Consider the following 68,082-nt stretch of genomic DNA (forward strand, 5'->3'; position numbering starts at 1 on the left):
CAGCTACTGTTCAAATACTATGCCTACATGTCTGCTGCCATGTTGCCTGCCATGATGATCATGGACTCTAACCCTCTGGAACTCTTGAGCCCCAAGTTAAATGTTTTATTTTCTAAGCTGTCCTGGTCATGGTGTCTTAGCCCAGCCTAGAAAAGTTACTAGAACAGGCCCTGAGGTGATGTCAAATCTGTAGTCCTCTATCATGCCATGATTTGAGGAGATCTGGATTCTCAGGATATCTGCAAAGTGAAGGTGACCCATCACATGATGATATTGTCTAATAGATGCTTGCCAGGTGAGTAAGACATGGCTTGGCAAGGTCATGGAATGGGGTTTAGCGCTCAACTTTTTCTGTTGTGGTGTATGTAGTAGGGGCTTAGGAGCAGTGTTTCCTGTAGGTCAACTGGGCCAAGAGCTGGTAGATGCCCAGGATGACCCTGATCTTCCTGTTGCCATCTCTGGAGGGTCTGGGATTCCAGAAGAGTGTGCTACCACTTTGGACAAAGAGTGGCTGAGGAATTGAATGCAGGGTCTTTGGTGTGCTTGGTGGACCCTCTACCCTCTGAGCTCCAGACTTTTCACCCCTTCCTTGTGGTGAAGATGGAACACAGAGTCTCTGTGCTCCTTGGTTGCTGAGCTGTACCCTAGGATCAAGCCTCACAGTGCTGCCCCACATGGTTCTACATTTTGCCCTTGGGAGGGCTAAGCCCACCCAACCCTTCTTGCAGAGGTGATCTCATTTTCACAAGTGTCTTGGTTCCCTGCTATTGTCCTCAGGAATCACCAACTTGGTGGCTTAAAATGCCAGATATCGATTTCCCCACAGGTCTGTAAGTCCATGTTTAAAGAGGTCTGTGTTCCTAGTGAAGGCTTCAGGGCAGACATTTCCTTTTCCTCTGCTGGCTTCTAGCAGCTTTGAGGATTCTGTGGTGCATGTGGCTTTGTTGCTTTTCTTAGTGGCCACACCTGAATCTACTGATATTTTAACTGCTGTCTGCACCTGAAAATTAAGGCCCTGCTGCTCAGATTGCACCTGGCAGGATTTCTGAACCTGCCAGGATTTCTGGACCTGCCAGCACCAGCTTGACCGTGGCTACCAAATGTAGGTTTTAACTAAGTCTGTATTGTTCTACTTACCAATAAAGACTCAGGATGTTAGATGTTGGGGTGAAAACCTGCTAGATCAGAGAAGCCAAGAAGCAACCAGCTGACCTTCCTTTATGGCTAGTGTAGTGGGTAGCCATCCCAGCATTGACCTGGAAGTTCCAACCCCCACTGAGGCTTTAGTAATGGTCACGCCCACAAGGAGGGGCTGAGGGAGGAAGCGGAAGACCCAGGATCGAGAGGAGAGGTCTCTCTTGGTCTGGGATCCTGGACACTGGAGGTAGACCGAGCAGAGTTCTCCAGAGAACACCGTCGGACTGCACCATACCTTTGCCAGACCCTACAACCTATCCCTTCATTTGTAAGTTACCCCACAAAATAAACCTCCCTTTTAACTATGTGGAGTGGCCTTAATAATTTCACCAATATCTGGTGCCCGATGTTGGGCGCCATTTGTAGCTAGAGTTTTCCTGCCTGGCCCACAGTCAGGACAAATCTCTTTCACCCGCCAGGCCCATAGACACTCAGAACCAACCAAGTAAACACACAGAAACTTATATTGCTTACAAACTGTATGGCCATGGCAGGCTTCTTGTTATCTACTTCTTCTATCTTAAATTAACCCATTTCTGTTAGTCTATACTTTGCCACATGCCTTGTGGTTTACTGGTGTCTTTACATGTTGCTTCTCATGGCAGCAGCTGGCAGTGTCTCCTCCCAGCCTTCCTGTTCCCAGCCTTCTCCTCTTCCTTGTCCTGCCTACCCTATCCTTCCTGCCTGGCTACTGGCCAATCAGCACTTTATTTATTTTAACCAATCAGAGCAACACATTTGACATACAGAACATCCCATAGCAGGCTAGTGACCCAGCAAGAGAGTATTCATTGGTCCCAAACCAAAAAGAGATCTCAAATCTCTAAATCTCTCTACTCCTTCCTGTGCACCTCTATCTGTATTCCTGGCTCCTCCATCCTTGTCCTCTCTATGGTTAATTCCTATCACCTAGTTACTGGTTCTGCCCCCTGATCCAAGGTTAATTTTATTAACACAGTCTCGGAGTTTCGCAGTGTGACCAAATATCTCACAACAGGGCCTTGCTCTGAGCTCTCCAGTCCTCATCTCTGCTCCTCTTTGTGCCTGTATATTTTCTTTGTCAGTTTCTCACAAAGACCCCTGTCATTGGATTTAGGATTCACTTGGGAACCCAGGGTGATCTCACATCGATTCTACCTGCATACACCGGATGAAGTAATCCTCCCGGGTTCGGGACTCTTGGTAGATTTTTCTGGGGTCTAGGTTTTGGATCTAAGCTACGTGTCTCATGGATGGAAGGAGAGTTTGGTGTGGGCCCCTAACGACCCCATGTGGAGGCCTGCTTTGGCCCATTCCTGTGCAAGCTCCTCCATTTCTCCTGTGTTCTGCACACCAGTGTCAGTGTGGTGCCGGGCTGAACGGCTGCTTCTCTCTGAGTGGCTCACCGGGCTGCAGGCAGCTCCTCCAGAAGGCTGCTTACAGGAGACTGAGCAACTGGGCAATACGGAGCCAATCAGGAAAGGAAAGGGCTGGCTTACTCCCACTTCCTCTGGCTAGAGGGTCTCTCAGGCTAGATCATCATTCTGGACAGACTCACTGACAGGGAGAACTCTCCTCTTCGCCCATGCTCCTGTAAGCCCCAGTCCATATCATAACCTCGCTCACCCACTTTAGGGTGATATTCTTTCTCTTCTTTTCTAGCTCCAATCCAACAGTCACTGAGTCGAAGATGAGACTCCCAAGCACAGCACTACTTCCTCTGTCTCCCAGCTCCACCCTTGCCAGCTGCCCAGAGTGCCCGTGCCTGCTTTACCAACTCTGGTTAGGCCACAGGATCCTAAGGAGGTCTGGTCCCTTGTTGTCAGCTGGGGGCGCTCCTGCCTCATGGAACCTGTGGGCTCCCAGTGGGGGCAGGGCTGCTTGCAGCTTTCCAGCGGGGCCTGTCCAGCCTGCCAGGCAGGTCTGGGTGTGGCGTGAGGAAGCCACAGGCCTGGGAGAGCGGGGTTATACATACTTGGTTTGAAAGGTGTGTGTGTGTGTGTACATGAAGAGGGTAATCAGTGATGGTGTGGGTTGTATAGAAGTGTCCTGGTTCCTTTGGCTCTCTCAGGCCTGGGATCTCCACTGTTGTGTTTTAAGAACTCAGGTGAAAGACTGGGCTTGGCCCCACTGGCCCCCAGACCCTTCCCCAGGAAGCCACCTTGTCCCTCAAGCAGGGTTCTGGGGTCTTATGTTACTCCGACGTTTAGACCATCATTTCTTGTAAGAAAGATTCAAGCAATGATACTCCTGCCACAGGAGCATCATGGGGATGAGCTGGATGTGTGGGGATCTAGCTCTGAGCACTCACGATGTCAGGAAGGCAGGAGGTGTCAGATGGAGAGTCTGGTGAAGTCATAGACCATCCCTAGGATCTGGTCAGTGAGCTGGACTCTGAGAACTTGCTGTTCAGAAGAGGAAAACTGTGGTTGGGAGTCTGTCTGGGAGGAAGAGGGCCTTTGGAGCTGGAGTTGGGGTCCTGGCTTAGGGCTACAGGGAGGCCAAAGCTTCTTTCATGGGGAAGAAGGCACTCTTGGTCTGGGGACCATGGTGTTGGGCATGCAGTCCTGCAGTGTTGAGCCAGGGTGTGGGTGGCTGGCCGTGGATTCTTGTTTGCTGGGCTGGGTTGAGGGTTTTCACTGAGTGATCAGTCTGCAGTGAAGGCTGCAGGCTGAAGACTGAAGTGTTTGGAGGGCTGGTGCTGCCAGCCTCCACTTATGGAAGACCCACAGGCCACTGGGGCAGGGAGAGCCATCCCTCTGATCGGCATGGGGTGGCTGAGGCAAGAGGAGTTCTGAAAATGGAAGCAGGAGGCTCGGGGCCATGATAGCTGTTGGAGGGCAGGGCAGGTTTCATAGGGGGAAACAAGCTCTTTTTCACTGAACTGAACCGTGAGGAATCCATGTTAGACGGCAGCAGAAACTTCCTGCGTCTCTGCTTGGGACACCCTGGCCTGGAACCTGGCCTTACCTGCCCCTGAATCTGTTTCCCCTACTGCCCACAAGTGGCTGTGACTCCTGGCTAGGCTTCTGAGGTGAGCCCTGGTTATGTGGAGACCTGGGATTGGGCCAAGAGCTTAAGCCTTCACTTCACTGAATGACATGAGTCCTGTGGGTCTCATGTGTGTGCGCGCCCCTGGCTCACCCACTCTGTAAGTCAGGGCTCTTGACATGATGGTGTCAGGCCAAGAAGAGTCACCTTCGAGGGTCCTGCCTCTTAAGGGCTGAAGGGGAGGGGAGGCTGTGTAGGACTTGAGAGCCTGGCCTTGAGAGAATCTGCCTGAGAGAGTAGTGATGTCAAGGACTGTGGACTGTGGCTTCAGGCTAGGGATCAGCATCCTCTCAGCCGGCTGTGGCAGCTGCCTTGGAAGGGGTGGAGGGGTGCAGAGGCTAGACCAGCAAGCTAGCCCTGTGCCTCTCTCTGGATAGCAGATGGCAGGGACCTCCAGGCCAGCCTGTGAGGCCTTTAGGATGGAGAATGGGCTTTCTGTAGCAGGGAAGAGCTGGGGTTCTGGGAAGAAATCTTGACCTTTACTCCAGGAGTCTGGACTTGACCCACCACTGAGGTGTGGGGTGTGGGAAGGCATTGTTGCAGAAGGCTCATAGCAGTTTAGGCATGGTGCACTAACTGTTAGAAGGATGTAGTGGGACAGTAGGTCCAGGGTCTACATGACTCCCAGGAGTCCCAAGCCCTTGCTCCCCTGTGGACTCACAGCCATGGCATGTGGGCATCTATCCGCTCCACTACTCATTCCAGGTACAGCTTTCTGAAGAAGGTTCCAGAGAGTGGTCATGGGTGGGCTCAGGTGGGCACAGTCAGGGTAGAAGTAAGGTCTATGGGAAGCCTGGGGCTTGGGGCAGGGCTGGTGGTAATGGTGGAGGCTTCTGGGGTGAGGACTAGGGACCAGGGTGGAGGGGCCGCGGAGTCGGGTCAAGGTTGGGCTAACGTTGGAATTTGGGGTATGAGTGTGGTGGCAGTCTGAGGGTCAGGGTTTGGGATGGGATGGGTTTCTATCTGAAATGTGAAGAGGGGTTGGCTTGAGGTATAGTTGGGGACATGGTTCAGATGAGGTTGAGGCTGGCACTGTGCTAGGTGGATGAGGGTCCACAGGCAGGGTTGGGCTGACATTCTGTTGGATGCTTCTTCTCCCTTTGGGCCTTTTTCAGCTGTGGCCTTGGCTGGGGACTCTGAGGGACTCTGAGGGAAGCAGGGCACCTCCCTGGGGCACCTCTCAATGGGCCCGAGACACTAGGTCTGGTGTCCTGTGGAACAAGGTCTGTGATGGGCCTGGGACTCCTTTCCAGGGAGAGGTGTGGCTCTGTCCTCCCTGCTGTCTGCCCGTCTGTCCTGGCCTCTTCTTTCACTTCAGAGTTCCTTGTCTGGGAACGTTGGCTCCTTTGGGCTATGGCTAGTGGTAGGCTCAGCAGAGTGAGGCCTACCTTTCCTGGCAGGCCTCACTCCCAGGTGTAGATGGTGAAGCTGGGCCTGCACCTCACCTGACCTTAACCAGATGGGCTACCTGCAGACCAGGCTGTCCCCTCTTATGGCTCCCACATTCTGAGGGGCTAGAGTCAGGGCCATATCTTCCCAGTCTGGCCTGGGGCTGGGTCATTCCTTCAAGGGGGAGTTTCTCTCTTGTCTCTATGACCCTCCAGGGTTAGCCACCGCAGAAGCCAGGCACTGGATTCTGATGCCCAGGCTGGGTTGCAGCTACGTGTCCAAGCTCCCCGGGCCTAGCTCCTAGTCCCTCAGCCAGACTCGGTTAGGGAGGGGTTGTCTTCCTGTTTCCTCTGCTGCACCCACTGAAGGAGGATGGGTGTGGGGTAGGGGTATGGAGGCTTGTGATCCCTTGGAGTGAGACCATTAGAGAGGGGTGGGGGCAGGTGTGTCTCTGAGTGATTCAGGCTGGATGCCGAGGCCCTGAGCTGGTGGCTTTTTTCTCCCACTAGCCTGGCAGGTTCGTGCCCCAGCCCTGAGTCACCGGGGTGTGGTCAAACCACCTGGCGGCACAGTAGAGACGCATGGCTACACACCTGGATTAGGGCATTGTGTCCTGGGTGCAGAGGGGCCTAGCTGGTGGGGTGGTACTGTTGTTGGTAGTACTGAGTGTTCCTAAGGTGTCCCTTAGTGACTAAGGCCCCTATTCCTGGGGCAGCATCAGCTGGGCTCAGCCTTCTCCCTACTCCCTACCTGAGGAGCAGGTGGGCTCATGGCAGGGAAGGGAGAAACTGGAGGGGGTTTGGTACCTCCAGGTGCAGCAGAGACCCAAACAGCACACAGGTCTTCCTAGGCACCCTGCAAAGGGCACCCATGGGTTACTAAGTGCTGATTGCTTTGGTGCCAACTCTGGGTGCTTCTTAACTCTGTGATGGCCCTGTGTTTCCATGTCACAGAGGGTTTGAGCTGTTGCTGTCCACTCAAATGGCCAGTGAGTGTCCAGCCGGAGCCTCTTCACTGTGGAGGGCCTGAGCCAGGTGTGAGGACACCTGTGCTGCTGCCCCGCACCTGACCCCTCATCAGTCCACCTCACTGCTAGGACCCCTTGACATCCTCATTTAGAGTCCAGCTGGACCTGGGATCTGAGGCTTTTTTCCCCTGAGGAATGTTGGGGTCAACAGAACTGTCCCAGACTCCACAGACCGGGAAAGTCTGTGCTGTCTCTGAGGGAACAACCACTGACCATGGCTTGTGTGGCCCTGGGCTTTGAGTGTCAGGAAGTGAATGGACCCTGGTCTATTGTCACTTTCTCAATGCATCTTGGGTAGGAGAGGTCACTTGGTTAAGGTGACATTGTCTCCAAGCTGCCTGTCTGGCTCTGGCTCCCTCTTTTGCCTCTCAGGTCTGCCCTGGGATCTGGATAGGCACAGCCTGCCATTATTCTATTGGAGGTGCCTTCTGGGGAGTTTCCCCCCTTGGACAGGGGCAAGTGTGTGCCTGGGTAGGTGTCAGGTGTCAGGAGGGACAGCATGGCTGTGAATGAGGTATGAAGAAAGGCAGTGCAGGTTAAGGGGCTGTTGGGATGAGTCCCGTCTCACTCACAGGGCTCTTGGTGGCCAGGGCAGGCTTGGGGCCTCAGAGGTTGCCTAGACTGGCTGATTTTCTCTGATAGGGTCCCCAGCGGGAGGGAGTGGGATGGGGCTCCTGCTCTAGCACTGGACCCACCCCTCTCCCTCCACCCACCCCCTCCAGGGTCTGTCAGAAGCTGTTCCAGTGCAGGAGAAAGTACCTTATTAGGTAATATGTGCCTTCTGCCAGGTGGGGTGAGAACAGGCTGCCTGCCAGGCCCAGGCAGATCCTCACTTCTGTGGTGTCTCAGAGCTGGCACTGGCTCTGAGCCCAGCTAACCCAACACCTATCTGCCTGTACAGCCCTTGCTGTCTTGCCCGAGACTCCAGGGGTACATGGGAAGCAGGCAAGGTAACTATGTTACCCTGGCCGCTGAGATATGAATGGGCAACCAGGGTACCTTCATTTCTCCCTCACAGGCCCAGGTCACAGCAGCCAGGCTGGTGCTCCCTCCCTTGGGGTGCTCCCTCCCTGTGGGTGCTCCCTCTTGGTGCCCCCTCCCTGCTGGTGCCCCCTAGCCCCTCAGTTTGGTCTCTGGGGCTGTAAGGCTTTTAATTAGGCTTTATTACAGCAGGGGGGCTCAGCAGGGACCAGGTCTGACCGTACCAGGCCCAGCTTCCTGCCTCACCCCCTTTCTGGCTCTCTCTTAGCTTCTTGGGAGGCTGGCCTCCCTCAATGCCCAGGCCACTACCTGCTCTCCCAGTCCCTGGTGCACTGAGTTCTGCCTCATCCCGTGCCCTGTCCTGTGTGTGCCAGGTACACCATCTCAAGTTGGGCCTGAGACATAAAAAGTGCCACTCCATAGTATCAGGGGCTTTTGGAGCAGGGCAGTCTCACCACAGGACTCTCTGGAAGGGCTTTAACAGCTGTCTCAAGGCTCTGCTGACAGACAGGGAGGCCCTGGACTGTCTGTGGGAAAGCAAGGGTGGGTGTAATTTCCCAGGAGCTGGAGACAGCTGGGATCTCAGGGTCTAGGTCATGCCTCTCTCGAGCCTTTGCCCTGGAATCCAGAGTGCTACCTCTTACTCTACCCCCCATGAGGCATCTGCCCAGGCCCCTTCTCCCTTGCCTCAGCCCCCCTGGCCTCTTGACTTGTCCACTCCCAGTGCCTCGGTTACTGAGGTTTTTCCAGGATGGCTTTTGTGGAGACAAGCCAAGGCTATGAGCGTCGCCTTTAATGCAGAGCCTCCTTTTCCCTTCCCAGTTTCCCTGCACAGGCAGAAGGGACCAAGCTCCTGTGCTCATAACTTCTCCCTTAAGCTTTGGGGCTCAGAGACCCCACCCCAGATAATTCAAACGGGCAGTCTTGCCCACTGCCTAGCTCTGACCTCTCCATTTCAAGACCCAGCCTCTAGAGCAGTGGCTGTCAACCTTCCTAATGCTGTGACCCTTTAGTACAGTTCCTCATGTTGTGGTGACCCCAACCATAGAATTATTTTGTTGCTACTTCATAACTGCAATTTTACTGTGGTTATGAATTGTAATGTAAATATCTATCTGTGCTATCTCTGGTCTTAGGTGTCCCCTGTGAAAGGCTCCTTCTATGGCAAAAGGGTTGTGACCCACAGGTTGAGAATAACTACTCTAGTGGATGGGCTGCCTGGTGTTCAGGCCACAGATGCTGGAGGACGGCTTACAGGTGGTGCCTTCTCCCTTCTTCCCCATCTGTGTAGCTTGGGAATCCCCAGGTCCTATTCTAAGCTCACTGGGTCACCCTTCCTCAGCCTGCTGGACAATGAGCTTTCTGCCCTCATGGCTGCCTGCTGCCCACACTCTGGTCTGAACTCAGCATCTCTATTGACACTGAGCATCCCATCTGTATCTCCTGCTAGCCTGATGCCCAGTGCCTAACACTAACTGATACTCAATACACATCTGTTAAAAGCTCGAGTGGTCCCCACTACTGGGAGCTCACTTCCTCATCATGGCCACTTTGGCGGGAGGCCTGATGTATGAGCAAAGCCGTGGTGGCCTGGTGTGGGCTCCATTCATTTCCCAATCTCCAGCCTTCTGACCCTGTAGCCTTTCATACATACACTAACACTCATGACCAGTTGACTCTTTCTGAACTTCTACATTCCAAAGCAGACCCTGTAGCTGCAAACCACTGGGACTTCTGGGTCACACTCTTGTAAATGGGGCACCCGGCCACATATGAGCTTGGCCTGCCTTTCTTTCCTGGCCTATAGGCTCCTATAGGCCTTGGAGAATTAGAAGGAGAACTCACGGTGTGTCCACAGGTTGCCAACTCCTCCAGGTCATTAATGAGGCTTTTTGGGGCCTGCACAAGGTACACTTAGAAGGTTCTAGAAGCCAAGAGTACCAAGACATGAAAGGTAGATGGTATGGCTTCTCTTAGGGTCTGGGTTCAGAAGAGGATTGAGAGCAGGTCATAGCTGTCGACAGCCTGTGAACAATGATCAGTTCCTACAGTTAGTGAGTACTCACTGTACACAAACACAGTGGAAGGTGGGTGCATGTGTGAACTGAAAAAGTCTAGGTTCATCCCAAGTCCTAGACAAGTATGTCTGACATGGTGCTTGGCAACGGCATCCTGTCAGCCACATCTGGTTAGGGGCAGAGACAGATGCACGCTGACACACGCTGCCCTGGGTCACACAGCAGTGCCCTGTGCCTGGCACTAGGATCCGTGTTACTCTGCGTCTGTTGTCCAAGGGGCATCTGTTCTCCATCTCTTGCCCCGAGCACGGTGCACAGGATTGACAGAGGAGAAGCTTTTGCCAAGGACTAGCAGAGTGACTTAAAAATGATTTAGTTTATGTGTATGTACGATTTACCTGCAGTATGTACATGCATCGTGTGTAACTGGTGCCCATGGAAGTCAAAAGAAGGCATGGGTCCCCTGGAACTGGAGTTACAGATAATTGTGAGCCACTGTGTGAGTGCTGGGAGCCAAACATGGGTCTGCTGTAAGAGTAACATGTTTTTAACCACTGAGGCATCTCTTTAGCCCCTCCTTTAAAAAAATTAAAAGATGTTTATTTTAACTATTATTATTATTATTTGTGTGTGTGTGTGTGTGTGTGTGCACACATTCACATGTGGAGATCATAGGATAATTTTGGGGAGTTGGTTCTTTCCTTCCACCAAGGGCTCTGGGATATCTGCTGTGACATTTTGCTGACCTAGACTGCTCAGTGTTCGGAAGCACAGTTGTCAGGGGCCAGAAAAGAAATCCACGAGGAACAAGGCCATTGGACCGGGAAGTGCCAAGGGTGTATGTGTGTGTGGGTGCGTGTACCCATGCACACACACGGGAGAATATGTAGACCTGTGTGAGTGGGAGGCAGGGGAGAGCCAGGGCTGAGGTGCTGGCCCATACATGTGTGAAAGTTTACAAAGTCCTATGTTCGTTCCCAGCAGCAAGTTTGCCCGCCCCCCCCCCCCCCTTTAGTGAGAAGTGTTGGAGGCTTTAGGGCAAGGGCCCAAGGGACCTGTGGGGAAGACCTGTTGGGGCTGTGTGTGGGAGGAGGAGCAGCATTCGGGTAGCCTGATCAGTGGGCTTGAAGGGAGTGAGGATCAGGGGTCAGTACTGGCCGCCTCCTGGGCAACCGCAGTGAGGCAGTGCAGACGTCGGGCTGGTATGATCTGGGGGCAGAGGTCAACGAACGAACGCCTCTGTCAGTCCCTGGCTTCCTCCTTCTCCAGAACCCCTCCCCGGCTCCCACCCAGCAGGAAGAGTCTGATGAGGGTGGTGGGACCCTGGGAGGCTCCCTGGGGCTGGGATACAGAGGGTCTCCCAGGCCTGCAGCAGCGCGCAGTTGCCGGCAGGGGCCGGTTCTATCTCCGCTTTGGGAGGCTCCTTCCTGGGCCCCCGGGCGCAGCGCCCTGGAATGCTCAGATGTGGCGGCGCCGCCCGCGTCGCGTCCTGTCCTGTCCCGTCCCGTCCTGTCCTGTCTGGGCCGCCCTGAACAGCCTCCCTGCCCAGGCACGCCAGCTGCGGGCGGGCGGACACCAGGTGTCTGGGGGAACTGAGGCTGCCAGCCCCGCCCCACAACCTGCCCTCTGCTCCGCCCCCACGGGGTACCTGGGGCGTGGCACCCCAACCCTGTCAGGGTCTCGTGCTCACCGCCTGAGGTGGGGGCTTCTCTATGGGAAGGAATCTTAGCGAGGAGCCACACCTGGTCCTTACTGCTTCAGAAGCTTCCCACATGTCCTGCCTTAGTTTCCCCCTGTTGAGAGGGTGATGATCCTGGCCGTGTTGTTGTGCTGACCAGTAGAGAAAGCTTGTCTGTGCTTGCCTCCCCCATCAGACTACCAGCTAACCCCAATGCTCAGCTCCTTACAAAGGGTCCTTTCTTAGTGTCAACCCTCCTTCCTTCCGTGGGCTGTGGTTCTCAAGCTGTGGTGGAGAGTGGGTTCTGCACTGAAACAGCCTTGGTCTGTGCTGGCAAGCCACGGGGCCTCTCCTATCTGGTTGGCCCTAAAGGGAAGCTGAGAGCAGGGTAGAGGGGCCTGGAGAGTGCTCACTGTCATCCCTGGCTGTCCTGCCCTTGCCATGCAGAGGGAAGAGACTCAAACTCAAGAGCGATTGCTGGCTGCTAAGTGTGGCGGGGCAGGAGGGGAGCGCAAAACCTGTCTCCATTTGACAGCTGGGTAAACTGAGGCTGGAATTCCTCGCTAGTGGCAGGAGCATAACTGGACTAAGGCTGCTGAACTAGATCCCAGTCCAGTGCTCTTTCCCATCTGTCTCACACTGACTGGTAGGCAGGTGTAGGTGTATTCCACACCATCATTGCCAGGTCCACACCTGGCTGCGACAGTAATCCGCTGACCTGCTGGGAAGTTTCAGAAGGGACCCTGTCATTCCTCAGGCTGGGCCAGGGGAGAGGCTGTCTGCAGCTGCTCCTCCCAGCAGAGGGAGCTCCATGGGTTTAGGGTACATGGCCTTCCTCTCCCTCCCTTCTCCCCACCAGCTGGGCAGTGTACTGGACAAAGCTCCAAGGCAATGGTCCATTCTGCCTGCCAAAGGGGGGCAGTCAGAGGCCCTTCTGCAGGCCAGTGAGCTGTGGGCTGAGTGGAGCAAGGCGCTTTCTCAGCCTGGCCTTCAGATCCTCTTTTAAGATGAGGTCACAGGTTACATTCATGGTTCTGGGATGTCACCTCCTGGAGGAGGCCTGTGCCCCAAAGTTAAGGTGAGGTGGCCCTGACCGTTTTTTAGAGGGAGATGGAAGGGGATGGGCCCAACTAGGGTGACATTGGCCACACTGTGGCCAGTTTATCTCAGAGGACAAACAAAAGGGCATGCCTGCTAGACATGGCGTCAGTTCCTGTCGCTGCCTGTCAGAGTATCAGGAGACGGTCCCCGTGGAGCCTTGTGGCTTGGGAGCGTTGTGAGTGAAGTATAAGCATCCAAGGGTGGCCCTGAAACCTTGTGGGCCTCATGGCTGGCCTGATGGCCTTGAGACTTTGTTAGTGCATGAATCATGGCTCTTTCCCCTCGACACAGGACATAGAATTCCTTTCCCTGGGGATGGTCCAGTGGGAGGAGGTTTTGTCAGGGGATTTAAGAGTCCCAGGGAGAGACTCCTTCCAATAGGGAGTGGGGAGGGCATTGTGGACAGGACCCCAGAGGTTACCTGCCTTGCCAGGGCTATGTCTTGTGCAGACATGGAGTAGGGGAGCGGGCTCCCCAAGTCTCAGGAAAAGCCACCCAAAATACCAAAGTAAAGCTTTTGTAGCCCAGAGGTTAAATGGTCCCTAGGCTGTTTAGTTTGCACCCAGTGTCTGCGACCAAGAGGAAGTGGAAGGCAGCAGGAATGCAGGAATCCAGCCAGGCCTTGTCCTGACAGGCAGTGGAGGGTTCAGCTCCACCAGGCTCAGCCGTAGCTAAGCAGCCTCGGTAAACAGTAGAAACACACAAGTGCTCCCTGAGTGTGTGCGTGCTCCTGTTCATGTGCATGCCTGTGCTGAGACCACAGTGTTTCACATCATAGATGGGGACCTTTCACGATCCTTTCCAACCCCTGTCGCACACGGCCCTGGCGTGTGTTCTGTCAGCTGACACCATGGAACACTTGCTCTGTGGCTGGCCTCCCACATGCATTATCTCCTTTAGCCCTGACATCCAGGAACCCTGGGGTACACACTCTTACAGGTGGGGAAACTGAGGCTCTGAAAATGACGGGACCCCAGAGCACAGGTCAAGGATAGTTAGGCCAACTCAGGCTTCACACTGAGGTCTGCCTCATGGTTAGAGTCATTTCGCCCCAGTGCTTTTGGTGTGTATGCATGTGAGCAGTGACCAAGGCATGTGTGCACATGTCATCGAGATGGGAGATGGGTGCCTTGTTGGTGGTCTGTGTCTGTAAGGAGCCTCCATAAGATGTGTACACTTCCATGACCCATAGAGTCCAGATGTGTGTGTTTGCATATGCATGTGTATCCATGTGTAAGAACATGTGTGCAATGCAGACCTGCATTCATTAGTGCAAGTGTGTGACATGTGTATCTGTGCCACGTGGTTCTCTCAAAGTGTTGACATCCTTGTCAGCCCACGTACCCTCTCTCCCTTCTTTGGCTATGTAACAAGTGGAATGTTAACATGTTTTCATGCCAAGGCTACCAGGCTGGTGCCACACGGGATGTGCTCTCACGGATAAGCAGCTTGGTAGGAATGGGGTTGGGTAAGGAAGGGCAGATGAGAGGGATAAAGGGATAGGAGAAGTGGGGTTTCTCAACCTCTATCCAGGGGCAGAGATCCATTGTGGATTCCACCAAGAAGCCCTGAACCTGCCTTCTCTACCTCTCTTTTGGGGCCCAGCCTCCAGAACCCGAGACAATCCTCCAGTGACCCTGCAAGGGGACCCAGGGTCAGGACACCTGTGGGCTCTGCCAGACAATCCTCCTATGTCCTAGGGGGACTGGATGGGAGAAGGGGACCCCAAATGGTGCAGAGCCTCCACTGTGGCTCACAGAAGGGAGAAGGCCTGAGATAGTGACCCAGTCCCTAGGCAGCAAATATGGGTTCCGCCTATTGTGCTGGTGCAGATGGTACAATTGTCAGCAGGGGGCGCTCACAGCCCACAGATTGTGGGTACAGCCGCGCAGGCTGGCAATAGAGGGCAGGACTCAAGTGCAGGGTCATGCTCCCCCAACCCCACCCCCGTGTGTGTGTGTGTGTGTGTGTGTGTGTGTGTGTGTGTGTGTGTGTGTGTGTGTGTGTGTGTGTGTGTGTGTGTGTGTGTGTGTGTGTGTGTGTGTGTGTGTGTGTGTGTGTGTGTGTGTGTGTGTGTGTGTACAGACCTTCCTGCTCTGAGAGGGCTGTGAGTTGGTGATTTGGGGCCCTGGGTAAGCTCTATGGGGGTGAGAGTGACTGACTTGCCAGTCTCTCTGATGAGGCAGACTGAGCTGAATCCCCGTGACAAGGAGGAGGGTGCACTGGTAAGGCAAGGTCTCCTGCTTCTGCCTCAGGGTGACCCTCAGCAGAGCAACGCACATATGGCCTAGGAGTTGGGGACGTCTGTATCCTGGCTCTGTTTGCTTTCTTAGGGCAGAAGTCGAGTGGCTATTGTGACAGCCACCAGACTCACATATCTTAGCAGACACGCTGAGAACTTAAAGAATGGAAGGAAGCCAGCAGAGGAGGGCTGAGCTTTTACGTCTGAGCAGAGGCTCTGTCTAGACCCCTGCCCTCAAGTCCAGAAAGTGGCACCATGGTCTCTCCCTGCTCCTGGGTTCCATTGAGTCCTCCTCCTTCAGTTCTAGGGTGGACCTTCTTTCCTGGGCTTCCTAGTTCCCAGAAAGTGACAGGTGCTCACCCCCCCCACTCCCCAATATGCCCTCCACCAGTTCCCAAACCACATCTCACTGTTGGAAATCTCCGCATTAGCTGTACTCAACAATGGGTTTAATTACTTTCTCACGCGTGTTGATTTTGATTGTATCATTGCCCTCTACGCTCTTATTCTCTACCTCCCGTTGACCACACTTTTCTTCTCAGGAAGCTCCCCGTCCACTTTCAAGCCTTTTCTTCTTTTGGTGACCTGATGGGTTTCATGGGTGACAGTTTGTTTATAGGAACATGGCCACCTTACCAGTGTGGCTTCACCTCTGCAGAAAATGCATCTCCCTCATCAACTGTTAGTATAAATCCTCTGGGAGAGAGGAGACTCTGCTGTCTCATCCCCTTTCTGTGACAGGATCCTTTTTTTTTTTTTTTGACAGGGTTTCACTAAGTAGCCTTGGCTGGCCTGGAACACACTATGTATACTAGGCTGGCCTCAAACACAAAGAGATCTGTCTGCCTCTGCCTCTTGAGTACTGAGATCAAGGGAGTATGCTGCCATGCCTGGCTTTCATGACAGGCTCTTGAGGGACCCAGTCCTTTGCTGGTCATGTGCAAGTCACAGCTGGTGTGAGTTCATGACCACATCATGCCAAGAGGTCAGCACCTTCCCCAGGGTCCTACATTCCTTCTACTCCTATTTTATGAGATGGTCCCTGAGTTTTGGAAGGAGTGATACAGATGTCCTTTCTATAGTCATTTGTGCTCTCTATTGACCAGGAACGAAGCTATAGATTTGGTCACCGCTGACCACTGCACAAAGAAGCTTCCCTGACTCTTCTACGTGCATGGAAGGGTTCTTTAGAAGGCCATGTTTTGGGAACATCACGTCCATTTAGCAAACCAATAGCTGTAGTTTGCCCACGAGGGCCTATGGCTCTTCAGCCACAGGCTTTGGACCGGATTTGCAATACCAGATGTGAATCCTCTCCTGTGGACTGGGCATCAAATCCAGTCTTGCGTGGTCTCTTATTTTGTTTGGATACTAACTAAAGGACGAGAGAGGCTGTGCTGTGTGCTGGGTGTGCAACCCAGAGATGAAAAGGGAGCAGCCAAGTGGGAGGAGGGTTAGGTTTCCTGGAGGGAGTGTCTATGGGGAGGTGATTTTGCCCTAGACCTGACACTGAGGAAGCAGATGTACGTACAGGGCAGGGGGAGGGGGAGAGTTCCAGGTGTAAGGCCTGGGCTCATGGTGGCCCCTCAGTAGATGGTGTTGGGAGGGAGGCTGGCGTTTAGCTCTTCCAGACACATCCCTAGCTGTTCTCCTGCCCCTCCCACCCCTCCACCCCCCACTTTTTTTCCCCTACAGGCTCCAGGCACATGTTGGTCTTACCTCTGCCAGGAGAGGGCAGTGGTGGCTGCGGCACTGGCTGTCTAGGCGGGGCCAACCTTTTCTTACTGGAAAGCAGCCTGGGTGTCAGCTCCAGAGGAAAGAGGAAGGGCTGGGTCACTTTGGCCCTCAGCTTCCTCTACACACATCTCCAAGGATGAACAGATAGGGCTCAAACACTCCTACCGTGTGGCCACTGGGGCCAGATAGAACACCCATCTCCTCTATAGCGGGGATTCAGGGGAAGCTGGTAAAAGCTTGTGCTTGTTGTTAGCTGCATTATTAAGCAACTATTGTGTGCTAGGCACCATGCTAAATTCTTTTCTGATGCATCAACTTAAAAAAAAGGATTCAACTTTATGTGTATGGGTGTGTTGCCTGCATGTGTGTCTGTGCATCATAGAGGCTAGAGGGTACATCATATTCCCCTGGAACTGGAATTAAAAACAGTTGTGAGCCACCATGTGGGTGCTGGGGATCCAACCTGGGTCCCCTGGAAGAGCAGCCAGTGCTCTTAATCGCTGAGCTGTCTCTACATCCCTCATGTCTCAGCTTTTAAAAGCTGCACAACAAATCAATTATGCAATTGTAGTTCCGCTCTCAGAGAAGGCCCCAAACCATCCATCCAGTGCCAGGACATGCTCTGCACATCCTAGTCCCAGGGACTACTGGTGTGGTCTCCTTGGGAAGGGTGTGCTGCCCAGGGGAGTCGGGTAACTGATCTCATGGGGCCGACTGATATGTTAAAGACACCATGCCTGACTATTTCAAACTTACGAAGGGGTTTTGTGAAGGACCCTTTCTTGTCTGTACTCAATGGAAACTCCTGTGAGAATGTTCCTGGACCAGAAGAAGATGGTGACTCTTATAGGCACAGATGCTGCAATGGGTCAGAATGAACAGGGTACCCACAGCCCTCATCTCCCCCTTGCTCCCTCTTCCCACTGGTCTCAGAGGGATTCATGAAGCCTCCAGGATCCCCCCTGTCAACCTGCTGTGTTAGTGTGGTTCCTAGAATAGCCAAAGGCCCCAGGTAAGAACACAGATGGATGGCAGAGGGATCTTTAGCTCCCCCCGACCCCTGGCCCCAGCCACCTGTGCTGGGCACTCGACCTTTGGTGTCATCAAAATTCAGGAACATGACTATGCTGAGGCCCCACAAAGCAACTGTGATAGAGAGGACTTGGCCCACAGTGGCTGTGCCATGGACCCTGGCCTCTCTGTTCCAGGCTGGAGCCCCCGAAGACAAGGATCCCATTTACCTTCTTCCTCTCTTTCCTCCTCACTAAACATACCCGATGATGGCTCTCTCTGCATCTCCCAGGAGCTACGGTCCCTTGTTATCACCATTTTCTGTCCATTCTTCCAGAATTTGGCAAGTGCCAATAGCATGCTGTTCTCCCCAGTGGACACTAGGCTGTAGGACTGAGTGACATGCAGTCTGTGTTCTTGGCCTGTATCCTGGTGGTTGTTTCGGGGACCACCGCATGGTACAGCATCTCAGTGTTCCTTGTTCTTAGTTAATTTCCAAAAACCCTGCCTAGTGACGGGCTGTCTGGGTTGAGCAAGTTCATTCCATTTCTATCGTCTTTCCTGTCTCTAATACCCCTCTTTGGACTTGGCTTCCCTCTTCCAGGAAACCCTCTGAGACAGACTTCCCAGATGCATTGCAGGCTCCAGTGTGAGGGGAATGTCAGTGAGGCATCTTGTCTCTTCTGTTTCTGTGGGGCTCTCCTTCACTAGGGCCAGAGCCCCCCAAACGTAAGGACAGAACTTCTTCTTATGCGTTTCCCTTAGACCTGCACTGGCCAGGAGAAGCAGCGTGAGAGAAGGCTGTCCCACAGGGCCTGCCTGGGCTCCAGATGAGGTCTCATTGGCTGACACTTCCTCTGGAGATGAGGGGGACACTGATTCCCAGGCACGAAGCACAGCCTTTGCACTCTAATCTTTCATGTGACCCGAGGACTCAGCTTGTGGGAACCTGTTCAACTCCACCCACATTTTGTGTCCTTGTCTACCTTGCCAGCTGCTGGAGTTGACTATCTTTTTCTGTTCCTATGACATTCAGTCCGCTGGTAAAAAACAACAACAACAAAAAAAAACCTTAAAAAAAAATGGTTCTAGGTAGCCAAAATGCTTCCTCTTCCCTGTTGGCGCCTTCTGAAGCTATGGTGCTGGTTATTTCCAGACCTCATCTGACGGAGAAGAATGAGGCACACCCAGGTCAGGGCTCAGTTTTGTCATAGCCAAGGAAGGCCAGTGCTTTTGGCCAACTTCTGAGAGGACAGAGGCTCATCCGAGGGGTAGGGCATACTGCGTCCTTTAGAGGACTGTTAGCTGGAAAGGGTAGGAAAATTCGTTTGCTTGTACAGGGAAATCACCCCTTTCCACCCGGCACTGACCACAGCCTTTTATGCCAAGGCATTGCCTGAGTTCTGGGCACTTAAGAGTAGACTTGGCAGACCCAGCCTCCACCAACTTTGGGCCTTGGAGATGGTGGCTGGGGAGGGGGTCATTCAGTCCCCTTTTCACTCATTCTACATTGATTGGAGATCTCTTATTATGTGATTTCTTTGGGGGAGAATAAAATGAATATCTGCCCCCAAACTAGGATGGCACCAATAGCCCAAGGGATGACTCATTCAAACCCATTTTGATGAGTAAAATGGATTTATTAGGGGTTACTTCTGGATGACTATGGACAGCTGCATCTTCCTGAGGTCACCACCCCACCCCACAACACCCCTGCCTGCCAACCTCCCTATTTTATGTGGCTCTAGGGCCACAACAGAATGGGTGCAAACCTGGCTGGGAACACTTCCTAGCATTAAATCTCTAGAGGTGACTACAGGCTCAGACTGCACAAGGCACAGACAGACCCAGACCTTGAGGGAGTGCCCGTCCTTGCCCTTATCAAGATTCCTGCTGGCTTTGCGCACAGTGTCCAGCTGTGGGAAGGATGGTTTGCTTCACTGCAGTCTGGCATGTGCTTCCTCGAAATGGTGACTTACTGCAAGAGTTCTGCTGGATTGAAGGCCCTGGAGACGGACTGAGACACAGCGTCTACCCTCAAGAAGCTTAGAGCGATTTGGGGACAAAGAGTACAAGGTAGCCATCTCAGGCCTGCTTAGCCGAGGTCTGAGGAGTGGCGGCTACAGAGGAAGAGGCTGGGGAAGCTTAACATGCTCCTGTGTGCATCCGGAGCAGGGCCAGGCACGAGCTGAGTTTGTGTTAAAAAAAAAAAAAAATGCTTGTAAAAATGGATGACTCAGGTACATGTCATAGATTTCTAAAGAACTTATTAGTCAAATAATGGAATTGTTTTAACTCTAGGATCATAAAGATGCTACAAATGAGAACTCCAGGAACCAGCCAAAATGGTATTTATTAGGAAATGAATGATCATCAAAGAGTTAAATTGAAAATTAGAGTGGTCAGTCCACATAGTTGGAAGCTGAGAAAAATAACCCAGAGAAAGTAGAAGGAGAATAAATATGTCACCGGACCTTGGAGCATGAAATTCCTGTTCATGTTTGGAAATTCAGACCAGTATTCAGAAAAACCGAAAAAGAACCACCTCAGCTCTAGAGTTCTCTGGAGGGGACTTGGGGCTTCTCTGTTCATCTGTCCCGTGTCCCGAGAGCAGATCTTGTCTGTGAGGTCTCCTTGCCTGGCTTTGAGCCTCAGGCTTAGTCATCTGTAACTCCTAATATCTACCCTACCAACGATGGTGATGTCACTAACGACTTTTCCCATTGGCTGAGCTGTCACAGGGCAGAATGTGGCAGCTGAAGATGATGTAGCATTCCTGAGAGGAGTGACCACAACTCTGTCATCAGATCCCCAGACACCTGTGAGGCAATGCGGAGAGCTGTGTAATCTCTGTCACTCACAGGGAAACAGGCTCAGTTTGTCCAAGGTCTTGTGAGCCAGGGAGCAGGTGGGCCACAGCAGGCTAGTTCTTGCCCCTTCCCTGACCCATAAAGGAGACACTTCTGTACGTTGCAGAGAAGTCTAGGTATTTTAAGTTTTCATCTTACCCAAGAATCTGACTGTGGGCTCCTGACAGGAGAGAGAGGGGACAGTAGTCTAGGTTTCTTAGCACAGGGCTTGGAGAAAGTCACTTAGAACATCTACTTATTTGGTGTGTGCATGTATAGACCATAGCATTCGTGTAGAGGCCAGAGGACAATTTATGGGAGTCGGTTCTCTCCTTTTACTGTGTAGGTCCTGGAGATGGAATTCAGGTCATGAGGCTGGACCACAAGTCTGTTTGCCCACTGAGCCATGGGGACGGTCCTCAGTCCTTACTTGTTGGTCTAGAATTTGACTTGGTAGGATTGGGCCTGCTCCATCCAAGTGTCCTCTGGGTTGGGCCACTCTGTGGTCAGTCAGGCAGAAGTCCTGGAGCAGGAACCCTGCCACCAGCTGGGTAATCCCCCATTTGTGTCTGCTGAGGCAGCCCACATGGTACCTGGACATGTGGACCCTGGGTACATGGATCCACATTTGATGAGTCTCCCGGTAGCAAGAAAGGGTGGGGACCTTTTGAGTCTATGTCCCATTGGCTTGAAGTTACGGTTTGGGTCCTGGATGGAACACTTTCCTACAGCTAGAGAGTCTGTCACACCCCAAAGTCAGCCTGAGATGACTATGTGACCAAGAAGAGAGATGAAATTAGATACTCAAGCCAGGCATGGTGACATGTACCTGCAATTATGGCTCTTTGGAAGACCGAGGCAGAAGAGTCAAGAGGTCAAGGGCATCCTTGGCTATATAGGCCTATATAATGTCCTGCCGCCAACACACATAAAACAAAACAAAGCAACCAAGCAACCAGCAAACAAAAATCAATGCCCAGCAACTTTCTCCATAGATGAATTATAATGCTTTATTCACCCCTTGCCCAAGTCAGCCAATCAAGTAGGTGGCTGGAATGAGTTCTCTAAAACCCTGATAGTACGCACAGCGCTGACCATGCAGAAACAGGAAGGGAGGAAATAAGTTAAAAGCCACATAAGTTATGAAAAAATAATATATACTTTCTGTATTTCATGTCCCCACTGGGGGTTTGCTCCCTTGGGAACCGGTAAGCAGCCTGAGAGAAAGCAGTAGTGAGCATCCGCTTTGGGGGCTCAGAGTTGAGTATATCGCTGAGTTCCTTGGCCTGGGAGAGCTGCTAACCCACTAGCATCCCCTGCAGGCTTGGCGGGCCAGGGGCCTTGTTGAACACCTTGTCTTGGAGAATGAGATGAAGGGATGGGAGACAGCCAGGAGAGGAGGTGAGGCACGGGCCAGGACACGGGTGTGAGGGGAAGAAAGGAGGAGAGAAGGAGGCTGGCACTGCTGTGCCCTGTAAGCCCCAGAGCTGAGAGCCAAGGGTAGGATGTGGGCATCTCTGGCCAAGTCTGGATGTCCTTGTGCAGAATGGCTGTCTTGGGTTGAGTCCTTTGAATGCCCTTATTGGGATTTCCTGGACCAATTCAGGGCTAGGAATCTTCTAGATCTCCCCAGGTTTAGCCTTCCCCATGGCCAACCAGAGGCAGGGAGAGTAAGCTTGGAAGAAGGGACGAGGGGAGCAAACTAGGCAGAGTTGGCCCACTGGGTGGAATGTGCTAGATCATTGGCCCTGGGGATAGAACAGAGGTCCTAGGAACAAAGGTAAGGGTTAAGGTTGGAGAGACCTGGGCTGGAGGCAGAGCCCAGACTACAGGATGATGGCACAAGCCAGAACGGCTGGGAGGTGAAGGCAAGGCCTGGTGTCAGGGTGTCTTCCCTGGCTTCTGCTCCTAGGGTGTTGGTTTTGGCCAGAGTAGCTTGGGAGCCTACTTATGGCTGACATCTTAGTCCCCAGAGATCTCCTGAGCCTCTCCGAGACTCAGGGTTCTGCCTAACACACCGGGCCTTCCTTCCCTTGTCCCCCAATACAGTCAGGTGTCTGGGGAGCTGGAGGGCAGGAAAACAAGGAGTCCTCAGCCCCTAGTCTCCAGGCACTCCATGTATGGGACAAGATCCAGTGCATCCTTCACCCCAGGCTGCGGCCTGGCTAGTGAGTGAGGACGGCAGCCTCGGCTCTGAGGCAGCCACGAGGCAAGGCTGAGGCAGAAAGGTCGGGGCAAGCGATGGGCAAGAGGCAAGCACCTTGTCAGAGCTGTGTAGGAAGAGAAGTTTCAGAGGACCGAGGAGGAGACTGACCCCAAGCTCCCCTTTACCAGCCAGGACAGCCTGTGACCAGGAGGTTGGAAGTGGTGAGTGAGAGGCTGATGTGGAACGGAGCTGGGGATGCCCCTTTGCCTTCACTGACCATCCGGAGAAACGAAGCCTCAGCTGGAACCCACCTCAGTTCAGCATCTCCCCTCCCATCCTGGAGACTCCAGGCGACTTTCTCAAGTTTAGCTTAAGTCCCTCCGGCTGCAGTGGGGTCGCCGTCTTACTCAGAAGCCTCTGACTCCTGGGAGTGGTACTTCTCTGACATTTCGGTGATTTTGATCACGGGACCTCTGCGGTTCTTCTTCTTCCGGGAGGGGGTCTTGGAGAGGCCAGACTTGGAGGCAGCTACAGGGGACACAAAGGGTAGGGGAGGAAAGGGGCTGGAGGATTGGAAGTCACACCCATGATGCCTTTGGGGCCACGGCCCCCCCCACCCCGTATGTCCCCGTCCTGGGTCTCGGGGGACTTACTGGTCCTGCATCGGGATTGTACCGCGCTGACCACAGTGGCAGAAGGCAGGTCCATCCTGAGGGAGGAAGACACAGTAGAATGTGAAGGGAACCTAGGATTTTAACCCATTAGGAGTGTGGGCTGAGCTCTGCCAAGTGCAGGGAGGTTCCTGGCTGTCATTCCCAGGCCTGCAGTTGTCCTGTTGTGTGACCTTGGCTAGCCCGCTCTCCTTGTCTCTAGAGCCCTGTCTTGTCTCTGGAGTTTCTAGGGCTTAGGGAGCCGAGGACCCATGGCTGTCCTACTTTTGGCTCCCCAGGGTGTGAGGGAAGGAGAGGCTTGGTGTTTGAAACCCAAACCTGAACTTTAGATAAGCCAGGGTGCCTGTACTCCCCACCTCCCACCTCCCCTCCCAGGTTGGTTCCATGGGGCCACAGTCCCTTCTTCACTGTGCATAGATAGCGAACACAGCTGAGCACTTAAAAACAAACAAACAAACAAACGGATATCCACCTTGAACTTGTAAAAAAAAATTGTGTGTGTGTGCCATTACATGTGTGTGGAAGTCTGAGGACAACTTGAGACTTAGTTCTCTCCTTCCACCATGTGGTTGCCAGGGATAGAGCTCAGATTGGGAGGCACTGAGCCATCTCACTTGTCCGACTCATATGGCTTCCCCACAGGTGAGCCATACTTATCATTAGCCCACTTTCCGGCTGGACTAGCAGCCACGCAGAGCTAGGTCCCAGCAGTCGGTGACTAGGTCAGGCTGGACAGCAGGCCTGTCGGGTGCCAGGTTACTGCCCAGCTCTCACCCCACCCCTCACCGGCTTTCTTCTCCTTCCACCAGCTTGTGGTAGGTGGCGATCTCGATATCTAGAGCCAGCTTGGTGTTCATGAGATCCTGGTACTTGCGCAGCTGCCAGGCCATGTCCTGTTTGGCCTTCTGCAGGGCAGCCTCCAGCTGGGCCAGCTTGTCCTTGGCGTCCTGGAAGGCCAGCTCACCCTGCTCCTCAGCCACCTTGATGTTTTCCTCCAGTTTCAGACACTGCAGGCAGGAGGCAGTGGTTAGGAGAAGGGGTGGGCCCAGGCTGAGGCTGCCACTGCCCGAGTGTGTGTTGTGTAGCTAAGCGACACCATTTCTAGGTGTGGTGATGGGTTGCAATGTGCTTAGAGGGACTCGCTTGGACCTGAAGAGTAGGGAAGACCCACAAGCCGCGCAAAGGAGTCCCTGTTGGAAGCTGAGACTTGACCTCATTCTTCCCTTTCTGTATGATTGATTAGGCTTGGGCAAGGGTGAGGGCCTGGTTGTGCATGGTGGGGATCTTTCTGATAACCCAGTAGCTCTGGGTGTTTTACAGAAGGCATTTCTGTGCAGAACCCACACGTTCCACCATAGCAGACCATGTTCCTCTTTCTTGGCAGGTTATGAAATTGAGGCTAGAATAGACCTGCTCAGGACCACTTGGCCAGGTCTTGTGTGCGTATTCAGTGTGACTGGGTGTGAGTGTCTCTATTCCCTAAGTCCCCACGGGCCCTTCAGATGCTTTCTCACATGGCTCTTGATGGAGAGGATCTGAGACCGAAGTTTCTGGATGCGCACATTGAGGTCTGCGATCTCACAGCGGCTGCTCTGGAGGCAGCTCCCGAACTCTGCTGAGCGGGCAGCTCGCTCCTCCAGCTGCAGGGGTGTGGAAGAGGGATGGTGAAGTCTGATGCAGCCCCCTCAGCATCCCCCCAGCCTCATCTCTACAGTCCATTCCCACCTCCTTCTCCAGCCCCATATATTCCCCTGGTGTTGTCTTCCTCCTGACTGCCCTGGGTAAGCTATGCCCACACTTGGCTGGTATGGCAACCTGTGACCCTCCAGGAGAACACCATGCACCCCACACACCCCCTGCTGCCCCCCCTCCGAGCCCTGCAGGAGCTGGCTCTCACATTTCCCATGCTGCCTGTGGACTGAATGCTGCAATCCTCCCTGTGTATGCTCCCCACTGCTCCTCAGAGAATCTCAGGGCCCAGAGCCACAAGGTCTCAGCCACTTCCTTTCTGGTCCTTCCTGCCCCCTGCACGGTCGGCCCCTGACCTGGCTCCGTGAATAGGCTTCAGCCTCCTCTAGGCTTCGAGCAGCGATGACGTCATACTGTGCCTTCACCTCCTCCACGATGCCACTCAGGTCGATGTGGCAGCGGCTGTCCAGGCCCACGGTCACCGACACGTCCTTCACTTGGGCCGTCAGGTCTTTCAGCTCCTGTCAGCACAGAAGTGGGAGGCTCAGGACTGGTGGGGGAGGACTCAGGGTCTCTCAGCCACCCACAGTCCCTTTGTCCCCTCAGGAGGTGGAGACTATGCTCCATGCTGCCACTTCCCAGGAAGTCTGTCTGACAGGGGTGGCTCTGGCTTTCATACTCAGGCTGGAACCCCTCTTCCTGGTTGGTGGGAAAGGCCCGGGGGCCCTGGCTGGTGTTGAGGTGGAGGAGGGGACAGGGCCCTCCACTGTCTATTGCTCTCTGCCTCCCCATTGGATAGAGAGCCCCAAGGGTCTAGGAGGGTCTCTTTGAGCTGTGGGCCCCCACATCATCTATGTTTGCTGAATAGACATTGGACCAGAGAGGATGGAGAAGGATGCTAGCCATGGTGAGCTAGAGACTGGTGAATCCTTGGGAAAATGGGCTCAAGATGCTCCAGACCCAGAGGTACTTGCTATCAGCCATTTGTCCCCAGAACTCACTGGAATTAGTAAAGCTCTTCCTTGTACTCCAGGCCTGTGCCACAAGTCCTGGGAGTTCATCCTTCCCTGATCATGGGTGGTGGCGGAGGCAATCACTGGGGAGCCGAGTTCTACCTGACCACCTGTGCTCCCTGTTGCCCTGGGAGCCCCGAGGAACTAAGCTGTCTAGCTGTCTTTGGAGCCCCAGGCCTTCCTTCTACTGTCCTAACTGACTTTCCCGTGGGAAAGCATAGGGCTAGATAGAGAGACAAGTGGGAACTGGGGTCTCTCAGGGGCTGCAAAGTGTTGCCACAAGCCTGGGCTGCTTCCTCTGGAGGTGCTAAATAACAACCCAGGCTTTGTGGGGCCTGGGGATGGGAGGAGGAGGAGCTAACTGTGAGTGTGACAACAGAGTGTGGCTTCCAGCACTCCTCACAGAGAGGTGAGTCAGCTGGCCACAGGGGCAGGCAGGCAGCCAGGCAGAGGTGGCTGTGGCTGTGGCTCACTTTGCTGTGGCACACTCTGTGGGTATAGAGCCTGGACCACTGCCTCTGCTGGCATCCACAGACCTCTGTCTCTCCTGTCGGTCACCACTCTCTCCTGCCAGTGTCTCCCACTGCTGACAGCCTTGTTCCCTTTAAAAAACTCCAGAGTCAGCATCCTAACAGGAGGAGTGGACAGAAACTGACGTGTATCACTACAAGTCTTTAGTTGTCTACTCCGTTTTTTTTTTTCCTTACAATTTTTCTTATTGAGAATGCAGAGTCCCTCAGGGTCTGAATTTTATCCTGTGCATCAGCCTGTGTAACACGCCCTTCAGTTTGTTCCTGGCTCCCTGTAAGCTGGCACTTGGATCTAGAGGCTTGCTTAGGTCCTGGTTCAGCTGGTTTGCTCATGGCCACTCACCTTGACCTTGGTACACCACATTTGGGACACCCCCTGCTCCGCCCCCCACTCATCTTTATGCCTAGAGAGGCTGTGGTTTCTGTCCCTGGCAGGGGCTGGAACTTCTTCCCTGTGGCTTGTATCCTAGTGAACATAAAGATTCAGATGGACTGTATGGACAGTGGGGGTGCCTTTGCCTGCAAGCTTGCGCATTAGCACCTTCTAGAAAAGGAAGCTTGAGTGCCGCAAGCATTCTGGAGGCCCCTCTTGAGCTGGCAGGACCAAGCTCAGGGCTTAGTACCCGTGGGTATCTTTGATTGATCTTCAGATGAACTGAATATAAGTCTCTGGGCAAAGGCAGACTGAAGCCTTGACTGGAATCAGGCCAGTGGTCACCGCAGACCCACCATCACACCAGCATGTAAATGGGCACCTGCTGGGACAGCTTCAGAAATGTGATTCTGGGGATCCCCTGGTGGGCAGGCTGTGGAGATCAGTGAGTAAGGATCATGGATTTAGCCCCACACCATCCAGCCCAGGCCTGACTTGGCATCTGGCCCAGGAAAGTCCAGAGCATGGCCAGGAGATGCTACAAAGGACCAGTCTTCCCTGTTGGGGACAAGGGATAGCCAACACTAATGCGCCACCTCAGACCCTTTCTGAAAAGAAGCAGGTGAAGGCGGGAGTTAGATAAACAGCAGGAAGTGATGTTCAGAACAGCTGCGTGCCTGTCCAGACATGCTGGCCCCTCCGGGAAGGAGGGTATAACAATGCTCACTTGTGTGGTGAGGTGCCACCTTGGGGTGGGCCCCTGACACCCCAAGTTGGTGAGAATTGCACCATAGTACAGTTTAGAGTTTCCCTAGGGAGCTGGAGTTGGAGGAGACTGCTGTGTGTACATGGGGGCAGTGAGTAGACAGTGGCTTTCCTGGGGAAGCTGAGTGTTGCTTGGTAAAACTGCTCTGTATTCTGAATGCCTCCACCACTGAGTCATTGGATAACTCTGATCAGGTTTTCAAACCCACCCGAGCCTCTGTCTGTGAAGTGGGTGCAAGGCCAGAGCTAGGAACAGTTAATGCTTTTTATATGTTTACTCCATGGCAGACATTATTCTAAGTGCTTTAGGATCTATTAAGAAATAATTTCCGGGCTGGGGAGGTGGCTAAGTGAGTAACGCACTTGCTAGGCAAATGTGAGGACCTGAGTTCGAATCCCTAGAGCCCATGGAAAGCTGAGCACCTTAGCTTCCATCCCCCTGCTCCTAAGGGATGGGAGATGGGAGACACAGACAAAAGTGTCCCTGGAAGATGGAGGGCCAGCTAGACCATCATACTCAGCTTTGAACAACAAAGAGAGACTGTCTCAACAAGGAGAAAGGTGAGGCTTCTCCTAGGGTTATCATCTGACCTCCATAATCACACACACACACACACACACACACACACACACACACACACACACACACACCAACACAGTGCAGTATTTATCTTCTTCAATTTTATAAATGGGGAGGCTGAGGCATGAAGAGATTGAAGCAGCCTGCTACGGTTCCTATATACCAAGCCAGATGTTAAATCTGAGCTGTCCTAAAACCTGTACTCACTTTATTATTATCCAAATCCACGGAGTTTTCATGAACATTCTGCTCTAATCTCCCTGGAACCAGGGCTTCTGGGTGTGGCAGGCAGTATTCTTGCTGGATGCATGTGGGTCCCATGCATACCGCAGATCTAGCCAGGGGGAATCATCCAGCCATCTGGGAAGGGCCTTGTAGACCTCTTGCTATCCATTCCCTGGTGCTGGAGAGAGGGGATGGCTCCCTTTTCACTGGGACATTGATGGGATGTAGATCTATATCTCAAGGCTTTTCTGATCAGATCCAAAGTTGAAACCCAAGTATTCAGCCTTCCGGGGGCTACCCACAATCCACTGTGCTTCCGTGTCATGAGAGGGAGCTGTGGTCTGTATCTCCCTTTGCTCAGGCCTGCTCTGTCCAGGTAGGAGGCCACTCATTATCAGTGGCCTTGGAACATGTGGGAAGGAATTCATCTGCCTGAGACGAACCACTGTGAGTGTAAAATGTGCTCCAGACTTTAAACTTTTTAAGTGAGTGTCTTGTTTCTTTTTGTTGTTGAGGTGGGCCTCTTGCACCCTCTCTGGCCTGGAAGCCACCATGTAGAGGAGGGCCTTGAACCTTTATTCCTTCTGCCTCTCTCTTCTGAGTATTGCCCTGTCATGCCTGACTCTGAGCATTTAGTAAGAGAAAAAAAAAAAAGTAAAACAGTCCACTAATATTTATATTGATTACCAAGCAAACTACTCATGTTTTGTATATATAGGGTTAAGGGAAATATGTTATTAAAATAATTTTATCTCCTTTTTTGGGGAGGGCAGTGCTAGAGGTCAAGTCTAAGGTCTCCTGATGCCGGGGAAACACTCTACCAAAAAGCTATAGTCCAGCCCAGCATATTATTTTAGACATGGCTTCAAGAAAGCACCCACATGTGATTTTATTTCCCTCAGGCAATAATGGCTTGGGGGCTCATTGGCATCTTTTTTTGGCCAAGGGTCAATGTTGTCTTCTCAGGGTACAGAGGTATATGGATGGAGTGGATCATAAGGCCCACACCTCAGTGCCCAACTGAAGGGATACCTTGTTGCTCAGAAAGGTGGTAGCAACCATGTACAGTTCCCCTCTGTGGTCACCTGTTTCTCAGAGGATTCAGCCAAACACAGATGGGGTAAAATTGCCTCTCTATTGAACATGTGCAGGCTGCTTCCCTGGCCATTGGTCCCTAAAACAATATGATGGAGAACTGCTATTTACACTGTATTTGGTAGTGTAAGGACCTTTACAATTCAGGGGAGGAGGTGCCCAGGTCACATGCAAACAATGTATGTGCAACTTTATGTGAGAGACTTGAGCATCAGATGATTTGGGTATCTGTAGGAGTCTTGCAAGTGATGATCAAGGATGCTGTGGTACTTTGAATAAGAATGGCCCCCATAGGCTCATATATTTGAGTGCTTAGTCATGGGGAGTAGCATTATTTGAGAAGGATTAGGAGGTGTGGCCTTGTCGGAGGAAGTATATCCAGTTAGGTTACTGGAGGTGGATTTTGAGATTTCAAAAGCCCAGACCAGGTCCAGTTCTCTCTCTCTGCTTGAAGATCAGGATGTAAAACTCTCAGCTACTTCTCTGGTACCATGCCTGCTGCCATGCCTCCCTGTTCCCCGCATCATGGTAATGAACTAACTTCTGAAACTGTAAGCAAACCTCTAGTTAAATGCTTTCTTTTATGAATTCCTTGGTCACAGCAGTAGAACACAGTGACTAAGACAGAAGTCAAGGGACTCCACAGCACTGACTGTGCCCATCTGTCTCAGAGCCCAGGCCCTGTGTGTGCCAAGTCTGCTGGCTGTCACTGGCCTGCGACTCCCAGCCTGCCCCATTCACTCCCCTGCTGTGGAACTTTGTACAGCCTTCCCGTTGGGCTAGACTGTTCCTCTCTTAGATTCAGCTTGCTTGTACCCTCAGATCCCTAGCCATGCCTCTGAGGCTCCCCTTTGCTCTTTAGCTTGATGAAACCATGCATCTCTTTGTCTCTGTGAGCCTCTCACCCTCTGGAGTGGCCTTGTTCAGATGTGCTTGCTGGCTTATTAGCTGAGTTGTGCCCTCCTCAGAGGAGAAACTTGTCTCATTTAGGAGGTGACATAAATCTGCACTTAGTAGGTATAGAGTGAACACTTGAATGGGTTAGTTCACACCATACCCATGCCAGGCTGCTCCTGTTCTTCTCCTTGACTTACAGATTTGGGAAAGGAGGCACACAGAGGTGATACAGCTCGGCCAACATGACAGAAATGATAAAAAGGAGGAATCAGAGCAGGGACCAAGAGCTGTGGCTCCATCTGTGTGGAGTTCACAGGCCCGGCTATTGGGAAAGGGCCAGAAAGTCTCTTGGGCGTATCTCTGGCAATGCATGGGTCTGTTGGTTACGGCCAGCCTCCTTCTGCCTGGGTCTCAGCTGCAGGGCCTCTACCTTGGCTTAGAGCTCTGAGTTTGCTTGGCATTGTGGAACTAGGTTCTGAAGCACTGGCCCACACCAAGCCAAAGGGAGCTTGGGCGGAGCAAGCTATCTGTAAGCATGGAGCCTCGGGCAGCCCACAGGGTGTGGTCTGGTTATGGAGGACTATGCTAGGCAGAGTGCTTTTCTGTGCTGCTGGTGAGGTGAGCTGTGACTTTGCCTTCTTACTGTTCCCAAGGGTGGGGCTTCTCTGCTCTGCTCCATCCCGGGGCTACACATGGCTGTCGGTCCCATAGGGGTCCTGGGTTGCAGAGCCTGTTGGAGGTCTCCCCTAGCAAGCTGGGTAGCTGTGCTCAGAAGTCTGCGTGGCAGAAGTCTGCTTAGCCTGTGGCAGTGGCTGACCCTGCACCAACCTTGGCTTCATTGCTGTGGCTTGTACCAGTTGTTGGCAGCATGCAGGCTTTAGAGCCCCTCCACCCCAGCAATGGCTCTCTCTGTTCCTTGCTAGACTGTAGACACTTGTGTAAGATCACCCTGTACCCCCCACTCCTGAGACAGGTGATATGGAGAGAGAGTGAGAGGCCATGGTAGGATGCCCAGGAGGGTATGTGTTCCCAAAGAGCCGGGTCCTTGCTGGGCCACTGTTCCCCAGGCTCAGCTGAGGACCTAGGAGATAGATGGGGATACGTTCTGGAAGCTTCTCTGTCTCATTTGCCATATCATTTTAGATTGTGCTGAAGCCCATCCTGAGTCTTCCCCGTCTTGGCCAAGAGTGGGAGAGGGTAAAAACGCATGCCCATAAGGGCTAGAAGTAGTACTATGGGTTGGACTACAGGTCCTAAAGGGGGCTCAGTCCAAGTAGGATGCGTATTCAAGGCCCACAGTACTGATCCCTACCAGTGCCTTTGGTCTCTGTTTGCCAGCATTCCAGCAAACATGACGATGGTTCCCTCAAAGAGAGTGACTTCGGGAACTCCGCCCCTGTGTCATGAAATGTGTGGGTCCTTGACACTCAGAGAGGAGGGCACTTGAGAAGGTGTGATGTCACTGGCTGGAAGTAGTGAGTGCTAAACATTCCTCCCATTGCATCCCTTGCCCCGGAAGCAGCGAGCACTTGGCTCCATGAGGACCTTGTTCTCTCACCTGCTCATAGACAGTTCTCATCAGCTCTACGAAGCTCTGCAGGCCTTTCAGCTTGGTTTCCAGTTCAGTTCGTCGAAGACACTCGGCATCCAGGTCCTGGAGTTGGGAGTGGAGGTGAGAGATGGAGATTAAAAAAGCCAGGGCTCAGGGCAGGAGTTGGGTGGGATAGCTTTTGTGGAGGGAGATGGTACCCAGAGGAAATCTGCCTCTGAGCCTGGGCCTGCCCCTCTCTCTGTCTATTGGTCCTGCAGCCCAGGTACCTGAGAGCTTTGCTTAGGTATCAAGGAAAGTGGGACAATGCTGGAGACAAGGGCAGAGGATCATGGCAGAGGGCCATGATGGAGGGCCCTAGGCATTGAGTAGTTACCTTCTTCAGCTGGACGAAGGTGAACTCCAGGTCTGTGCGCTTGGCGATCTCATCCTCGTACCTGTGGGGAGAGATGTTCCCCCTTCAGTAATGTTGTGGTATGTGGGGTGGGGTTAACTGTTGTTTTGTGATGGGCCCAGGTCTCTGCTAGACTTTCCTATGCTTTATGACAATTAGAGAAGGTGGCTGTTCCGGATGTGGTGGCATACACCTGTAATTCTCACACTTGGGAGGCAAAGACAGGATTCTATAAGCTTGAGGCCAACCTGGACTGCGTGTGCTAGGCTATTCAGGGCTATGTAGCAAGGCCCTGTCTTAAGCAAACAATACAAAACAAAATCAGACCAGAAAACTTCGCTCTTCCTTTGGTGGACATAATCTCAGGTCTTCTAAGACACCCCCTCCCTCCCCTGTAACTCCCAGCAGTGGCTGCCCACTTCCTGGCTCTGCTGCACAGTCCTCTGGGAAGCCTCCTTGAGCACCCCTCTCATGGTGGCTTCTTTCTCCCTTGACCCCCAGAATTACAAGTCCAGGTGGGCCATGCCTGTGGTCTGTCGTCTCCCAGCACCCTGCTCACTTCTCTCTTCCCTGGGTCCGCCTGTTTCCTGCAGCCTGTTCTTGCTCCTTGGCTTGGCTAGAGGATAGACACCATCTTGTTCTGTGACCTCCAAAGGGAGGCAGGGAGAGAGGTCTCCAGTATGCTTAGCAGCACCTGATTTTTCCCAGCCTCGCTTGCTTCCTGTGTCTAAGGCTGTACAGGGGGCTGCTGGAGCCTGCCCTGTGATAATGACAGTGATGCACGACCTGTCTATGGCATGTTACAAAGTTTAACTCTCTTCCATGTTGCTTCCCTCCTGAGTCAGGCTCACCCTGGGTTTGCACAAAGGACAGTGCTGGGTGGGGTTAGGATCCTTTGGTTCCTCGTCTTATCCTCTCCTTTCTGTTAAGGCATTGGTTTTGGTATCCCATAGGGTGGATGGCATCTACCAGCCTTAGGTGTCCTGCACAAGCCCTTGAGGACAGCCCCAGGGGGTGGACATGGAAGTGGGTTAGTGTCTTCTCTCCAGGAATGCCTGACTCAGAGCTCTAATTAGAGGCACCTGCCCCAGTCCCTGACCTCCCAGCGGGGCAAGTGTCACAGTAGCCCTGTCAACTGATGGGATCCACATGTATTCTGAAGGGGAGGGGACCTAAGAACGACAGTGTTCACAGGACATCTCGGGCTATGGGCTGCCTTTGGCCTTGTCTTGTCTTCTAGGAATCTCTGAGGGTCTTGGTCATGATGGGACTGGACAGGGGACATGCATCAGGGGGATCAAAATGCTTCAGAAGTCCTGACTACAGGCAGGAATGTTTATGTGTGTGCACCAGGTACTGAGGACTCCCTTCCCCTGTGCCCCCTAGCCCCCTCTCCTGTGACCCTCAGAACTTCCAGCTGGGGAGGGCCTCAGGGTCCTGTGTTACAGTGAAAGGTATAGAAGACCTCTAAGAGTGCTGGCTGAGCAGGGAGCTCAAATGCTAGCCCCCTTGCTGAAGAGCTACAGGACTCGGTTCCAGCACTTACGTGTGTATGTGTTCTTTGGCCGTGACAGTGGAAATGTCATGAGGACTGAAAGTGTTTGCTCCAGGTCTCACACTCATGACCACTTGAACCTTTGCCATGGCCTCCCACATAAAGCCTTTGGAAGCCCTGTGGAGACTGGGGCTGGCTCTCTGAGCATCATAACTAGCCTTCAGGGTAGTCTGACGCAGGCATGTTTCTTATTGGAATCTCAGAGGCCCTGTGAAGTGCCCTTGTCTTGGGGCTGAAGCCAGGGAGCCCCTTATCTTGTCTAAATGCAGGTCAGTACCCGCCTTCCTCTGGGTAGCAGAATCCGCCAACTTTGGGGAGGCATCTGGTGAGACCCCTGGGTACCGGGTCCCTGCTCAGCCCTTTTTGCCCTTCCCATCCTTTGGGTAGCCTCCTTGTCTGCCACCCCTTTTGGATGTTCATATCATCTTGTCTCTCTCACTGTCCCACTAGTTCTTAATTGCTTAAGGCTTAGGAGGAGCCTGTTCCTGGCTGAGCCCTGTGGAGCTGCCTAGCCTCCTGAAAGACGCCTTCATGGGGATGAGGGGCCTTTGCTTCTAGGCTGCTTCAGGCAGACCCTCTGGGGACCTGGGAGACATATGTATCAGGACTTTGAGGGCAGCCAAATGGCCGCCCAGTAGGAAAGGATACTAGGAGAGTGGGAGCAGGTCCTGCCTAGGACCTAGAGGTGGCCTCCAGGTGGGCCAATGCCTGAGCCCCTGGCTAATGGCCCAGCAAGACCTGGCACTGGGTTCTAGTCTGGGGCTGGTATCCAGCCTCCCTGAAGCTCTTGCTATTCATTCCCAGCTTTCCGGTGAGTTGGAAGAGCCCCTTCCTCAAGGGGTGTACAGCTTGCCTCTGCATGCTCCATCCTGCTGTCTGACGCTCAGCTAGATGCAGCCCCTCGTTACACTCCCAACCACACACTTATGGGGCTCTGTGGCAGCCCTAAGTCTTCTACTGTGTGGGCTTGGGCTCGTTGCTTTCCCTTGCTGGGTCTCTGCTTTGTTCTCAGTAACTAGAAGTTGGACTAGCCTGATCTTAGAGATCTCTGGTACTCCAGTGCTTGGAAGTCTCCATCTCCACCACAAGGCTCAGGTGATGCCTACCTCCTGTCCCACCCCCAATCTGCCAGCCACCAGTCTGCCAGCCACCAGCTCCCGAACCTGTTCTCAGGCCCTTAGACTGTCACCACTGCCAACACCCCCCTGGAACTTGTTTATTTCTGGGAGCAAGACTGAGATCATCGCTCTGCAGAGGCAAGGCATAGCCTCTCCCTGTCAGGGCTCCACCCTACAGCACCAGCCTCAGCTCTGGCCTGCAGACCAAGAACTCCTGAAACCCCTCCGTAAGAGCACGCCTGTTCTTCTCCTCCCCAGGGAAGAGAGAGCAGCCCGAGGCAGACAGGAAGTGGGTCAGCGGCTAGGTGACAGCAGCCAGCAATGCCTGAAAGGTACTCAGCTGCGGGTTCCCAGGGATGCCATGCTGCTCTGCCGTGGCCACTGACAGTGGCGATTTTGGTTAGTAGGTCTTGCCTTGTGCCTCCTCTGAGGCTCTCAGACCTATTAGGGACCAGTGAAATGGGCTGCTGCTTCTGGTGAGCAGGTGTTGGGCAGTTCCCAATGATCCGATGCCCACATGGCTTTCCTAGGACTTGGGAGGGCAAGGCTCTCTGGGAGAGGGGGCCTCCATAGTGAGCGCCAGCTTAGGAGCCTGGGTTTCCTATCTTCTGCTCTGCCTTGCTGCTCCTAGAATACAGCTGGTTCTGCCTCTGATTGGTAGGGTGTGGGCCACACTGCAAGACCAGGATCAGCCATGCTTGGTTCCCCAGCCCCTGCCCCATCCTGGGTGGGGTTGGGGGGGTACTCAGAGATATAAGCTATCTGCTCATCCTGGGGGACTTGCCCACTGGGTGATCTTAGAGAGGGTCGCCCCTCCTCTGGGCCTCCCAAGTGCTCATTCTGCCTTCCTAGGCTGGCCAGATCGGTTCAGCCAATGTTGGTCAACTTCAACCTTCTAGGGGACAGAAAAATCACTGCCAGGTGCAAGCTGAACAACCTGAACTCTGGTTAGTGTCAGTCGCTGTGTCCATTCACTCAGGAGGAAACAGAGGTCAGTAGACTGTGCTTGTCTGAAGCCGCAAAGATAGGACGAACATTTCCAACTTCGTGCCTAGGCTGGGCTTGTAACTACTTGGTGGTGCTTGCCATCTGTCCCTCTGTCCCAGTAGCTGTGAAAGCATCATGTGGGCAGGGAGGGGCTATCTTTTCCTCATCTCTCAGGTCCCCCAGCTACCTTGATGCCTAGCAGCACTACCTCCAGGAGGTTGCTGCTTTGTGAAGGTAAGCCCTGTCCTGTCTGTCCCCTGCCTGCAATACTGTACTTCTCTCTCCTTTCCAGAGACCAGGCTCAACAACCACAGCATGATGCAGAGCACGGTCCTTCCGCCACTTTGCTAGAGGCAAGACATCCCATCCTAGGGCAGTGCACAGGAGCTGGCACGTTTGCAGGCTCAGGAGGGGCTGCCAGAGCCAGGCCTGTGTTGTGCAAGCACGCTATGGCTTAGCTGTAAGCCATTGCAGTGAAAGTTGCTGGATCCTAAGGTTCACGGCTGCAGGTTCATCACTGTACCTGCAGTATTTACCATGGCACATGTGCCATCCTCAAGAATTATATCTAGAGAAGAGCCACGTTCCATCACATCTTTCCTCTTTCTCCAGCTTGGGTGCACCTCCCCAAGCCCAGCCTAGTCCCCACCCTCAGCTTCTACCCCTGGTCCCCAAAGGCGAGACCTACCTGATGCGAAACTCCTCTACTTTCTCCAGCACCTGCAGCAGGTTGGCCTCCAGCTGCCCCCGCTCCTGGCTCACTTTGTGCAGCTCCTCTTGCAGACGGCCCTGGAATGTCTCATAGTGATGGCTGAGGTCGAAGGTAGCTGATCCCTGGCCCTGTAGGAAGCTCCAGCGTGTCTCCAACAGCTGGTTGCGTTGCTCCAGAGCTTGTACCTGCAAGAGCAGGAGGGTACTGAGTAGGTCGTCAGGTGCCACATTGGGTTCCCTGTGAAGGCTAGGGACCCCCAAAGCGGGGCTTTCTGAGACAGGGCAGGTCATCTGCACACAGTCCCGACACTGGCTCCACTCCGTATGCAAAGCCACCTCCAGCTCTCGGCTGGTGAGTGGAAGATGCTGAGATAAGACAGGGTGGAGGTGGGGCCAAGAAGGCTTCCTAGCCTGGGCTGGGCCTCCAATGAAGGAGAGGAGCAGGGGTGCGGAACGCCTGCCTGTCACAGGCTGGGTCTGGGAGAGCCCAGAAATAGGGGCTTGGGGGTATCAGGGTCCTACCTACCTCTCCTCCATGGCAAACCTGATCTCATCTGGCCCTGAAACCCAGCAAGGTGTGCATACTTGGTAATTTAGTGTTAATCCTCCCTACAGACCCAGGCGTGCAGATTCTTTGAGCCTCAGTTTCCCCAGCTAGAAGTCGAGGTCGATAACACTGCCTACCTAAAAGGGCTTTGGGGGCGGGATTGAACATGAGAATGAGCTTGGGAGAGTGGTAATTGCCAATGTGGATCAGGTGCCAGCTGTGCACCAGACTGGTTCCAAGTTCTTCCCATTTCAACTCCTTTGCGGCAACACCCTGTGGAGTGGGTTATTGCTATCAGCCCAGTTTCCAGAGGGGGCACCCGGCCCACAGAGCTGTAAGAACCGCCTGAGGTCACAAAATCAGCAGGCAGCAGAGCCAAGCCCCGCACCTGGGTTTTCATCTGTTTGTTTGTTTTGGGACAGATAGGTCTCATGTATTACAGGCTGGGCTCGAGCTTGTTATAAAGCTGAGGATGACCTTGGTTTCTGGCTCTCCTATCTCTCTTTACCTCTCACGTGCTAAGACCACAGCTCCTGATTTCTGAGGTGCTGGGGGTCTAATCTGGACCTGTATGCACACTAGGCAAACACTCTGCCTACCGAGATGTGTCCCAGTCCTTCTCTGAGATTATTAACCGCTGTAAAGTACCCTTTGTGGGCCAGTGCACTGCCACCTCAGGGGTCAGGGCCTTTCTGCAGTGGTCTTTTCTTCCAGGCAGGGCTAAGGTGACCTTGAAGATGGGGACAGGGAGGTCCCTGAGCCCTTCGGTTTTCTCCAAGCTCTGACCCCCACCCTGTCTTGGACTCCTGCAGAGACACTTACAACCTCTGGACCATAGCCAGGCCCCCAGAAGGCTGCCCACTTCTGTTGTAACCTTGGTTCCCACTGGAGTGCATCCCAGAATGACCTGTCCTCCTGGGGTTTGGGGTCCCCTGCCTTCTTCCATTACGTGTATGCTCCCAGTACCCTCTGAAGGCTGCACCACCCCAGCTCCTCATGTACCATCCCTGTCAGTCTGGGAGCCCTGGGTGGCCACAGAGGGGAGGGATGCCTGGGCCATTCGTGGATGGCAGGAAGCTGTTCTGGCTATGAGGATGCAGTGCTAACTGGATGGTGGTATGTTGAGGTGCTGGCCTTGCTCCCAGGACCACAGTCTGAAAGAGCTGCAGCAAACACTTGACACCTTTGTTTCTGGTAGGGAGGGGAGCAGGAGCATTGGATAGAGGCATAGACTGCGACACTAGTGAGCAGCCATTCCCCTGCCTCACGCCCATCTCTCTGGGAAGTTCTGTGTGACGCTGCCTTAAACCTGTGCCACAAGGAAACAGGTTCAGTGGGACTGGAGGTCAGGAGGGTTCTGCCTTGCTTTGTGTGTGAGTGAGGGAGCGTGTGTGGGGGAGTATTAGCTCACCCCACCTTCCCTCCGTTTTGACTAGCAGGAGCCCTCAGTGTTTACACTGAGGGCGCGGTGAGAGGAGAGAGATGAGGCTCCTACCTCCACCCATGAGCAACCGAGAAACCTTCACACCAGGAAGTTCTTCCCTTAGTCTAACCTCTGTGCTCTATGCTTCAGCACTCTTCTGTGGGGAGATGCTGTGAATTGGGCCAGTGCAGTTGGAGGGCAGTGTGCTCTTGGGGTACCAAGGGCAGCCCCCGCCTTGGGGGAGTCTCTTGTTTCGGTGGGTGCGGATGAAAGCTCAGCTTTAGCTATGACCTGCCTGCTGGGCTCCTCCCTGTGGGAACAGAGGCCTAGGGAGGGTCAGCAAGCCCAGCTCGCCAGAGAAGCCTGTGCAAGTCTCTAGCCTGTACCCCTGCCCTATGGCGGCACAGTGGCAGCCTGAGGGAGGGGGCTCCTTCCCAGAGCAAGTTCCTGGTCTGCCTGCTTCCTCACAGCTGAGGAAACTGAGGCTGGCAGCTTCATGGAGCAGGGTGGGGTTGGACGGGACTTATGGTATGAGATGCATTTCACAGGGACACCAAGTAGCTTTTAGAGTTCTTGGCTGGAGCTGTTACACACCTTGGGGAGAGTCCCGCCACTGAGTCTGCAGGGAGACATTGACAGGGATCCCTGCAGGAAGCCTGGCCTGTGTCTGACGCCGGCAGGGCGGCCATGTCTGAAACCTTTAGAGCTGGCGTGGCCTGCCCCCATCTCCGGGTGTCACCTCGGCTCTTGGTTTCCCAACACAGACTGGGCTTCGGCAGTTTTTCCTCAGCACCCATCACCTAGGCTGTCTGCATGTTGGAGATCCCTGCGGCAGCACCGGTGGATGGTACCATCCCCCTGCCCATCCCTCCTCATCCTTCCCTTGTGGCCTTTAGTTCTCCACTGGCAGAACACAGGCTGACTGTAGCAGAGGCTGGAGTCTGAGGCTCAGAGAGGGTAAGCTACTTATGTAAGGAAACACAGCCCATAAGTGAAGGAAAAGCCTTGGCGGCAGTAGGGCCTCTCCACCAGATGCTACAGGGACCTTCCCTTCCACACACACTGGTTTCTCAGGGCGGCAGTGGGCCCTGAAGCGGGAGGTGAGTGGGTGCTCCTCCCTCTTCTCTGCTCAAAGAGCCTCAGCCTTGCTCTGGGCCTGGAATCCATCTCCTCTACCTTCCCAGCTTGCACCTCTCTCTCTGAAGCCTGAGCTGCACCCCTGCCCTACAAGGAAGATAGTTAGGTCTGGGAGTTCCCTGCTCCAGGCTTATTTACTCCACGTCTTTAGCAAATGATCAGAAAGCTCGCACTATCTACTAGATGTGTTCTGGCTACTTTTCAAACATCTTTCCGTTTGATTGACAGGCTCTCTACACTGCTGTACACCGAGGCCCAGGGAAGTTCAGCAATTCTTCTAAGTGTATACGGCAGGCCGATGGTGGGCCCAGGATTTAAACCCAGTAATAGGGTTCTAATGATTAAGTGGTTGCCTGTTTCTCTGCCCCCCTCCCCACAAGTTTTTGCTTAGCACAGGGCTCCAATAACCAGGGTTCCAAAAGGGCTGGAACCCACAGTTCCCTGCACCCTACTGTGAAGGGCACCCCATCTCAAGGCCAGCTTTGAGAGTTGGGAGGCTGGAGTTCTGCGGAAGAACTTCACAGGCTTGAACCCAGGACCCCAACTGCAACCGCCACGGCTCCTTCCCGGGGTCCACGCCCAGGGCTCCCACCCAGAGCCCACAGCAGTGGCACAGGGTGACATCAGCATTGGCATTTGTTCGAAGGAGAAAAGCCACCCATAGAAGCTAAATTACATAGTTCAGCGAAGCACTCCTTTTAAGGGATTAGCCAGGCTTGTCCAGGAGGCGTCTCTGCAGGGCCTACCTCCCAGGCCATGGGTTCCCTCTGTACAGCCTGGGCTATGGGAAGGGCAGCTTATCCCCTCCCCCAATCTGAGCACCTGAGATGTCAATGGGGAGACTCCAAAGTAGTCAGATGAGTCAGGGACAGGAAGACACCATTGCTGCCTCAGATTCAGATCAAATCTAAACTCTATCGCATGTTGGCTGTGTGACTGTGGGCAAGGCACCTAGCCTCTCTGGTCCTATTGCCTCACCTGTACAGCTGGGAAAACACAGCTGTGGTGGTAATGTTGGCACTGACCTCAGCCTACTTGCTAACTTCCTGTGGGGTTCAGCATCTGGGCCACACAATCACTTTCTTCTCTTACCTCTCTGTATATCCCCACCTCCTCGGGACCCCCAGATGTGCAGAGTCAGAAACCAAGAGCCAGATGAGGACTGGCTAGGGTGGGAGGCTGGACCTCTGCTTCCTTGGAGGTGAGGAAGGCAGTTTCCCTTCTCTGTGTGATGGTCACAAAATGTCTTTCTTTGCAGTTGAGGGAATTGGAGGTAAACCTGTGGAGTGCCCTGTGGTGCCTAGCATACCAGCGTGTGGTTCAGTCCATGCAGCTGTGGCACAGGAAGTAACCTAGCTGGGAGGCTTGCTCACAGAAGTTTCTTGGAGTCACTGAGTGGGTACAGGTTTGGGAGCTAGACAGAACTCGCTGCAGTGAGTCCAGGAGATGTAGGGGCTAAGTTGCTGGGGGCCTGGTCCTTCTACCTAGGTCAGTGCAAAATAGCCCAGCTGTTGGCTGCTGGCTGGACTCTGACACAGTTCCCACATTCCTTTCTCCTGACAAGCCAAAGTACGTCTTTACTCACAGAGCCTCCTTCAGACCCCACACACCCCTTTGGACCTGCTAACCACAATGGCTCTGTGAATGAAAGGGGTAGGCAAGCAGGGCAGCCCGGAGGGAGATGTTTTGGGGCCAGAGGTTTGAGGCATGGGTCAGGAGAGCATCCTTAGCAGTATCTCCCACCCACCTGCCTGGGAAGAGGCCAGCAGGCCACATCTCCACGAGCGGTCCTGAGAAACACTCTCTTGACTACTACAGGGGTATACTGACTCTCGCAAGCCGGTGTCCTTATTCAGATAACCCTCAGAGTCCATCCTGGGGTTTCTTTTGTTCCAGACACCAGGATATATCAGGATTTCTTATCCCATCTCAGCTGGTTTAGCCATGCTGCATCCCCATTGGCTAGGGGCAGGGGTGGGGCATGATGCCTGATGCTCAGGGAACCACCAGCTAGGTCACCTGGAAAGCCTGGCAGCCCTTCTGTGTTGGTGCCCTATCCCACTCAGCTCACCTTGCCAATCAGAGAGGCAAATTTGTCATTGAGGACCTTCATCTCCTCCTTCTCCTGGTTCTTCTGCTGCTGGACAGCTGGGTCCACCTTGAGGTTCAGAGGCACCAGCAGGCTGGAGTTCACAGTCACCTTGGGGATGATGCCAGCTGGCCTACAGCTTGTGAGGCTTCGAGAGCTGAAGCCAGGCCCAGGGAGCCCACAGCTGCCCCATCCTGAGGTCCTAGGCTGGGGGCTGCCCGCAGAGGTCACCTCACAGCCACTGAGGCTGCTGAAGCCGACAACGCAGGAGCGGTAGGCCATGGTGGCCCCCCTGGGCCTGGGAGCCTGAGGGCTCACCAGTGAGCGAGAGAGCTTTGGAGTGGTGGTAGCTACCTCCTGTCACAGCCAAGGCCGGCTGGGGACTGAGGCGCAAACACCTGTTGCATGGTGTTCATTAGCTGCAAGAGGGCGTGGCCCTTCGAAGCCTGACCAACCTGTTAGATGATGTGGCTGCTGCCCCTCCCCCGTGCCACAGCTTTCTGCCTGCCCTACAGGGGATCTGCCTTGTTGAAGGGGCTTGTCACAGTCCCCTACAAGAAGGTCCTAACTAAGGAGAGGCCTGAGGCTGGGCTGGCTGGGTGGGGCAGGGTGGTCAGGGCCAAGAAAGCAAAGTTCCACAGAAAGAAGCAGGGAAGAAAGGCAGCCAGCCAGCCACAGATCGCTGCATACCTGAAGGCTGACGTATCTGGGCTCGCATACTTCTGGAAAAGATGAGGCAAGTGTAGCCCTGAGCTCTGAGGGTAAGATGACTGCCTTGGGCACTGTGCCAGGCTGGCACTGGAGAACAGCCCCTTTATTATTTATTTTCTATCTGTCAGAGTGTCCCTTCTCATGTCCCCTTCCTTCCTGCCCTCGCTCCCTTACTGAGGACCAGCTCCCTAAATAAACCCCACTGACTCAAGGGCTGCAGGAAGCACATGGCCAAGCCAACAGCTCTTGTTTTTGGTGATGTGACATTGGATTGTAGAGTCAGCTTGGCTCACTGGTATAACCTCATCTATGTGGCTAGATTTTATCCTCATCTGAGAAATGGGCTGAAAGTTTTAACCACAAGTCTAGAATAGAGGACCTACTCCAAGTAGCTGGCCTGGGTTCAGAGTCCCCTGAGGGTCTGAGATGGTCTCTAATTGGATTCAGTCCTGCCTCTCGGGTGTCAAGAATCTTCTTCCCCTGCCTTCTCCCCACCCTTCTTCCCATCCCTCTTTGCTGGCTACTCACACACCTACCTTCTTTATGGGAAGTCGGGCACAGAAACCAGACAGCAAGGGGCCTGGGGAACTTCCAAGAGTTACGGAGTCTCTCAGCCCAGGGCCTGGCCAGGTCCAGCTCCTCCTTATCCAGGGATGTCCTCTTCTTTATATTTGCCCCCCTCCCCCAGGTCTGGCACAACCTTTTTGAGCACAGAGAGGAGTATGTCTGTAAAAACTGAGGAGACTCAGCCCCTGTGCAGACCTGAGGCAGACAGTAGTCTTGATGGGGCAGGCTGGCAGAGCCACATCACCTGCCCTGGGCCCCTGCCTGGTTCCCACTCATGGGACACTTCTGGTTTACTTGGACACAAAACCCTGCAGTGGGGTCATGAATCTATCCTGATCCTGGATTCCAGGACCTGCTGCTGTACGTGACTGGGTCCCCAGGACAGTGTTCACCGCACTTCTGCTACTGCAATCTGTGTTCCCCACTCAGCAGCCTGGTGTGGCTGGTATGGCTGCCCTGGCCTCCCACCGTCTTTCCTTGGCCTGGTATCTGAATGGTATGTGGTCAGCCCCCGGTGCTCTTAGGGGGCAGTCGATGGCATCTGGGCTCGGTATGGCCTCAATGCACTCTGATTCCTCACCACAGCCTCCGTTTAAAGTACACACTGACTTCGCCATCCTCAGTACAGAGGGTGGGGTGATGTGCCTGGTCTCGGGGTACTGGCTGTCCTTGGTGACTCTGGATGCCGTGGGGAGGGTCGGGAACAAATGCTGGAGCTGGTTTTGTCTCCCTACTGTTGACCTCAGTCAGGTGTTTTCTCTTAATGCTCACCTCAGCCTGTCGCTTTGACTCTGGCAGGTTCTTGGTAAGCCTCAGAACCCAGACAGGTCCGTTTGTCCCCAGCTGGCAATGAGGGGCTTGTCTCTGGGGCTTTCCTGGGGGGGGGTGCTCTTGCCTCTTTAGAAGAATGGAGGGCATGGTGGCTATGGCTGTGGGACACAGGGAGCACCTGCTGACTCTTCTCAGCCCGGTACTCTCCTTGGGTGCCTGTCTGTAGAGGTGTCTTTGTCCGTCACAGTGTGATCGCCAAACAGGAACAGCAGCAAAAAAGCCCAAAATAAACAGACTCTGTAGTCTGCTCCACCCTACCTCCCTGGTCCTCCCCTGAAGACCTGCCTCTCCACCCCAGGGTGGGCACCCCTCAGGCCTGTCTGATCAGGCTACCTTTGGCCAGAGGCTTTCCCTCTCAGCCAGAGAGGGCATCTATCTGCCTTTGCTGAGCTCAGATAGGACCCTTTCCCAGGCTTGTGAGGAGCCAGGGCTCCAGGGACCGAGTGCCCATCGAAGCAGGAAGCCTGTGGGAGTGAGGGCAGGAGACAGGGGATATTTAGTCCTGTTGGAGAATGCCTGGGTCTTTCCTGGATACTCTCCAGAAATGCTGGCATCTGGGCAATGCCAGCTGGGAAGGATGTGAGAACATGCTGTGGACTTCCGGGACTCTGGAGACCTACTCTTCCATCCTCTAGGTCTCCCTTTATCACTCAGTCCCTGTGACCTCTGACCTCTCCTCCTCACTCTTGCCTGCTTCTCTTCTATGCTGGCTCTCCCTGGCCTTCCTTGGCCTGTCCTCACAGTTAGGGAGGAGAGGCATTTGGCTGGATGGTCTTATGGGAATGGTATTCATCTCTGTGTCATAGTTTCAGTCTCTTCTCTGCCTTGCACTCTTCGGGATGGCCCGAGGCAGGTCCAAGGACTGGCAACCTCTCACTGCTTGCTGGGTGAACATTGCCAGGAGTACTGGCCAGCCTGGGACTCAGCATGCGGGAGTCAGGGTTTGATCAGGAAAGAGAGAGTGTCACAGCCCTGCGTTAGGGCACGATGGGAAGGCCTCCACGGGCCCACTCAGATTCTGTCTTCATGTTGGTTCCTTCAAAAGTGTTCCCAAGCTGTTGGTGACAGAGGGCAGGCACTACCTGCTCAGTGTCTGTTTCTTTCCCTGGGAGCAGGGCTGACCTGAGGCCGCAGGAGAGGCAGAGGATGTGGGAGCATGGCCTTCTGGCCTCTGAGCATCTGTGGCTGTGAGATAGGCATTTCTGAGGATTCCAGAGTGGGGACCGGGGAGCAGAGTGTGGCTTTGGGAAGGATGCAGGGCACAGAAGGGGTGGAGAGGTGAGGCCCCTTCTGTATACCAGGCAAGCTTTATACACTCTTGGCAGAGGCACCGTCTAGTCCAGGAGCTCTGGGCCACCTTCCGGGAGGAGCCCGAGGCCTGGAGGAAGAGGAACTGTGGGGGTGGGGGAGAGGGAAGGTGCCCCACACACAAGCTGGGAGGTGCAAATCTGTGTGGGATGGTGACCGTGGTGACAAAAGCTGGCATTACTGGAGTGTTGTAGGTGGAACTCAGAGGAACCATGACTTCCTCAGGAATCCACAGAGGCTACAATCCAGGCATTTCACTACTGGGCCAAAGTCCTTTGGTGGCTTGTGCATTCTCCTCCATTTCCCAGATCTTCGGAGTTTCCTTCCCTTGGCTGCCCCACCCTGGGTGGCCACACCTGGACAGTGGAGTGGGGCCACGTTCTGTGTGGGACATCTCAGATGTGAAACATTGACGTCACACACAGTTTGACTAGACAGCATTCATTTGCAAAGAGCCTCGGAGATGAGTCAGGATGCTGCAGATCCCTGGAGGCTATATCTTAGTTCCAGATGGGCACGAGGGTAGCAAGACAGGCTGCTGGGTGGGTGCTATGGGACCGTGGCCCTGAGTGGGGACATCTGATTCTGGTCTGGGGCTCTGCCATTTAGCAGCTGTGTGATTTATCAAATGCTTGGTCTCTAGATTCATAAAATGAGGTTATACCGAATGGTGGCTATTTTTATTTTAGTTTTTAATTCTTTCCCCCAGTATAAAGGTCTATTTATAACAGTTTGGTTCAATAAGGGCTCCTTAGCCAGTTGTTAACACCCCTGCTCTGCCAGGCTCTCAGCCAGGGAACCCTGGGGAAAGCAGGCATGTCTGACTGTGTAATGAGGACAGGCCTCAAGGGCTGGAGGAGGCCGCAAGGCTAATTGAGCTCTCCCGTCCTCAGCCCACTTAACCCAATTTGTAGCTATTTGTTGTTGGCTGTTGACACGTTTGTGTCTGCCTTTCAGCTGAGCCGATTCAGTGAGCACAGGGATGGTGAGGGCTCCGGTCCCTGGATGCCACACTTCTTCACAGTAGGTCTTGGTGGTAGCTCTTTCTGAGTGAAAGGCCATCTTGTACACAGAGCATTTGCTCTGTCTTCTGGGGCAGAGGGTTTATCACTAAGAGCTGTGGGATAGCTTGAGTCACAGACCCCAAATGGACTGTGGAGGAGTCAGTGTATGGATACCTGTGGCAAGAGGGTTGGCTGTGGGCTTTGCAGAATCTGCTTGTCTGCTTGCCTGGGCTGAGTTGGATAAATCTCATGTTGACATAGGGTCCTTGTCCTGGGATCTCATGCAGGCCACCAGCAGCCAGCTCCCAGAGGCCTGAACTGTACTGAGTTCTAAACATCCTACTCCTTGTATTTCCCATTCAGTGTCTGGGGGACCTTGACACCTTGTCATAGCCAAAATCTTGGAGGCTGGCTGCATATTGTGGTGCATGCCTTTAATCCAAGCACCCAGGAGGATCTCTGAATTTGAAGCCAGCCAGGGCTACATAGTAAGATCCAGGCCAGATAAGGTTACATAGTGAGATCCTGTCTCAAAGAATAAGTTAGTTAAAAAAAAAAAAAGACAAGCTTGATGGTTGAAAAGAATGTGGCAGAGCACTCCCAACATTTATTTACTCCAGAGACCCTTGAGGAAGGAGGGATAAAAAACTTAGTTAGAAATAGAGGGGAGAGAAAACACAGGATGGACTTAGATGAGCTTGGATCCTTATCCACTAGCACAGAACTTTATTCCAAAGGTCTATTTATAACAATGCCAAGGGGTGGAGCAAAAGACCTCCCCCCTTGCTAGTTACAGTCAAGTGTAGACCCTTCCAAACACCTGGTACTTAGGCCCGTGGTCCAATCAACCTCCTATAAGGTCCTGCTGGGTACAGCCACTAGGAAACCTATTGGGCAAGCTTCTCCAGGAAGCCTCAATAGGCCCAGAGTGTAGAGAAATGCATACTCATGGCAGGGCAAGGACAAGTCGGAATGCCCAGGCTTTACCTTTTTGCAGATAGGACCCAGCACAGAACATTTAGCTTTCCCTGGTCCAGGCTTCAGCTGCCCAGCCTTCCCCCAGGAAAACTAGCCCGTGGCCAGCACTGCGGGTGCTGGGCTCATGCCAGAGACCTCTTGGCACAGATTTCAGGCCTGCCTCTGCATGGAGAGGAGCAGGAAGAAGGATTGCCCAAGGGGAACTGGCAGAGGGCCCCTGCTTCCGCTTACTGTTGATGCCTTCCAGGGAGGGATGAGGGGCACAGCCCGGGCAGCCTGGCTCCCCAGCAGCACCCTTTCTTCTGCTTGCCAGCTAGGAGGAAATGATAGTCCAAGGAACAGTGTTCCCTGTGTCTACTGTGTGCTGCCCACTGTGTCCAGCTCACCTCCAGCCCTGAGGATGGCTCCTGCTGGCCACACACACACACACACACACACACACACACACACACACACGCTCAGCACCTGCTCCTCCTTGCCTTCTTAGAGCCTGCACACTGGCCTTCAGCTTATACGTCTGTTCCTTCCTGCAGGGAGTCTCCCCTCCCTGTCCTCTGAGTGAGAGTTCTCACTGCAGCCCTCACTACGGCAGGGGTGTTTCTTTGGCTATGATTCTGTATCTGTAGGTAGAGTAGGTGAGCAGCTGTTGGTGGGCATCAGTTTCTGTGACTCTTAGGGAATGATCCCCTCCTTCCCCTCATCTTAGGGTCTGGGGACCCCGTTTCCCCTCTCCAAACATCTCTGGAATCTGGACCACTGGAGAAAGCAGCGATCTCACCTTCCCCTGCTCTTTCTTTGGTCATCCACTCAGGAAATGCTTTTGTGATTACCTCCTCCGTGTAAGCCCTGTGTCGAGCAGCGGGATAAGACAAGTCAGGCGGAGTATGTGGGTGATGATGCACCCCAACTCCCATGACCCCCGAGACTAATACTCCCTGAGTCCCAGAACCCCTTTCTATCCAGCCCTGGCAGCCAGTCACGCCTGCCTGGCTGGTTGCATGCAGCCTCCTCACTCCTCTCTTCCCTGTTCACTGCACACAGCTGTTTAGGAGCTGCCCCCTCCCTGGGGCAGCTTTTAGAGAGAAACAAAGAGTCATCGGCAGGTGGACAGCTGACAAAGGAGACTGGGGGAGTGGTGGGGCATGTCTGAGATGCTTATTTGTAAGCCCGGCTCTCTCCCTGAAGCTCTGGAGACTGCCTTTATCTGGCCTGATAATAGACCGAAACCATGTTCTACTCCCTGTGGAGAGATCTGTGCACCTGCCAGGTGGCAGCAGCCTAGAGTGACACCAGGCACTGCTCCAGCTGACAAGCTGGCCAGATCTGGTAAGGAGCAGCCAGGTGGGGAGCTACCAGGCTCCAGGTTGCTCACACTCATGCAGTGGTCCTCAGTGCCCGTGTAGGAGGCTTGCAGATGCCTGGAAACTGAAGCCTCAGTTCTAGCTATTGGGTCTCTGTATTTCCAGCACTGACATGGCCAAGGGGCTTCATGGTTGACCTCAAGCATTTATAACATCTGCTTTGCAGGACCTTGTAGCTGCTAGCCATTTGTATGGTCTCCTCCCTGTCCTCCAGTGTCCTCCCCACAACAACTGTTGGGGATCCCCTGACAGACAGAAATGTGGGAATCTCCACAGTGGCTGGTATATGAAATGCTATCCTGGGAATGGCCTACTTACCTGTCCCACAAAGAAGGTAGGAGTCCTTCCTTGTGTTCCATAATTCACATGAAAGTGTTTAGGCATGCCATCTCCTCTGGGCAGGCCCAGCACATCTGCATTCCCATTTTGTAGAGGACTGGGGTTTGCACCCAGATCTTCTGTCTCCTAGTCCAGCCCCCTACTCATGTTTGGGGGGCCTAATCCCCCAAACTCTGTGTTTTCAGAGGGAGTCAGAAGGTTGGGATAAGATATTAGCTTGGCATGGGCTGAAGAGAAGTGCCAGAGGGTCCAGGGATGATGTAGGCAAGAGGGCGTGGCAATGGGTGCAGCTGGGCTTCAGAAATGTCCTGTAAGACTGGCCAGCAGGAATCTGATAGCCTCAGCTCTTCTCTGAAGCGCCGTTGGCTGTGTTCAGAGAGGACGAACACACCGAGTAGGCTGGGATCTAATGACTGTTTTCAGTGGGCTCTTCCTCCACCTGGGCTCCAACTTGTCAGACCATCGCTCCGTGGTCTGTACTTACTCAAGTAATAGTAGCTCAGGCTGGGCCTCCTCCACCTGCTGGCCCCAGGGCCCTACAGACGGAGGAAGCAGACGAGGAAAACAGGAACACACAGGAGCAACATCCCCACTCTGACAGACCTCTGCAGTGTGTACTTGCACAGGGGACAGCTGCAGACACACACACATGCTCTCACGGTCCTTAACCCAGGTCTGCATGGGCCTGTCGAGTCTCTGAGGTTCCTCCCCTCCACTCTGTAGACTGTTCCCCTTCCGGGCTTAGGAAGCTGAAGACTGAAGGCAGCTTGTGTGTGAAGCATTCCTAAAGCTTTCTACACCCCTGTGACCATCCACAGGGTGGGGGCCGTTGAAGATGCTGAGGAGCTGCACCGGAAACCATGCGCCCAAGTTTAGACAACCTTGTAGACAGAAGAATAGCATCCCCACTCCCCACCCCATCCAGAGATGGCTTCATCCTGGTCAGGGCAAAGGGACTTCATAGATAAAAGAGTTGGGGAGATTAGCCTGGATTATCTGGGTGGATCCAGCATTGTTTCCTGAGCCCTTGAAATATAGAAGAAGGAGGCAGAAGACCAATATGATGAAGAGCTGGCTCTGAAGCCAGGTGAGCTGAGGGTTATGGCTGGCAGGAAAGAGCCTCGTTCTGCTGACATCCCGACTTTAGCCCATTGAGACCCGTGTCGGGGTCTGTAGAAATGAATAGAATTTATGTAAAATAATAAATAGAGCATGTGTAAAGTCATGAAACTCATGATGGTTTAACAAAGGCTTCAGGGAATGAATGTCCCCAGAACTTGTAAGTGGCAGAGCAAGAAATTGACCCAAGGACTTCATCAGTCAGCTTTGCTAGTCCTGTACGTCTGTCCTTCCTGCAGTCTACAGGGGACAGAGAAGCACCATGGCAGAAGAGGACAGGGAGTGGACCAAACTCCTCTGAGCCCCGGCTTCTGCCAGTCTCCTACCATGGAGTTCAGGAGGCCTGGACACCTTGGGATAGGGCATGTGGGAACCTCCCCTTGGACGTGTGTGTGTGTGTGTGTGTGTGTGTGTGTGTGTGTGTGTGTATGTGTGTGGTGTATGTATGTGTATGCATGGTGTATGTATGTGCATGGTGTGTATGTATGTGTGTCTGCCTGAGGGTTTTTTTTGTGCGTGCATGGTGTGTGTATATATGCATGGTGTGTGTGTGTGTGTGTGTGTGTGTGTGTGTGTGTGTGTGTGTGTGTATTAGGGCAAGGGGGTTTCTGTGTGTTGGGGTGCCTGGTTGTGGGAGGATCTTAGGGCCCCTCTGGTGGCACAGGGGTCTTCAGATTCTGGATACTTATTGGACAATGTGTCTAGTTAGCTCATGTGTGAGAGTGCAAATATGCCTTCACATGTGTGCCTATGTGAGTATGCCCTCTCACACTCCTTGTGTGTGAAAAAGCACGTGCCCTAGAGTGTGAACACCATTTCTTACATCCCTATGGGGACGTGTGCCTCGCATGCCTGTGTGTGTGTGTGTGTGTGTGTGTGTGTGTGTGTGTGTGTCTACTCTCACCTGTGTGAACGGGAGTGTGGGTGCCAGGCTTGTACTCTGGATGCATTTCTGCTCATGTTCCTCTATGGGTAAATGTGTCAGCTACAGGGCATCCCTATGTATGAACATGCGTGTGTCTACTGATACCTTGTTATGCAATTGTGTGTAACCATGTGTGCATGTGAATGTGCAAACATTTAAGTTCCTGTGTCTGAATGTGTGGAGATGCAAGTGTGTCTTTATGCCTCTAAAGGAGTGGGAGGGTGGAAGTCTATTCACACTTCTGCTTGTGAGTGCTTGAGTGTGCACCTCTCTGTGTGTGCGCGTGTGTATATTTGTGTGTATGGGCTCCCTGTATCCAGTGCTGTCCCTTCCCCCAGACAGCATTGCCTCACCCTGTGACACAGCCACTAATGACTGTTTGCCATTGTCTGAGCACGGTGGCATCACCTGCTTTAATGACAGTCTCCCTGCCTAATGACCTGGCTCCTGCCCCATCATTTGGGAGCCATAGGGCCACTGGCCTGGTGGCCATAGAGATGTTGACGAGCTCAACACATTTCCTGTTGGGGTTTTGTGGGGGTGGGGGGTAGTGCCGATGTCACCCTTCTCTTGCAGCCTTTAAGGTGCTTGCATGGCCAGGATTTCAGCTGGGAGGTGCCGTTCCTAGGCGGGAAGCCCTGGGTGTGGGCCCTGCCTTCTTTCTGGACAGGGATGGGCTGATGATGCTCTTGATTGCCCCTCCCCCCAAGGTGCCCTGTACCTTAGAAGGCAACCTGACCTTCCTCAGTCATCAGAGACAGTGCCTGTCAACAGGAACTGAGCAGGCCCCTCTGGGCCCAAGATGCTCTGGTCTGGGGCAGCCTCTGAGGAGCAAGGGAGTCTGGAACTGCCAGGAAGTTCTTGGGGCCCTGGGCAAGTTCCCCTGTGAGAAGGCCTCACTAACCCTCCACATACTATTTCTGTTATGACTGAAATTATGCTAAAATGGCCTCTGGATTCTGAAGGAGGAGCCAGGAGGGCATGGTGCCCCTTTGGTGAACTTATAACCTCTTGTTTTACTCTCACAGCTTTGGACAGATCCCATCTTCTTCATGTCCCTCCTTCAAGGTCTGCTTTCTCCCACTTGAAGTTCGGTTGGATGGGCAGAGGAGCCCGGAACCCAGCCTGGCTCACAGGGCTTCACAAAAGTTTTCACGGTTCAGGGGATGCACGTCTGGAAGTAGATGTGGACCCTGAAGTGAGTGGCAAACTCACCTTACATCTCTTCAAAGCTCCTTAGGTTTTAACCCGCTGTAAAGGGCCTCTGGTGCTCTAGCTCCTGGGAGGGGGTAGGGAGACGAGTGCTCAGAGCCTGTTTCGGAGGGGCAGCCTGGGCGACTTTCTCTTCCCATTCTCAGCTGTGGCCTTGTCTCCCCACTGACGGGGTTTATTAAGGGAGGAGTGAATGCATTAGCTGTCTCGCTGGCTAACTCAGTGTCCTTGTCCTGGTGGAAACACTCACTCCCTTGAACTGAATCTCGTTTGCATGACCTGTGACAAGATTTATCAGATGGTTGTCTGTGGCTTGCTGGAGGGTCACAAGGACTGTGAATTCATTACAAAGCAAGGTTTCATGACAACACGTACATGTTGGCCTCTGTGTAAAATATATTTTGTACTGTGGGCCGAGATTAGACCAACTGGTGACAGATAACTTGCCATTTGGGGGCAGGACCAGGACAATGGGGACTTCCCTCCAGAGCCTCTGGGAAGCTTGTACCAAAGGCCCATGTGTTCTGCCCTGGTATAGCTCCTCCCCCAGGGGCAAATCCTTTCCTACCCCAGCTCTTGGAAGACCCTATTCTCATCTCTTGGAGAATGTCTGGTTTGGTATCAAGGAGCAGCTTAAGAGTAAAGTGTGGTGCTGGACAGGCAGGGGACCAAGGAAGGCCTTCCAGGTACACCTGCCCCCTGGACTAGTGACTGGACCAGGGACCCTGCTCCTTCTCCTTCAACTGTGAGCCCTAGCCAACCTGGCTCATGGGTGGAGTGAGAGGATCAGAAAACGCTTTTTATAAAGGCCGATCTACGGGCCTGGGGCATTGACTCAGTGGGTAAGAGAGCTGTCACTCAGGAAGCCCTGACAGCCCTCACCTCCAGCCCATCACTGGCCCCCAATGAGGTCCATGCTCAGGGTAGGCTGGAGAGCTGGGGGAAAGGAAGATACTTCCTTAGGTTTCAGGGCTGGGGTGCCCTCCCCAAACACCTCCCACACAGGTCCGATTGGTGGGGTCTGAATGTTTGTGTGGTGTATGTGTGGGCATACATACTCATGGGCATGCATACAGAGGCCAGAGAGCCTTGGCGGCCCTCCTCCATCATTTTCTACCTAATCCCTTGAGACAGGTCTCTCACTAAACCTGAACTAGGCTGGCAGCCAGCAAGCCTCAGTGATCAGTGCTGGGCTTACAGGAGCAACAACCAGGTCTTTGCTTGGGTGCTGGGGGTTTGAATTCAAATCTTCTTGCGTAGACATCAAGCACTCTTACCCACAGAGCCAACTACCCAGGTCCACTGATCTGCTTTTATAGAACACATTTTTGATACCCTTACCTGTCGGTAAGCCAGGCTGGCTAAGGCCTTGGGGTTGAAGGAGAAGGAGCAGGATCCCTGACCCAGGTGCAGACAGATGAAGCAAGCCTGCCCAGGAGGCCTTCCTTTGTACCCTGCCTGTCCAGCATCACCCTGTCCTATTCAGCAGAGATGAATGTGTCTTATCCGCTCCACTCTTTGTTACCCGTTCTCTTACAGGGTTTCCACAACTGGGTTCATTCCACGGACTGTGACATAAAGGTGCAGAGTGATGGAGTTCATGCAGTCAAGAAGCGCTGGAGCCACAATTCTCTCCTAGACCACTCTCTCCCCACGGCCTTCTGTGGCCTTGCAGGGAGTCCCCTGGGTTCTGGTAAAGATGCAGCCTCTGCAGACAGCTTGGTTTCTGAGGCTAGTAAGAGTGGACTTCCTGGCCTGGGAAGAGTTTGCAGTACACCAAGGATGTCTATTTCCTTTGAAGAGGAACTGACCTCTTCTTCCAGGCACAGCAGAGTTTCCTGCCCCCGTATGACCTTCTCTGGGGCCTCCCCGGAGTCCTAGCGAGAACTTGAATGTGAGGAGAAGCTGCTTATTGAGAGGAGTTTCGTCAGGGAGATTGCTTGATTATCAAGAGGAAAAAATTGCAGCAAGAGAGATGTGGCTTCGATTCCAGAGTGTTCCTCGGCACTCCTTAAGGGCAGGGACTAATCCTCTAGCAAAATGGACTTAATTAACGCTCCAGACTCTCTTAGCTCTCGGAGCTGAGGTCTATGAGAACATTTGTAAAGTAACACATAAGCAAAATGATTGAACACACAGTAAACTTTGCATCTGAGTGCTGAGGGGACTCGGAGTAAGCCAGGGTAAGAGCAGGGTGGGGTCTGCTGGGGAAGGGCAGCGTGGGAGAAGCTGAGAAAGACCCGTCTCTCTCTGGGGTGGCAGGAGGCAATAGGTAGTTAGCGTCTTAACAGCATCATTATAGAACCCTTTAGTCTCTAGGACCCCATGCCTGTGACCCGACTCAGACTCAGTGACTTGCTACCCTGGGAATTTACCCTGCCTCCTGGGTGGGGACTGTCCAGCAACATGCCTGCCCAGCCCTCTTGGTGCTGCTTGGAAATGACATGGAAATGTGGTATGGCCTTAAGCCAGGTCCTCCTCTCTGGAAATTTGGGAAAGTGGATCATCTAAGTGTCTTCTCCGTGGGATGTGTGGGGGAGAAAGGAGAGACAATGGCTTCCTGTGGTGAGACCAAGGGAGAGTCCGAGAGGAGCTCAGAGATACTTCTAGAACCAATTGTCTCAGAGTTAGAGGCCCCCACCCCCAGTGGCCTTCCGCCATGCTTGCCTGCTTCTAGGCTACAGCCTGGGCACCTTCGTATCTGAAGTGGAATTCTGAGTGGGAGCAGAGGCCTGGGGAAGAGGATGGTGAGAAAGGGGAGCTTTGGTGGCCCCTTGGTAAGGCAGGGTTGGAGAGCTGGAAGATGCAGGGACTGGCCGGGGAATCTCTGGTGGGAAAGGTTCTGGGAAACATTTGTGTCTGGCGTTGTGCGAGATTGCTTTCTCTGGACCTGGGCACACAAACCAGGATGTGAAGGTGGCCCCTGGTGGCCCAGCACCTGGCATCGCCAGAGCAGGTCACCTTTCCTAGCTTCTGGAAGCTGTAGCCTGTCTTACCAAGGATTGGTGGAGAAGGTTCTTGACCCCAAAGATTCAGGTGAACCTGGGCTGGGTTTGACTCCCAATTTGTCCTACCTCTAGGGATGTGCTGGTACCAGAATGGAGGCATCTATTTGTGGATTTATAGGCACTTTATAACTAGCATTTAGGTGTGTGCCTACAACAACCTCAGAAATGACAGCACTTAGCCATAATCTCCTGCCCAGCAGACTTTCTACTCCTTAACACAGGGCAACTGTCCAGAGTCCCCAGGGAAAACTGTAGGGAGAAGACTGTCCTGCCCTTCCCCCATCCATGATCTCCAGAGGAATGAGGCCACATCCAGTGTCAGGGACCTGGGGAAGAACAGAGATGGTGGCCCACTAGCCAGAGGCCGCACGTGGAGGCTGAAGGCCGCTGCATCTCAGTCTCGTAGGATGGTTTTGCCGTTGGCTCTCAGAAGCTTTCCCGCCTTCCTGGCCTCGGCCTGGTGCCCAGGCCCCGTTGTCAGCACCTGCTCCCCAGGGCCAGAGCCTGGCAGATGCAGCCATGAGCTCATTGGGAGGGGTAAGTTGGCAGGTCCCTGATCTCCCTGGAGCTGTGGCAGGTGCATGTCACGGCCCTGGGCCTGGCGCCTCAGTAATCTCTCTTCTAGCCTTATCCCCTTGTAAGGAGGCAACTCTTCCAGCTAGTTAAGTCTTCTGTGCCTCAGTCCTCAGACTCCAGAACAGACAGTGTGAGGCCTTACTATTGAACTACAAAAAGAACTTCCCACATGACAGATGGGATGGTGGGGCAAGGGCAGGGGGCGTTAATGCCAGGGATAAACCACAGGGCCTCATATGTCCACTTTTGCCTTCAATTCACCGTCAGTGATGAAGGAGACAGGGGCCAGCTAGGCTGGAAAGAGAAGGGTCACCTTCATGTTCCAAGAGGATGGAAGTAGCCATGTGGAGTGGGTGGCCTGTTTCTGCCAGATACCTCTTGGATCTGAAAGGAAACATACATGTCATACACCAACAAGAGGGGACAGGGCAAGACAGTAAGGAATTCGACTTCCCAGGTGGTGTGTCCTTGGCGGGTGGAGGCGATGTGAAGGGCTGTGCTTAGAAGAGAAGAGTGACCCAAGATGGGGTTGTGGGAGTTCTGATGAGCTCTCCACAGCATCTGGGCTGTTGAACTGCAGGCCTGAGAAAGAGAGAGAGAGAGAGAGAGAGAGAGAGAGAGAGAGAGAGAGAGAGAGAGAGAGAGATGCCCTTTGTTGATGGTTTAGAATTTATTTATATTTAGGAGCCATACTCCTTAGGTTGGGGTTGGAGATTAACTTGATCTTCAAATATCCTCCAGTTTGGCAGACCGTTGGTTCCTGTTCTGAAATCTCCTTCCTTCTAGGGATTTTTCTCTAACCATTGTCCAACGACTCTCTCCTTTCCCCGAGGGTGACCAGGTATTGCAGATGTTATACAGTCGTGGCCATGCTCTGTTTTCTTCCCTGTGAGCCCACATCCTGTTTGGACTCATCTACCTCTGTGTTCCAGCATCTGCAGGCTGGAACTCCCGAGGGTCCACACAGGTTCCTAAGACAGATGATGGAGGGCTTCTGGGAACGCCGCAGTGTGTGCCTGGGCTCAACCCTCAGGCTTCACTCAGATGCCACATCGGCTGGTGGTTCCTGCCAGCCAGTGCTGTCCTATCCCCTGCCCACGTCAAAGGCTCTGGTATCAGAGTCTTCATTTCTGGGCTCAGTGGCAACTCTGGATATGAGGGTCAGGTTGGGACCCCAGAGGTTACCTAGGTTTATTTAGTGTTTGTTTACAGACAGGCATCCAGAGAGGGAGGGGGCTCCCTCAAAGTCACACAGCAAGTTAGAGGGTCACGTGAAGTGACTCCCATCCATGGCTTTTCCTGCTGTGTCCCAATATCTCCCTCGTTTGGGCAAACGCCACCTCCCTTTCTGCTCTTCTCTGTATTTTTCTCACTCTTCCCACGCTGACATTTACCACCCAGATCTTGTTGCCTGAATCACCTCTGGAACCTCTAGCTCCTTCTCCCTGGGACCATTAGCAGCACGGGCTGTTAGTTCCCTTCCTAATTGTCTGTAACACAAATGAACGCTCTAATAGTCCTAGCCAAGCTCATTTGCTTCCCAGCTGTGTGACCTTGGGCTAGTTGCATAACACTCCTCCTAATCCTTTGGTTTTTTTATCTGTAAAATGGGGCAGGTGGTTTGTTCAGAGCACAGAAGAAACTTGGGAAACTCAAGGGCGAAACGTGAGATGTGGTGAGTGTGGGTGGAAACAGTGGTGGCTAGTGTGGTGTGTGGCTTGAGGGGAGCCTCACTAGGAAGGGCTATGCTGTTGGTAGTCAGGAGCTCTTGAGGCTTCCCTGAAAGGGAAGTGTCAGGCTATCTAGAGCGTAGTGTGGCCAAGAGGTGGGCAGAAAGGGCAAGTGTGTGAGCGCTGGAGGATCTGCATTTGGACCCAGCACTACCACTGGTGAAGGGTGATGCTAGATTTCGGAGACTCCCCTTTCAATCTGTCAGATTAGCCCCTCTGCCTACTCCACAGTCACCACAAGGGTTAAAGGTCTTGGCTTGGAGTCTCAGGCTTCGTGTACTGAATGAGGAATCACCATTCTCACCGTGGTGGCTGTCATCGCCACAGGGACACAGAGCGTGCCAGCCTGAGCTGTGGCCTGGCCTGGCAAACCTGGGTCTTCCTGGTCTTGGGTGTTGCTCCTCATTTCCCAACCTGGAAGCTTCCCAAGGGCAGGGCTCACAGTATCAGCTTCTTGCTCTAGCTACCGTCAAGAAGACATGATGTCATTCCTTGGGGCCTCTGGGCAGCTCTGTGGAGGCCCCAGGGATTGGCAAGCTGTGGGGGAGTCGTAAGCCCTCTAGTGCACCCACAGGTCTTCTTATACCCGAGTGATTTCAGAGCCCATAGCCTGGTGTGGATTCAGAGTGTAACCTTCCTTCCCAGGGACTGTCTAGCCAGCAGTCCTTGATCGTCCTTAGGGCCTCAAGTCTGTGATAAATCTGCTGATGCAGGCCTAGTGCCCGTGAGAGGGCCTTCAGTCGGGGGTTGAGTACTGGCTTCCAGCTGCCTACCCCAGCCACCTTCCAGGTGAGAAGAGCCATAAACACAGCACTGATGAAATTACTGGTGTCTAGTAATCGTCAGTAACATCCGTCAACACTTCCAGGGTGTTGAGTGGTGTGTGAGGTGCTAAAGACACTAATTTGGCAGAAATTCCCTGAGTCCTCACAGCAGAGCGATTGCAGACTAGGAGAAATTCAGATAAATATTCAGGGGGCAGTCTGCTCCAGGAGGTATGTCAGGGGGCTGTGGGCTCTGAGGTGTGCACCTGACCCACCCAATATGGTGGGGTGTGGTTGTACAAAGTGGGCACCAGCATAATCAGAGGCCTGAAAACAGTCCTGTGGTTCAGGAACAGGCAAAGGCATTTGCTGTCTGGAGATAAAGCCCCAAAGGCTCAGGAGCAGGCAGAAGAGGGTGCTTTCTGTCTAGGGGAAGTGGGCAGCCGTGGAAGGGTATGCTGTGATCAGCCATGGGCCGCAGTGCTATGGGAAGGTCTGGTATTTTATCTTCTAGTTTTACCAAGGAGGAGAGAGAAGAGGTAAGGAGAGCGGGGAGTAGAGTGGGACAGTGAGGTCCACCTACTTGTGCAGGGCAGAGGCTTTGGTACCAGGCGTTCTGACCAAGGGGGGGACTGAAGCAGAGGGCTCAGCAGCTCCTTTTTAGGCTGTAAAGGCTGCTCTGCCTCTCCCAACCTCTGGGAGGGCTTGGGTGCTGGAAGGACGGGGAATTCTGGGAATGAAGCCATGACAAACAGCCTGTCCCAGAGTTTCCCTCTTCTCCATGCCAAGAGGTCTCTCAGACCCTCACACGGCCCCAAGATAGAAAGGATAAGGAAGAGAGGGTCACTGCTTATGCCTAACAATGGGCCTCACGGTCTGTGTAGGCTCCGTGGCTTCTCACTTTGTTATTCAGCTTTGACTCCACATACATGAGGACAGGCCCTGTCTTAGGGTTCTTACTATGTTTATAACTCCAGATGGGGGCATGGTGATGCAAAGGTATATAGGGGGCACTTACCCTCCAGCACCTCCTAACCCCCTTTGCCTGTCACCGGGGCTTATTGGAAAGAGTCCCTGTCTGAGTATTAGGCTGGTAGCTAGCTTATGCCAAGGTACTGAGGTAGTTTAATCCCTTTGGGCTAGAACATTCTAGCCAGCCAAGGTCACTGGAGGGGGTCCTGCCAGCCCTAGGGGAGGAGAAAACTAGCCATCCCCTGTCCATACAGTGGGGTCCCTGCTTCTGAGTTCCAGCTCTAGCGGGTTCTATTACACGTTCCCCACACCTTGCTCTTCATGTGAGGTGGTGAACTCTGCTTGCCCACAGCGTCCTGCAGTCCAGACTCATTTGGGTCACTGGACTGGAGAAAGGAGGGGCCCTGGAAGCATGGGCCAGGCTCTGTCCTGACCTGGGTGGAGGGGTGGGCTGGTGGGATAAGGGGGCTATGGCTGATGGCCTGCGTACATGAGGGCCATCTTGCCCCTTCCCCTGCCTTTCTGCCCTGCTCCGTCTCTGTCCCGTCCCTCTTCTCTTCCCCTCCTTCTCTTCTTGCTCCTCCACTCCTCTCTGGCTTTTATCTTTCCCATTTCCCTTGTCCAGGTCTTCTTTCCACATTCTCTGCTTCCCCGGTGCCCCTCCCTCCATCCTCCTTCCCAGCTCCCCCAGTGCCCTTCGGTTCTTTCACCTCTACCTGGGGTTCAGTCTCCCTGAGTTCAAGCTGCCTGCCTGGGTAGGAGATTATTCCACATCCCTGGGAATCCAGGCTACCAGCATGTCCATCTCTTGCCGCCTCAAGGATGGCTGGGTCCTAACCTGCAGCCAAGTGGTGCCATCTGCTGCCCACCTGGTTGTCTGTCAGGGGTAGGGTTGAGGGGGAGTTTGTTCTTCAGGCTATTTTCGTTGTTCCTGCCTTAGAGTCCAGTCCTGGGCCAGAGAACTTGACAGTGACTCCTAGAGGTGAGGCTGGGGGCTGCAGCCTCTGGGCAGCTGTGGCCCCTTGTTGCACCTAGTCTTCTGAAGGTCTCACATGTATGTCTTGGAGTATGCACTCGTGTGTGAACACTTGGGCTCACACGTGTCTGTTGCGTGTGCGTGTGCGTGTGCGTGTGTGTGTGTGTGTGTGTGTGTATGTGTGTGTGATTTGAGTGAGTCTTGCTGACATGCACCATAGTCTTTTGGGTTTCATTGTAGCCTGGGGACTTGGGGGCACTGGAGCAAGTTGGAGACCCATGGGTACCTCAAGGGCTGAGGATCGTGAGGGTTTGCACAGAGTGTGTGTGGCACATACCTGTGAGGGCCTATCTGCTTGCCTGAGCTAGGCAGATGTGCACACCTGTGTTTTTACAATGCTCACAAGAGAGGTAAGTCCCTAAGAAGGCCTTTGTTGCTCTAAAGACATTTGAAGGCTGTGGTGAGGGCTGGGGAAAGCAGTGTGTGCCCTTGTGGTTCTGGGGCAGGGCTGCTGAAATGGTAAGCACTTAGATATTTGTAAGCTTTTAAAGAAGTGCCAGATTGGCCTAGGACATCATGAGTCCCCAGTCACTTAAATCTGACTCAATGGCCACTTGAAACCACAGGAATGAGAAGAGCTAAGTTGCCCCCACGCCTCACCCACCCACCCACCCACCCCAGCAGGGCTGGGGCCAAGGAACGTGGGGACACCTCCCTGTGAAGCAGCTTCCGGGTGCAGCTTGTGCTGTCAGGCTGAGTGTGGACTGTGCTAGCCCCACCCGGTGGCTGAGCTGGGGCTGTGACAATCCTCTCATGAAGTCTGCTGCCAGATGCCCCTCTTGCAGCCAGGCCTGGCTCCTTCAGGAGAGCTGAGCGGGCCTCCCGCAGGGTGCTCCTCTTTGGGCCTTAATGTTCTTCTTCCTAAAAAAGGAAAGATGCCTCCCATCTCCCACTCACCTCCCCAGGGTCATTATACGTGGGAAATGTGGCCATGTGACTGGTGCATGGCACATAGGAAGTATTCAGGAAGTAATAAGTGGGTCTTTTTTGAGAGCTGGTGGCTGCCACAAACTCTTTCCACAGCATCCCCTAGATGAGATGTGAGTCAGTTATGGCTGGGTAGCCAGAACACTCAGGTTCCCATTCTGGAAGCATGAGTCAGCCCAAGTTGGGGAGGAGGGAGGTCACACTGGGGTCAGATGCTGGACCAAGGCAGGAACAGGCTCGTGCCTGGCTGTCATCTTATTGTGATGCCCATTGCCAGTTCCTGGATCTCTGAGTACCCCATCAGTGTGGGTTAAGGATGCATTGACACAGGTTCTGTGATGGGTTCTGTGATGTGCACACCGTTTTCAGACAGAACAGCTGGGACACGGCCTTAAAAGTCCAGACGGGCCCTGTGACAGCTGCTGTTCCATCCCTGGGCTGGTTTATCCTGAAGACTCTCTCTCACTGGCATTGGAGTTCTAGAACTTGGCCTGGGGCACCCTGGCCTGATTCCCCTAGGGTTCAGTCATTTATCTAGGTCCAGTACATCCCACCAGGACCCAGATGCACATCCCTGAGTCTGGTGAACATTTGTAGGGAGGGAATTTCTGTTAACCGTCTCTTTTAATTGGCTCCCTCGACAGGGACCTATCCAGGTGCAGTAAACGGAGCCTGCTCAGTACAACGGACAGTGCTTGGAGGTGGGCTGGTGGCCCAGTCTCTGTGAAAGTTTTACAAAATGAAACAGTGCCCACCATTTTAGCCTCTATTCTGTATCTCTTCAGTGCATGGCTTCTCATCCTAGGAGCCACAGTTTGTGAGGCTGAGAGTTCGTCAATTCTTCCAGCTTTACCCGATCTTGTCTTTTTAGACATCCACGTGGTGAATGATCCTGTGGTGATTGAATGCCTTGGAGAGGCCTGTGCAGGCTGAACGAGGTAGGACGGGGATGGTGACAGGCTTCCCTTTGCCTTGCAGGCATGCAGACAAAGGCGTTGAGCACACGCCCACATAGGGACACTCAAACAGGGTGTGGAGGCCACGCCTATAGCCCGGGACTCTGGGGCTAAGGCAGGAGGATTTTGAGTTCCAGGCCAGCTTGGGTTGTATGGTAAGACCCTGTCTCAACAACAACAACAACAACAACAATCAGAACAAAACAAAACAGCAGAACAGAATAGGATAAAACCATCAGAAAACAAGGTGGTAAGAATGATTCACATTCCTGCCATTGTAGACTAGACAGGCCAAGGCAGGAGTTTGAAACCTGCATAGGCTAAAGTGGGGCCTGAGGCTGGTCTGGATTTAGTCTAAAAACAAAGCACAAATAAATGGACACTGCAGAAGCTCCCTCCCCCCACCAACAAAACAGAAGACGCATCAACCCACAGAGACATGGTATCCATTGGGCATCCTCTATGGATCAACCTTGGGAGGCACACATGGGGAGGCATGGTGTTGAAACTACACAAGCCTGTTGTCAATAGCTCACAGACAGAGGGAGAAGATACACATAGACAGGCATTTAGTTCTTTCCCATCCTTGTTTGTTTGTCTGGGGTGGGGATGTCAGAGGGCTGGCCTTAACTGTTGATCTTTCTATCTTAGCTTTCTGGGTGGCTGAGATTGTGGTATATACCACCAGGCCATTTTTCCTGTCTTGACTTTTGTAAAACTATCCCAGAGAAAAATCAAACTTGCTAAATTTTACAAAATATGGGCCAGCAGCTTGGCTGCCTGGAGTAGGGGATCCCCACTTCACCAGCTCTTGGTGTCCAACCATTAAACACCCATCCCATGCCGGGCGGTGGTGGCCCATGCCTTTAATCCCAGCACTAGGGAGGCAGAGGTAGGTGGATCTTCGTGAGCTCAAGGCCAGCCTGGTCTACAGAGCGAGATCCAGGACAGGCACCAAAACTTCACAGAGAAACCTTGTCTCGAAAAACCAAAATCAAACCAAACCAAACCAAACCAAACCAAACCAAACCAAACCGAACCAGAACAAAAACCACTCATCCCGAAGGAGCACATTTGGTTTCACTGACTACAGCATTTGGTCGGTGCCTGCTTTTTCTGGACAGCAACACTAGGGATGTGGCAGAGATGTCCAAAGACAATGAGGTTTGGAAATAAACTCAGTAAATATGTATTTATTGTTATTCTCAATGTCATGTGACCACACCAGTGGGCAAAGGCTTTGCTTATTGTCTTCCTTCTCCCTACCTTCACCTTCTCTGAGCCAGCCACTGGGCCTGAGGGAAGGGAAGGCCTTGGTCACTGTTGGGTGTGGGAGGAGCCCGGTTTCCTTCTCCTCTTCCGGGCCCCAGAGGCCATGGGCTTTTTGAGCACTTAATGCTGAAATTCCTCACTTAAGCCTCGGCTGTGGCTTTGGTCCAGCTCTCCCCATCCAAGCCTTGGGTCGGAACCTCTGGACAAAGAACTGTGTGCCCAGCCCACGCCTGGCACCTTGTCTCTGACAGTCCAGGTGAACAGGTTTGGCTGCCTGAGTTGACTGTAGCCTTTGCTTTTAGTGAGGCAAATGAAGTCGGAGCTTTTGGTGACAGCTGACAGAACTTGAGCCTTGTTTTTGGAGTTCTTTGTGACTTGTGGAGAAGTCAGAACCTGGTAGTCCTTACCCCCAAGGATTACATGTGCATTTCCTGTCCACAAAGACAGTATCTTACTTAGTTACAGTGTAGCCATTAAAGTCAGGAATTTAATATTACTGTGTTACTGCCACCGAAATAGTCATTCAAGTTTTACCTGTTGCCCGGATAATGCCCTGCACACAGCAGGAGGAACTGGCTCACCATCATGTGCTGTTGCGCTGGGCTAGCCCTGCTCCTCCTCTCCTCCGGTCTCCCCTCCCCTCTGCTCCTGTCTCCCCTCCCTTCTCCTCTGGTCTCCCCTCCTTTCTGCTCCCCTCCTCTTCCTACCCCTCTCTTCCCTGGTATCTCCTTCCCTCTCCCGGCCTCTCCTTCTCCTTGCACCCCTCTCTGCTGGGGACCAAACCCAGGGCTTGTCTGTATCCGTTTCTAAAATGATACAATGTTCACATATAGGCCTTTTCCTCTCTCTTCGTCCCTCCCCCCCTCTCCCTTCCTTCGGCCTCCCGCCTTCCCTTTTTTGTGCTGGGGAATCGAACCCAGGGCCTTGTGCATACTAGGCAAGTGCTCTTCCACTGAGCCAAACTTCTACCTCACAGTCACTGGGTCTTGTTAGGATTTTTTTTTAACCTGGAAAGTTTCTCCATCTTGATAGTCACGACTTCGACACTCCCTTGAGGATTATAGAAGGCTCCCCAGTTTGGGTTTGCCGGTGTTTCCTCATGATTAGATTCTGATCCTGCATTTTTGGTAGGAAAAACCCATAGGCTCAGTGCTGCACTGTTCCTACGGCTGCCTGGCAGACAGTAAGTGACATTGGTTTGTTCTGTTACTGGAGATGTAAACCTTTGTCCCTTGGCTAAGATGGTGTCTGCCAGGTGTCTCCATGGCAAATTACTTTTTTTCCTCTGTGTAATTAGAAAGCACTTTGTGGGGAGAGACACTGTGTCCATGTCAACACCCTGATCCTCATCAAACTTCCTCTCCCTGGTTTCAGCATCACTGATGTTTCTTGGCTTAATGAATGCTGTGATGGTTGCCAAGTCCATTATGACTATGACGCGCTTACTTACAGCCATCTTATGTATGGAAAAAACTCTTTCTCTTGTCTGTGTTTACTCACTTATTTATATTAGTATGGACCAAGGGATTCTTACTTCATGTATCGTTTATTTCCCTTGTCATTGTTTTGATGTTCAGATCCTCTCAGCGTTGGACAAGGGTGCCTTCCAGCTGGCTTTGGTGTCTTTTGATACACCTTTTCCATCCTTTAAGGGTTTTCTAACTCTCTGGAACAAGGTCTTCCTGGCTTACCTTGTCTTTTCATGTGCCAGTCCTGGAAAGAGCCATTTCTCCATGGAGTGGAGAGTGGTATTTAGATGCTGTCCTGACTGGCTTTCTGTTGCTGTGATAGACACCATGACCAAAAGCAACCTCAGAGGAAAGGGTTTGTTACCGCATGGAGTTGGAGACTGTCATGGAGGGAAGTCAGGACAGGAACACGAGGCAGGAGCTGAAGCAGAGGCCATGGAGGAACACTGCTCACTGACTTGCTTTTCATGGCTGGCTCAGCCTGCTTTCTTATACCACCACCCAGGACCACCTGCCAAGAGGTAGCACTGTCCACAGTAGGCTGGGACCTCTGACATCCATCATCAATGAAGAACATGTCCCACAGACTTGCCGATAGGTCAATCAGATGGAGGCGTTTGCTCAGCTGAGGCACCCTCTTCACAGACGAGCCCTGCTTCTGTCAAGGTCAAATAGCACAGGTGCTAAGATGTGGGCACTGGCTTCCCTCGTTGCCTTGGAGGTTTTGCTGATGGACCCTTGACTCAGGAAAAATGGATACTGCTTCAAACTTTACCAGTTCAAAGAAGTACTTCAAAACCTGTTCGGTTGGAAGACAGCATGGGCGTAGTGGGAATTTTAATGAAAAAAAAAAATATGATGCATACATGGTTATCCTTTAGTATTCCAAGGGGACCGGTTCCAGAAGTTCCCCTGCCCCCACCCCAGACACCCAAATCGAGGGATGTTCATTCTTTACATGACATTTTGAACAATGGATTGCTACTTTCTTGATGCCTCAAACATTTTGCACAGAGCAGTGGCTTCTAGTTGGCTGGGACTTCAGGGCAGGGGGTCCTGTGGTGTGAAGACTTAAGCCAAGGTTGTGGTAGCATCAGAGTCCATTGCTAGGACTGTGATGGCGGGAAGGGGCATGGGAGGTACGCGCACCCTGGGTGGACTCAAGTGGTGGCCATGCTTGGTCACCTTGGTTGCCTGTGACAATGGGGAAGCTATAAAGCTGGCTATTGGGCTACAGCAGGAAAATGGCTCATGCCTGTCAGCCTAGCACTTTGGAGGTGGTGGCAGGAAGATTGTTAAGTTTTTGGCTAGCCTGGGCTACATACCAAGACCCTGTCAAAACAAAAATAAGTGTATACAGAAACAACCCTATCAGTCAGCAATGGAGGACTTTCCTTTTTATTAAGTGAAAGAGACAGAGCCCAGAAGTAATCTAGGGGTAAACGGTGGTTGCCAAGGGCTAGGGAAGGGAGCAAACAAGGTTGTTTAATGGGCACAGAGTTTTCATTTGCAAAGGAGAAATGTTCTGAAAGTGGGTCATGTTGATGGTCACATAAAATGTGAGTGTGTTTGATGCCCACGAAGCAAACATTTAACTGGATAAAACAATACATTTTATGTTACAAGTATTTTATTACAGTTTTTTTTTTTTAATGTTAAGAAAATGAACCAGGTTCAGGGACTCATTCCTATTATCCTAACATTCAGGAGGCTGAGGCAGGAGGATCATGAGTTTGAGGCCAGCCACAGCTACATAGGACTTGTCACTAACAAACAAACAAACTAAAAGTAAAAAACAAACAAACAAAAAAACAAACTTTTTTTTTCTTTCCAAAATTTGTACTTAAAAATGATGAATCCTGGCCTGGAGAGATGGCTCAGTGGTTACAAGCACTGGTTGCTCTTCCAGAGAACCCAGGTTCATTTCTCAACACCCACATGACAGCTCACAACTGCCTATATGTAACTCCAGTTCTAGGGGATCTGATGCCTTCTTTTGGCCTCTCTAGGCACCAGGCATATAAGTGGTGTGCAGATATGCACACAGACAAAACACACACACACACACACACACACACACACACACACACACACGCATAAAATGGTGTGCTAAGTAAATCGGTAAGTTAAAAATAACATATGCATTGTCATTATTATTATTAAAATATCAAATGCCATGTTTAATATTTGTAAGAGAAAATTGTTTAGTTCTCCATAATGCTTTTGATACCAAGTTTGTGGGTTTTTCTACACCAAGCAATTCTCCAATTTTCTGGAGGTACCAACTGGATAACTGCGGGTTAATTCAGCTCCAGGAACTCCCCTGCATTCCTGCAGACCCTGCTCAGCTGCACAGGCTGCCCCACGCTTCAATCCTCAGCCCTTCCATCTGACTGGGCCTCATAGGCAACTCCCTTCTCAGGACTAGTCATTTGCTAGAATCTTCACAGAACTCAGAGAGCCACTTTACTTGTGTTTAGCAGGTTATTAAAAAAGATTATAAAAGATAGTTTGGGGTGTAACTCAGAATTGGGTGTCTGTTTAACTTGTGCATGGCTCTGGATTCAATCTCTAGGGCGTGCGTGCGTGCGTGCGTGCGTGCGTGCGTGCGTGCGTGCGTGTGTGTGTGTGTGTGTGTGTGTGTGTGTGTGTGTCCATCAGGGTCCTGAGCTTAGGAGCCTCTGTGTTTGAGAAGGTGGGTGTTTGAGGGATATGCAATCCTTTGGCATGTACATGTCTTCACCAAACTGGAAGTCCCCCATCCCCCAACTTTCTTCTCCAACCCCACTTGCTTCTCTTGCTCAGGGCCAATGGGACTGAACGCTCCAGGCTTCTAAACGTGTGTGGCCTTTCTTGTGACTGACACCCATCCTGAAGCCATCCTGCAGCTCATAGGCATGGTCTTATTAGAGCAGAAGATGCTCCCATCACTTAGGAAACTGACAGGGCTTAGAAACTCCATGTCTGAAACTGGGGTGAAGCCCAAGGGTCAGAGGCAAGGGTACCTCCAGCACCCCTCTACCCCAGGAAACTGCAGGGGTTTGGAGTTTTGTCAGGAACTGGGCACAGAGATCAAACATGCTGTACACGCTCTGTCACGGCCGCTCAAAGCAAAGGAAAAGTCGCCCACAGTTTCACCTGTTGAATCCGGTGGTTAATCACTCAGGCATCTCTCCCTCCCCACCCGCTACCAGTGCATCTGTTTCTTAAGCACGATTATACATGTCACGTTTTCATGGTGCGTGTTTGCTTAAGACAATAAA

The 68,082-nt window shown here is 53.0% G+C and overlaps 1 protein-coding gene across 1 annotated transcript; it reads right to left on the bottom strand.

The window, feature by feature from the left end:
* Window positions 1-21,894: 21,894 nt before the first annotated feature.
* Krt80 (keratin 80) lies at window positions 21,895-42,139 on the bottom strand. The gene is made up of 9 exons (XM_036208864.1): window positions 41,737-42,139; window positions 36,536-36,744; window positions 32,170-32,230; window positions 31,803-31,898; window positions 25,123-25,287; window positions 24,592-24,717; window positions 23,864-24,084; window positions 23,060-23,115; window positions 21,895-22,934 (listed from the first exon to the last, which is right to left on the bottom strand). The coding sequence occupies exons 1-9, from the start codon at window positions 42,034-42,036 to the stop codon at window positions 22,810-22,812; spliced, it is 1,359 nt and encodes a 452-aa protein (XP_036064757.1). The 5' UTR covers window positions 42,037-42,139; the 3' UTR covers window positions 21,895-22,809.
* Between the last annotated feature and the right edge of the window lie 25,943 nt (window positions 42,140-68,082).

This window comes from Onychomys torridus, chromosome 16, assembly GCF_903995425.1.
Source record: "Onychomys torridus chromosome 16, mOncTor1.1, whole genome shotgun sequence".
Classification (NCBI taxonomy): Eukaryota; Metazoa; Chordata; class Mammalia; order Rodentia; family Cricetidae; genus Onychomys; species Onychomys torridus.

What these genes read in the sequence shown, in the direction of transcription:
- Krt80 (XM_036208864.1), bottom strand. Translation starts at nt 42,036, where the DNA reads ATGGCCTACCGCTCCTGCGTTGTCGGCTTCAGCAGCCTCAGTGGCTGT. An exon ending in TGAGAACTGTCTATGAGCAG is followed by an intron (nt 25,288 to 31,802) that starts GTGAGAGAACAA and finishes CTGTGCTGACAG; the next exon opens with GAGCTGAAAGACCTGACGGC. An exon ending in AAGCCTATTCACGGAGCCAG is followed by an intron (nt 24,718 to 25,122) that starts GTCAGGGGCCGA and finishes ACACCCCTGCAG; the next exon opens with CTGGAGGAGCGAGCTGCCCG.